This window comes from Triticum aestivum, chromosome 5A (assembly GCF_018294505.1).
Source record: "Triticum aestivum cultivar Chinese Spring chromosome 5A, IWGSC CS RefSeq v2.1, whole genome shotgun sequence".
Classification (NCBI taxonomy): Eukaryota; Viridiplantae; Streptophyta; class Magnoliopsida; order Poales; family Poaceae; genus Triticum; species Triticum aestivum.
Genome location: NC_057806.1, coordinates 208,036,152 through 208,108,240, shown reverse-complemented (window position 1 = coordinate 208,108,240; position 72,089 = coordinate 208,036,152). Strand labels below are relative to the sequence as shown.

At 45.9% G+C, this 72,089-nt stretch overlaps 3 protein-coding genes across 4 annotated transcripts in view; 1 reads left to right on the top strand and 2 right to left on the bottom strand.

The window, feature by feature from the left end:
- Nucleotides 1-440, bottom strand: part of LOC123101273 (uncharacterized) — a 10,923-nt gene extending 10,483 nt beyond the window's left edge. Inside the window, exon 1 of the mRNA XM_044522796.1 lies at nucleotides 326-440. Within this exon, the coding sequence (XP_044378731.1) occupies nucleotides 326-440 (115 nt within the window). The remainder of the gene's footprint in view (nucleotides 1-325) is intronic.
- An 11,882-nt stretch (nucleotides 441-12,322) lies between these two features.
- On the bottom strand, nucleotides 12,323-50,901 carry LOC123101271 (WAS/WASL-interacting protein family member 2-like). The gene is made up of 3 exons (XM_044522795.1): nucleotides 50,823-50,901; nucleotides 13,190-13,594; nucleotides 12,323-13,112 (listed from the first exon to the last, which is right to left on the bottom strand). Exons 1-3 carry the CDS (start codon nucleotides 50,899-50,901, stop codon nucleotides 12,931-12,933), a joined length of 666 nt encoding a protein of 221 aa, XP_044378730.1. The 3' UTR covers nucleotides 12,323-12,930.
- Nucleotides 50,902-56,020: 5,119 nt separating this feature from the next.
- On the top strand, nucleotides 56,021-69,157 carry LOC123102797 (DCN1-like protein 2). 2 transcript variants are annotated; one of them, XM_044524226.1, is made up of 12 exons: nucleotides 56,021-56,256; nucleotides 56,742-56,803; nucleotides 58,243-58,376; nucleotides 58,577-58,635; nucleotides 59,169-59,192; nucleotides 59,448-59,530; nucleotides 59,773-59,837; nucleotides 60,004-60,053; nucleotides 60,177-60,278; nucleotides 60,395-60,454; nucleotides 62,833-62,953; nucleotides 68,778-69,157. In XM_044524226.1, exons 1-11 carry the CDS (start codon nucleotides 56,254-56,256, stop codon nucleotides 62,941-62,943), a joined length of 753 nt encoding a protein of 250 aa, XP_044380161.1. In that variant the 5' UTR covers nucleotides 56,021-56,253; the 3' UTR covers nucleotides 62,944-62,953; nucleotides 68,778-69,157. The 2 variants fall into 2 exon arrangements, with proteins under 2 accessions (XP_044380161.1, XP_044380160.1); XM_044524225.1 differs by lacking the exon at nucleotides 68,778-69,157 and having other exon boundaries at nucleotides 62,833-63,333.
- The last annotated feature ends 2,932 nt before the right edge of the window (nucleotides 69,158-72,089 follow it).

Genomic DNA, 72,089 nt, shown 5'->3' with positions numbered 1-72,089 from the left:
AAAACGACAGGTTCAGGGGGCAAGCGGCGCAGCTGGTCTCCGGTGGCGCAGCGCGGAGCCCTGGAGGCGGGGACAAGGCCGGAGACACGAGCAGAGGACGGCGGGGACGGATGGTCCTGGCCGGAGACGAGACCGAGCGCGAGCAGGGGAACTTAGCGCGACTCCGGCGATACGAGGCAGAGCAGCGGCGCCCTGGAACTTGTGGGAGACGGCGAAGGCAAGGGGGGTCTTGCTGGATCCAAGGCGGAGCGAGGGATTGGCGCTCGAGACGGGCAGGAGGGCACCGTCCTCGTTAGGAACCATTGAAGACGACGGCGACAGGGACTATGGCAGGCGACGGTGCAGCTTGGGCGGCAGAGCATGCGCGGAGGGGCGGCGCGGCGGTGCTGGTACTGCTGGTCCGGCGAGAAGATCCTCGGGTGCGGCCGGGCAACGACCATGGCGGTCCCTATGAGAGAGAGAGAGACAGAGAGAGAGATGTGAGAGGAGGGATTAGAGGCAGGGAAGGAGAAGGAAAGGAGCAGGGGAGGAGCCGCGACGGGGTCGGCCTGCAGGTCATTGGTGGTGGTGCTCCGGTGGCCGGCTGGTCAAGTGAATTGCTCAGGGACGAGCGAGCAGAGGGATGCAGGAGGAGGCAGCGAGCGCCTACGGGATTGAGTGGAGGAGGAAAACGAGGAGAAGGGGATCAAGGAAGATCCCGAGATGTGATTTAAGTTGTGGCGGCGACAAGGGGAAGGATGGGACAAGATCCCTAGGAATTAGGGTTGCTGGTTTAAATAGTGAGTAGGTTAGCTTAGGGACTAAACGGACCCTCCGATTTAGATCGGATGCTCGAGATAAATAGCTTAGGGGAGCCCAACAAAGAATCGGAGATGTTTTGTAGATGTTTGGGGATGATCCGAATCCAACGGTGACGACTGCCCGGGTCAGGTCCGGGACAGCTTTCGGACGCGCGCGCGAGGAGGAACGCGGGCTGACAAGAGAGCTTAGGTTAGGCCTGGCGGTAGGTGGAGGACTGTTTAGATGGTCTAGGGAGGAAAGAGAGAGAAAGTCCGGTAACAGTTTTCAGAGACCGAAAACATCCGACGATTAGATCGATTATAATGCCGCTATAGTTAATCGTTGGGGCGTCAAGGGCTCTGAATACGATGAAATTTGGCAGGCGGCCTACTGACAACATAACAACACCGCATGCCAACTTTCAACCCAATCCGAGAACATTTTCTGGCCACTTATAAAATACTATTTCGGACGTGTCGTGGGCGCGTGCAAGTGTGGTTGGGCTCAGAACGGACAACGGACGGAACTGGGGGAACCCTAATGGATGCAAGTTTTGAAAACATGATGATGCAATGCACATGATGACATGAAAAGATGCAACACGCAAGCGAATGACAAGGCAACAATAACGAATAACTGGAAGACATCTGGCGCAACGGTCTCGGGGCGTCACAACACTCCACCACTACAAGAGGATCTCGTCCCGAGATCTAGGATGGCACCGGAGAGAAATAGAAGAGGGGGAGAAGAGGTAAAACTAAGTTGCTTCTATGACAAATAAGTGAAACCAACCAACCTTGAGAGGTTTAACAAATTGAATGAAAGAATACAACGATGATGAATAAAGTTGAAAACACTCCGTTGGAACGGAGGAACAAGGAACATTACTAGAACCTTGTAGGTTGGAAGACATAAGAAAAGGGTTACAATGGACAAGAACTACATGCAAGCACTCCGGTTGAGACGAGATGTACAAGGAACGATAAGAATCAATTACGACAACACTCCGGTTGGAAATGGAAGGCAAGGAATATAATCTTGGCAAAAATGAAAGCACTTGGATGAGACTCTAGTTAGAAGAGGAATGGTAGACACAACACTCCGGTTAAAATAAGATAAAGTCGGAATAAGAATGATATAATTTGGGCAGCACTCCGACTGAAAGGAGAAAGAAGACTTGATAAGATGGAAAGAACTTGCAGAGATGACACGACACTCTGGTTGAGAAGGGAGGTAAAACTTGACAAAATGGGAAGAACTTGAAAAGAGGGCACGACACTCCGATTAAAAGGATAAGCACAAGAAAAACACGATCCTCAATTCGAGATGATGAGTGAAGAGAGAAACATCACAATGCCTCCGGAAGAAAGAATAGAAAAAATAGATCATTGGAATGACAGAATGGAGAAGAAAAAGGCAACTTCTGCCACAATTGAGCTTGGGAAGCGCCCTTCCAAGAAGTTATAACGGAGTTGTTGGAAAATCAACAGCGAAATGAGTAAGCTTGTAGTGGGCTTATGGAAAACTTCTCAAAATTATGAGACGAAATTCTGCCACTAACGGAAACAAAAGATTGGATTGATATGAACAAGGAGACGAGAAACTTATTTCACCGGGAGGATAAATGAAGAACTTGGGTCATTTATAAGCACCATAAATAGAGACAATCCTTAGGGAAATCTTTAGGTGAAATATAACCCAATATACTCCAATGAAGAGATTGATGGATTGAAAAGATGTCCTGAATGAACTGAAAATGATGGATTTAAGATATGTCACTCTTGAAAACTTGTGAATCATGAAACACGAAGGGAAATTATCAACAATGACATAACACCATCTCAAAAGATGAGATATGAAAGAATTGCGCTTCGGAATGCAAGATGAAGAAAGCTTGAAGTATAGCTTGGCAGATCATAGCTTCGAGAGAAATCTTGTCGAACAATTGAAGAATGAAAGGAATCCTTGATGAACCACCATGTAGAGCCTCCATGAAGAACTCCGGTAACAAAATGATGATAAAAATTAAAGAGAGGTTGAAAACACAAGGTGAAGCCTTGTAATGATTTAGATGGATCTTCATGATGATACACTTGAGAGAGCTTGGAACTCCGGCAAAATAAAAGATGAAACAATTGAAACCGAGAATTTTTTATGAACCTCCGGAATAAGGAATTGATCACTTGGATGAAACAATAATAAGAATTATGTTATGCGTATCCTTCACCAATTTAAATTGATGGCAAGCAATGGATTTGGCATACTGCTTATTCTCATAGAAAGGATTAAAATAGATATGGCGCAAACTTAGGAAGGTCTTCAACGAACCACCAGTAGGACTTGAAAAGAACAAATGAATTGATATGATAACGAAGTAAGAGAACTCTTGAACAAACCACCATAAGAATTGAAAATGAAAGTAGGAAAGGCACAATTCACCGGGAAGAATTGGAAAATGAATGAATATACTTGAGAGAATTTAGATACATGAGAACGAGTAGATCACGAGCTGATTAGACAATACTTGAATGATGCACCGGTAAGATTTGGAGAACAAGAGCTGAAAGTTGGAATAAAATAATTCTGAGATGATGGGCTCTGAAGAATCAAACTAAAAAGACTCCTGAATTACTCCGGATGGGTAAGAAAAGAATTACTGACAAACGAAATAATTTGAGACGATAGCGTGAAGCTAGGCCTATGAATCTTCAATAGAACAGAAAAGATTTAGGAGAAACTCTTCTTCAGTCTTCAAAAGCAGAGAATGATGACGAGAAACCCCATCAAGAATTGTTGAGACACTCCGGAATAATGAAGAATATAAAGGTTGAGTCAACAATGAAAAGAATTTGAAAGATCTTGGATAAAGACATTTGACTGATGATAATTCATTCTTACATCAAACTTGGAGAAGAATTTGAGAGTAACTCCGGAAAAATTAGGAGAGTCGAGTAAGATCCTGGGAAAAGACCTGTGGGTTAGGGCCCACTCAAAAAAACACCGTTGAACTATTACTTGAAAGGGAGATTGCACCGGTTGAATTAAATGGCTTGACTGAGATAACAACCTCGAAATAGTTAGAAGGATTAAGAATAGAAACTTGAATCTTCTGAGATAATCTTAAGCACTCTGGAACAAATGAATAACAAGAAGTGAAAAATTATGAAGTGCACCAGTATGGAAAAATATTTGAAACGAGGAAAGAGGATATGATCAAAAAAGCTTGAAATGAATCTACCAGAGAAGAAAAGAGAAAGGAGAATGTTGAACTTGTAGCTTCCTTAGCATCTTCCTGAGAATCACCGGATAAGAACATTGAAGCAAAATAATGGAGAGACTTCATAGCAATAAAAATGGATGCTTGATTAAGATATATGAGTCCTTCAAGAAAAAGGGTGGGTGGGAGGGAAAACAAAGACAACTTGGGGGGGGATGAAACGAACACCGTCAAGAGAACTTAGAATTGAACTTGCGGGTGTTTAAAATGATCGGATCCACTTGAAGAGAAAGACGCCGGATGAAAAAGGATTGACATGACAATCTCGATTATCATGAAGGATTAGTATTCACATAGAAATATGAGAACACCGCTTAGAAAAGGTATGGAATCAACATTTGACTTCGAAGCAACTCGAATACCACAACCAAAACAAAACAAAGGATTGGCTTGCAAAATAAACCGGAACAAACATATGATAGATCCCATATCGTATCATGTGTCTGTTGGAAAGATTATTCTAGGAGCTACTTGAATTCCCACTTATAAACTCCCGAAACTTTCTGGTTATGCAATCAGGTGTTGGGGATACAGGGGAAACATAATATCTCACCCAAAACTAGCAAATCCTACATCCAATGTATCCATCCTTCAACACATAACCAAGAAACCTTCGGAAATCATGTACCTCAACCTTCGAAAGCATCCGTTATACGAGTTATGGCAATACTCCCGAACTCCCGCCCCAGTACTGGGTGGCGTCGAGATTATCTCACCAACAACTGCATAAAAGAGATTTTCGGAGTCGGCGAGCTCAGGTATTCCAGAACTGCAACGATAAAATTATGACGACAACACCTCGGAGCTCAACTCCCCGGGACACTGCCACAACCCCTAAATGTCAGGAGGCACCAAGAACAATGTTCTCGTCACAAAACCATCGGAACGATTCCAAGATACCCGCGTGATCCTAAAAAATCGTGAAATTTGAGGAGAGAAAAGTCAAAACTTCTACGTCAGGAGGCCTCACCAGAGCGACGAAGGGACTGAGGAGTAAAAAGAATCATACTCTCCGATATATATAATCCTAAGACTCAAAACATTTTGTTCTAGACTCAACAACGTCAGCGATTCGATCAAGCAGGGGGCTCCTAAGTCGGGGATGGCTCTGATACCAACTTGTAACACCCACGATGCGGCTACATCTCCCATGTATCGGGACACGACTTAGAGGCATAGCCGCATGGTAGGTTTGTCGCAAGAGGGGTAATCTTCACACAATCCCATGTACTGAATAAAAAGGGATAAAGAGCTGGCTTACAATCGCCACTTCACACAAATACAAGCTAAACATATATCATCAAGAATACAATCAAGGTCCGACTACGGAACCAAAATAAAAGAAGACAACCCCAATTGCTAGATCCCCGATCGTCCCAACTGGGCTCCACTACTGATCAAAAAGAAAAGAAAACAAAACAATGATCAAGATCTTCATCGAGCTCCCACTTGAGCTGGGTTGCGCCACCTGCACTGGCATCATCGGCACCTGCAACTGTTTGGAAGTATCTGTGAGCCACGAGAACTCAGCAATCTCACACCCGCGAGATCAAGACTATTTAAGCTTATGGGTAGGAAAGGGTAGTGAGGTGGAGCTGTAGCAAGCACTAAGCATATATGGTGGCTAACATACGCAAATAAAGCGAGAAGAGAAGCAACGCAGCGGTCGTGAACTAGAAGTGATCAAGAAGTGATCCTGAAACTACTTGCGTTCAACCATAACACAAGAACCGTGTTCACTTCCCGGACTCCGCCAAGAAGAGACCATCATGGCTACACACGCGGTTGATTCATTTTAATTAATTTAAGTGTCAAGTTCTCTACAACCGGATATTAACAAATTCCCATCTGCCACATAACCGCGGGCATGGCTTTCGGAAGTTCAAAACCCTGCAGGGGTGTCCCAACTTAGCCCATCACAAGCTCTCATGGTCAACGAAGGGTATTCCTTCTCCCAGGAAGACCCGATCAGACTCGGAATCCCAGTTACAAGACATTTCGACAATGGTAAAACAAGACCAGCAAAGCCGCCCGATGTGCCGACAATCCCCATAGGAGCTGCACATATCTCGTTCTCAGTGCAACACCGGATAGGTCAAGCTACGAGTAAAACCAGCCCTCGAGTTGCCCCGAGGTGGCCCCGCAGGCTGCCCGGTTCGGACCAACACTTAGAAAAGCACTGGCCCGGGGGGTTAAAATAAAGATGACCCTCGGGAGCGCGACTCCCAAGGGAAAAGTAGGTGGTGGTGAGGCAAATGGTAAAACCAAGGTTGGGCCTTGCTGGAGGAGTTTTATTCAAAGCGAACTGTCAAGGGGTTCCCATAACATCCAACCGCGTTAGGAACGCAAAATCAAGGAACATAACACCGGTATGACGGAAACTGAGGCGGTAATAGTGGAACAAAACACCAGGCATAAGGCCGAGCCTTCCACCCTTTACCAAGCATATAGGTGCATTAAAGTAAATAAGAGATAATAATGATTTCCCAACAATATCCATGTTCCAACATGGAACAAACTTCATCTTCACCTGCAACTAGCAACGCTATAAGAGGGGCTGAGCAAAGCGGTAACATAGCCAAACAATGGTTTGCTAGGAAAGGAGGGTTAGAGGCTTGATGTGGCAATATGGGAGGCATGATATAGCAAGTGGTAGGTAGCGCGGCATAGCAATAGAACGAACAACTAGCAAGCAAGCAAAGATAGAAGTGCGCCGCCCCGCCCGCCCCGAAAACACTCCCCACCGCCTGTCCGCCGCCGCCTTGGCCATCCCTCTAGCCCCTCCCCCCCCCCCCCCCGTGCCGAGCTTTTCTCCGGCAATCCCCACGCCACCGCCCCCATCATGAACCCTAAGAGAGATAGTGGGGTACCTCTCCGGCGAGCCCCCCTCCCCGCTGCGGCTGGTTCTTCCTTCACCCCGGCGAGCCCCCCCCCCCCTGAAAATTGACTGACCCAAAAGTCGATTTAGTCGACTGAAGTGTAGCTAAATCGGAGCAGCATCGCAAGCAAGAGCAAGAGCGAGAGCAGCAGCACGAGCAAGAGCAATAGCAAGAGCAGACCAGGTAGGGGACCGAGAGCAAGAGCAGAGCAGCAGCGCGAGCGAGAGCTAAAGCAGCAGCAGCTCCTACTAATGTGGACGTCGCCGCCGAGGGAGCGACGCCGTGGAGGAAGTGGCCGGCGACGCCGCCATGGATGGAGCCACACCGTGTCGGCTCGGGACCGAGCGCCGGCAGCACCTTGAGATCGAATCAAGAAGAAAATATGGCAATTAGTGTACAACCTCTTTGGTGGTGCCGATTAGGCTGCAGCTTCATCCGAGGAAACGGTGATGATGATGCTCTTCCGGTGGTGCAGGTGAAGACGGCGGTGTGGTAATGGAGGTGGCGCGAAAGATGGGGGGAACGTCGGGGCAGCTCCTTGGAGGTGGAGGACGGGGTGGCTGAACCGGCGGGACGATGAGATCGACGACGGATCCTCATCTGGTACGGTGGGTGAGGGACGTCGAGGTGTTGTTGTGGACGACGTCGTCGGGGAAGAGGCTCCGGCTGGGTGGCGGACGGAGCAGGGTGTGGGGTTTCGTCGCGGGTTTTCGCGGTCTCGGTGTACGGATGGGTGGGCGGATGGGATGGTAGTGGGGAACCATGGCTTAGAGACGTGCTTGTCCTAAATGTGGGGTAAGTTCCGAAAGTACCCCTACCGATTTGAGGCGGTTCTTTCGGTTCAGGGGTACCACTGGCATTTCACGTGTCGGGATTTCACAGGAGGTGGGAGTTTTCGCGCGTGTTGTAATTTCGGAATAGCAAGGCGCGGGTTGAGATGGAGGGAGTTGTCGAAGCACAACGAGACAAAGATATATCTTAAATATTTCGGGCTAACAAGGCGCGGGTTGAAATTTCTAGACAAGCCTAATGTGTACTATACCAAATTAATGCGCACTACAAATGTCATTCAAAACTTTGAATTCATATTATGTTCAATTAAAATATTTCGCTACGTGTATAATGCATGAAACCTACTACTCAAATGAACGTTTTAGTGCATTCCAAACATATATACTACCGCTTCAATATGAACTAAATTTGAATTCATTTCTCTATTTGAATAAGATCTACAGTAATGATTGTTGTGAAGTCAAAGCATTTGAATTCATTTCTCTGTTCTAATAAGATCTACAATCATCATTATTGTCAAGTTAAACCATTGTTTGTGTATTATCTTCACAGCACACCACATGATTAGTCTCGAGTTACATATGAACTATGTGTACTATATGAACTCGAACTAGATTTTTTGAATCCACTTTATTTTGATTTCAAATCACATTACATTTCTAGATCTAGCTAGATCTTCATAATCTAAACCATGTCTCATATGTATAATGTGTTTATCACATTATCTATGGTGCCCTGCCCCCTACGCCTACAAGTATTTAGATGTGAGTTGCAAACACCACACATTACCACAAATTCAAATAAAATGTGAGAATGTTCGATATATAGTATTGTTTAGATTGTTCGATGTTTAGTTGTAAGCTACAAACGCCACACATTATCACAAATTCAAATAAAATGTGAGATTGTTTGATGTATAGTATGGTTTAGATTGTTCGGCATTTAGCTGTGAGTTGCAAACGCCATGCATTATCACATTATGGTATAACATGTGCACAGCACGTGTATCACTGCTATATTCATGCATGCAATGTTTAAAACACTATGATCTCCTATTCAAATATATGAATCCGCTTTCATATCAAATTATGATCTTTGTTAGTCTCTTACACCCACACAATCCTCTAACCTTTGTAGCTACCACTAACTTTCTCTCGTGCATGCACACACCCTCCTCGCCCTCCCCCTCCCTCGGCATTCTATACACCGGGCAAATTCATTTTTTTAGGTCGTTCTCCCAGAGTATCCACAACTCCTTTCCGACACACACCGATCGATAAACCTCTCCAGCGATGCCTGCCTACAACATACATACACACCTTCAATCTCCTACTTTATGTGTCCTTGCCTCGTGTCTCTCATACGGTCATACACACGTGTAAACTCTCGCCCCTCTTTTCATCGATCTCACAACTGCACACTCCTCCCCGTATCTAGCTAGTAGTTGGGCCTCTCGCACCACCTCCTAGCTCAATTCTCTCTGTCTATCCGTCTCACCGGGCCTTATTTGCCTCTAACAAATGGACGTACAATGACCAATCTCTCGCTATACATATAGCTAGCTAGGTCCTTATAACTCGTTTTTACCCACACGTCAATCGATCTACCTCATTAGTTGTGTCTCTCTGTTCCTCCAACAAACAACAATTGATCTTCCGATCTAGTTAGGTTTGCTTGCCAAACACATGATTCCCCTTCATCATCCATGGATGCGTCCCGACAGATCTATTCCGCACAGGCACACACAGAAACACATCCCCACTCTTATTGATAACATTGCAGTTCCACCTTCATTTTGTCTAGTAGGCCTCTCCCACCATCTTCGAGAAGCAACTCCATCACCCATCCAGCACTCTACCCCTCTCCCTCCCTCTCCCTCCCTCTCTCTCTCCCTCCTCTCTCTCTCTATCCCATCATATTTCCCGTCCTTCAGTTATGTATGGATGTCGACCGATCTACCTCAAGACATAGTTGGGTCTCTCCTTCTCAACACATATACGAGTCGTTCTACCTCTATAGTTAGGCCTCTGCCTACCCCTCCCCCCACCCCCTCCCCCCCACACACACCGATACATCGAGCGCTCTAGTCATGTCTCCCTTTCACACACAAACTTGACATGTGCCCTCTAACGTTCCGGTAGGCCAGTCGCCCTATATCTTTGACTTGCACACACACACACAATTTCGATGGCTCTCTTCATCAATCTCGCACCCACCCACTTGATCCTCTCTTCGACTCTATCGATAGCTATGACCCCTCCCTCTCTTCTTGTGGATTGCACGACCTTCTATGTATGATATGGATAGGCCTCCATTTCTCACACATTGCATGCAAAATTTTGTTTGTGATGTCATCGACACATATTCCCACAAATAATTTATGAAATCAACCCCCCACCCCAAAACAAAAAACACTCACGAACGCGGTTTGTATCTCTCTCACACACCCACGTAGGTGGGGGACGTGCACGAAGAGAAGAGGTGCATGCACGGCGCACGTACTCCCGTCTCTTTCCCAACCACACCCGTGCGAGTACACTGTGGAGCTCATTTCTGTATGAAAAAGGCAGCCCACGTGGTAATTTGGCACATGTACTGGTTGTCCACTTGGTGGAGGGAGGATCGTCTACCACGGGTGAACAAACAAATTGCGACTTGACGTGTTATGTTAAAAAAAGAGGCAAACCATGTGGTGCCTACCTTAGAGGCAAGGCTCTATACACTGGAGTACTTTTGATGTGTCACGTCAACTCACAGAACGAGGAGAAGCTTGCTTAGTACGCCGTCTCCCCCATTCCTAAATATAAGTCTTTGTAGAGATTTCACCATGAACCACATGCGGATGTATATATATATGCATTTTAAGTGTAGATTCATTCATTTTGTTCCGTATGTAGTGGAATCTCTACAAAGACTTATCTACTAGTAATAGCTAGCCCCCACTACTAGGAATTCTCTATCCTCTCCTTGAGCCACATCATCAAAATTGATGTAGCCGTTAGATGAAGTAAATCGGTCCATAATAGTCATCTGATCTAGACGTTGAGAGGCTCCGCACTAAGCCACATGCAAGCATGCAGAAATACCGTGGCGCATGCATGTGAGTGGGTTTTAAATCACATCAACATGTCTGCATGCAAGCATGCACCGGTAGCATGCATGTAAGTGAGCTTTTAAGTCCCATTAACATGTCAAAAATAAAAATATAATCCCATTATGTAGTAGGAGTTGGCTGATCTTTTTTCCTTACGTGGGATGATCTAAATGATGATGGGAGTTTAGTTAGTTATTACGTGGGATGATCTAAATGAAAAAACCTCGGGTTCACGAAGCCCTATGCCAATTAATTATTAGGTTCAAGTATTATTATGGCAAATGTCAAAACCAATGTTGGGCCTTACTGGAAGAGTTTTATTCAAAGCAAGCTGTCAAGAGGGGCCCATAAACCCTCATCATGTTAGGGACGCAAAATCAAGGAACATAACATTGGTATGACGGAAAACTAGGGCGGCAAGAGTGGAAGAAAACACCAGGCATAAGGTCAAGCCTTCCACCCTTTACCAAGTATATAGATGCATTAATTAAATAAGATATATTGTGATATCCCATAATATCCATGTCCCAACATGGAACAAACTGCAACTGCACCTGCAACTAGCAACGCTATAAGAGGGGCTGAGCAAAGCGGTAACATAGCCAAACAACGGTTTGCTGGGATGGTGGAAAATGTTAGTGGCTATCATGGCAATTTGGGAGGATTGATAAACAAGTGGTAGGTAGCGTGACATAGTGATAGCATCGAGACAACTAGCATAGCAAAGATAGTAGTGAGATCCAAGGTGACGGTCATCTTGCCTAAAATCCCGCTAGGAAGAAGAACGAGTCCATGAAGAAGACAAGCCAACGTAGTCGAACGGATCCTCACAATCGCAACGTAACAGGAACTATCGATAAGAAGCACAACCGAAAAGAAGCAAACACACGGTAAACAACCATCACATAAACATGGCATGATGCACAATCAAGGATGATGCATGTCCATTTTAATGATTCATGGCATGGCAAAATGCACAACCAATACTACAAGTTAAGTGGAGCTCAATATGCAACGAGTTGCATATTGATGAAACACTACAACAATTATTTAGTTCTCTCCCGTTTATGTACACAACAATATTAAATGTTGTTAAACATGGCAAAAGGTGAAGCATATGAAAACTACCTATCTAGGCAAGTTTAAATGAGGCCGGAACAACAAACAACAATTTCAGTAAATCCCCACATGTGCATATAGCAATTTGATGCAAACAATAATTTTTAAGCATTTTAAATGTTGTTATCATGATGCGGATGACATATTCATGGTTGGATGCAATTTTTATGAAGATGTTGGCATGTTATAAGATATGGAGCATTTTGTCACCACGGCGGAAAGAAAGGGGTGCCACGGCAACATTCCGAAAATGATGCCATGGAAACATCTTGGTTCCGGTAGCTCATGGAGATACCGGTACAAAAGGGAGTATGGTGGGAGCGTGTCGTGCAAGGATGGTGGGGTGATCCCGGATACCGGGTTCACACGGGACGATGGCATGGCAAACAAGGAGGAACGACTAACTTTCACGGGCGGATACACAACATCTAAACATGCATCTCATACAACACACATGCATTCGTTCACGGGCGGTCGTCTCGGCGGTTATACCTTCGAAATGTGCGTTTACGAAGCGGTTCGAGTTCGTCGAGGGAGGTAGTGGAAGTAGTCGTTCCCGCGATGGTAGTAGTAGTGGTACTATCGGTTCTCGACGGTAGTGGTACATGTTTTTCTGTAGATGTCCGAGTCATCGTGGAGGTACTTGGCACAACATAGGTCCCCGAGGTCGTCATGTACATGTTTACATTGTAGTCGTACACGTCGACGGTAGTTGTTCTAGGCATCGGGCGTCGAGGTACTTGGCGGTCTTGGGATTCCAAAGATGGCGGTAGAGGAACTTAGCGCATCACCATGTAGTCATACTTGACAAATCCAAAATGCTCCTTCTCGGGATGGGTGCAACGGAGGCATCGTCTTGCGTTTTGAATCTGGGTCATGCTCGTGTAACCGTTCACATCAAAGGGAAAATGGGCTTAGTCTTGAGGTGCTCGGCCATGGGCGACGGAGCACAGAATGGACATGGAGGCAGGGCGCCTCTGGCCTTGCGGTCACGGTGGAGCTCGGTCAACGGCAACGAAGGCAGGGGCGCGCGGCTGGAGGCGCTGGGGACAACAGCACACGGCGGTAGCAGACAAGCGGGGCGAGGCGGAGGTCTGGCGGGGACGCGGCTGCAGGTGACGAAGCTCCAGGCGGAGAAGGTTCCATGGGGTGGCGGCGTCCTTGTTCGACCCTGAGAGAGAGAGAGCGCGTGATTGAGAGAGAGGAAAATAGAGGAGGACCGGAGGGCGGGAAGAAAGGGTCGGTGACCTGCGGGGTCCGGCGGCGCGGCCAGGCATGCGTGAGGAGGAGGCATCGGGCACGCTGGCGACCTGCTGGTCGGGTGCTGGTCGCGCCAGATGCTCGGGGCAGTGGAGAGGCGGCAGCGGAGCTGGCGATGGGGAGGTCCCGCGGCGCGGATGGGGCGCCATGGGAGGCGGCTTCCGGCGCGGGGGCGCTCGAGGCAGGGCAGGAACCTGCGGGGGCGACACAGATGGGCCTTGCTGCGGAGGTCCACGGGCGGAGGCGAGCGCTGGTGGTGGAAGCGGAGGAAGGGATCGAGGCCTCGGGCGAGAGGATCGTGAAGAGAAGTGTGGCGCTGAGGAACGAGGAGGAGGGGTGCGGGGGGTCGGGCTAGGTTAGCTAGGGTTCGGGAGGAGGCTGCCGGAGCTGGGCCTAGGTGGGGCCTTGGGAAAACAGGTCGAGCCTTCCTGATGGGCTTCCTTCTCCCTCTCTCTTCTCTTCTTTAAAACTCTTTCAAAAACATAAAAGCAAAGAAAGAGAAGAGAGAGAAGAAATAAGTGAACAAAAATTTGAGCATGGGGATTATTTCCCTAGACTCACAAAAATACGAGGAATTTGACAAAAATCGCCCGAGGATTTTTAGAGGAAGTAAAATCCACACGCGTTGGATTTAACTCGGCAAGTTTGAATTTCGAAACCCATTCAAATAATTTCCAAATGGGTTGAAACTGCAGGAGGTGACCCTACACACCAGATGTGATTTACGGGCAGATTTGGAACATTTATGGATAAAGTAAAATTGCAACTCAATTTTACTAAAAGGCCCCAAAGGAAGAATTGAAGTTGAGTTGGATAAAAGGAAATTCGAAGAACAGAGCAAAAGTGTTATGGGTGATTCCAAGCCAAAGGAATGGTTTAGTATAGCTCCCTAAGTATTGGGAGGATATGTTATAAAGAGAAATCACCATGTGAATTTCCTCGATTTAAATGGATCAAAGATCCATGCAATTTATTTAGTGAGTTTAAAAAAGGTTGCAAAGAAATTAATGGCATGATGACATGATGCAATGCAACAAATAAACAATTCACGCTGCAAAACGCAAATACATGGAAGGCATCTGGAGCGTCGGTCTTGGGGCGTCACACCTTCGCCCAGACATCTGGCCCCACCTATCCAGAGAGCACAGGAGCGGGCAAGTCTAGCCCGGACATCCGTCTCCTCACGAGCCGTCGGACATCCGGTCCCCAACCCGGACATCCGTCTCCCCTACGCAGCTACGGGCCAAGAGCCCATGTAAACTCTCTCCCACTTACCCCTTTGTGGCCCTAGACTATATATACTCCCCACCTCCTCTTAGTTAGGGTTAGCGTTCTGATAGCTCATTTGTGAGATAGAGCCTCGCTCATCCATCCGGATCTACTCCACCACGAGGGACCGACACCTCTTCGGAGAAGATCCACTTGGATTCAAGACCCCTAACGGGAAGACCTCAAGACCTCCTCACGGAGAAGAATCGGTTACCCTATGTATCGTCCCTTGTTGGATTTGGACTGTGTGATCTCTATGTGTACTCGGATCTAGCATATGTGTGACCATATCTTGTTGGTTTGAGTGTTTTCTCTTATATTTCCCTTCGTGTTTTCCCCTTGTGTTCTTCGTGTTCATCGTGGGACCCGCTCCTTTCGTGAAAGATCGGCCATCTAGGGTTCCACCCTACATCAATACAGCAGCTAGCGGTGGTGCAATATAAAGGGAGAGAGGTGTGAGCATACCTTTAGGTGAAGTGAACACGGGTTTGGTTACCGGACGGGTGGTCATCGGCACCGTGAGGAGTCGCGACCAGGAGGTCATGGCGGCGGCTGATACGTCTCCAACGTATCTATAATTTTTTTATTGCTCCATGCTATATTATCTACTGTTTTGGACTATATTGGGCTTTATTTTCCACTTTTATATTATTTTTGGGACTAACCTATTAACCGGAGGCCCAGCCCAGAATTGATGTTTTTTGCCTATTTCAGTGTCTCAGATAAACAGAATATCAAACGGAGTCCAAACAGAATAAAATCTTTGGAAACGTGATTTTCTCACCGAACATGATCCAGGAGACTTGGGCCCTACTGCAAGGGATCAAATAGGTGGTCACGAGGGTGGGGGGCGCCCCCCCCCCCTAGGGCGTGCCCCCTGCCTCGTGGGCCCCTCGGTGCTCCACCGACATACTCCTTCCTCCTATATATACACACGTACCCTCAAACGATCAGAACAGGAGCCAAAAACCTAATTCCACCGCCGCAACTTTTTGTATCCATGAGATCCCATTTTGGGGCCTGTTTCGGAGCTCCGCCGGAAGAGGGCCTTCATCACGGAGGGCTTCTACATCATCCTAGCCCCTCCGGTGAAGTGTGAGTAGTTTACCTCAGACCTTCGGGTCCATAGTTAGTAGCTAGATGGCTTCTTCTCTCTCTTTGAGTCTCAATACAAAGTTATCCCCCTCTCTTGTGGAGATCTATTCGATGTAATCTTCTTTTTGCGGTGTGTTTGTTGAGACCGATGAATTGTGGGTTTATGATCAAGTCTATCTATGAATAATATTTGAATCTTCTCTGAATTCTTTTATGCATGATTGGTTATCTTTGCAAGTCTCTTCGAATTATCCGTTTGGTTTGGCCGACTAGATTGGTAGTTCTTGCCATGGGAGAAGTGCTTAGCGTTGGGTTCGATCTTGTGGTGTCCTTACCTAGTGACAGAAGGGGCAGCAAGGCACGTATTGTATCGTTACCATCGAGGATAACAAGATGGGGTTTATTTCATATTGCATGAATTTATCTCTCTACATCATGTCATCTTGCTTAAAGCGTTACTCTGTTTTTAACTTAATACTCTAGATGCATGCTGGATAGCGGTCGATGAGTGGAGTAATAGTAGTAGATGCAGAATTGTTTCGATCTACTTGTCACAGACGTGATGCCTATATACATGATCAGGCCTAGATATTCTCATAATTATGCACAATTCTATCAATTGCTCAACAGTAATTTGTTCACCCACCGTAGAATACTTATGCTCCTGAGAGAAGCCACTAGTGAAACCTATGGCCCCCGGGTCTATTCTCATCATATCAATCTCCATCACTTTTATATTGTTTTGCTATTTACTTTGCTTTTACTTTTTACTTTGCATCTTTATATCAAAAATACCAAAAATATTATATCTATCAGATCTCACTCTCGTAAGTGACCGTGAAGGGCTTGACAACCCCTAATCGCGTTGGTTGCGAGTAGCTATCGCTTTGTGCAGGTACGAGGGACTTGACCGTGGGCTCCTACTGGATTGATACCTTGGTTCTCAAAAACTGAGGGAAATACTTACGCTACTCTGCTGCATCATCCCTTCTTCTTCAGGGAAAACCAACGCAAGCTCAAGACGTAGCAAGAAGGAGTTCTGGCGCCGTTGCTGGGGAGTCTACGCAAAAAGTCAATATACCAAGTACCCATCACAATCCCTATCTCTCACATTACATTATTTGCCATTTGCCTCTCATTTTCCTCTCCCCCCAATTCACCCTTGCCATTTTATTCGCCCTCTCTCTCTCTCTATCCTCCCTCTCTGTTTGCCTCTTTTGTCCGCTTGCTCTTTGTTTGCTCGTGTGCTAGTTTGCTCGCTTGTCGTTATGTCTGAAATTGGGGAAGTTATCGCCAATATGGGCGATGACAATATCATGGAAACTTCTGATGCTCCCACTAAAGAACCTACCATCTTTTATACAAAAAAATTCCGTGTTGGTAGTGGTAATATTATTGGAAGAGGAGTTATTCAAGATTTCTTTACTTGTGTCGGTGCTTTACCTTCTATGGGTAGTTCTATCCTTCACAGAACTAGTAGTCTTGCGGACGCTATTGCTATGCTTATAGTTGAACTGGAAAGACAATTCATGCACATGCATCCTTCCATACAAAGGATTTTTCTGGAATTTTCTAATATTGAGCATTCTTCTGTTAAGCGTGTCGCTACTATCTTTTTGGCTCATGAGTTTAGATTCATAATAAGAGAAGCCAAAGAAATCTTTGCGCATTATAGGGGTGGACGCTTTCCATCCTCCCATAGAGGCTATCCTCTTTGATCAAGAAGAAATCATGCATTTCCAATCTCTAGATTATGTTGCTTTTAATGAAAATCTTAGAAGAAGGGTTCCTACCAATGTATTAGTTGATAGAATTTCTGAACTTAATGATGATTTGGCTATTCGAAATAATGAACTAGGATATTCTCTTGAATATAGGCTCACAAAATTCTGTCAAAATAATTGAGGGAGTCCTGGATTAGGGGGTGTCCGGATGGCCGGACTATACCTTCAGCCGGACTCCAGGACTATGAAGATACAAGATTGAAGACTTTGTCCCGTGTCCGGAAGGGACTTTTCTTGGCGTGGAAGGCAAGCTTGGCGATACAGATATTCAGATCTCCTGCCGTTGTAACCGACTCTATGTAACCGTAACCCTATCCGGTGTCTATATAAACCGGAGGGTTTTAGTCCGTAGGACAACATACACATCAACAATCATACCATAGGCTAGCTTCTAGGGTTTAGCCTCTCTGATCTCGTGATAGATCTACTCTTGTACTACCCATATCATCAATATTAATCAAGCAGGACGTAGGGTTTTACCTCCATCGAGAGGGCCCGAACCTGGGTAAAACTTCGTGTCCCTTGCCTCCTGTAACCATCCGGCCTAGACGCACAGTTCGGGACCCCCTACCCGGGATCCGCCGGTTTTGACACCGACATTGGTGCTTTCAGTGAGAGTTCCTCTGTGTCGTCGCCATCAGGAAGGATGCCTCGCCCCGTCTTCAAAGACGGCACCGTTGCTAAGGGAGCTTTGGCTATCGGCCAAACCCTCCGGCTAGGTGGTTTTCTTATGACTGCCTGTTCGGCTTCTACGCCGACGATGACCTCTCGGGCCATCGAAAACAATCTTCATGTCAGTTCGGAACTCGTCGAGCAGTTAGATCCAATGGAGCTTTCCTCCATAAATGAGCTCTTGGATCGCTTCGCCGCCCTGGGAGTCGCTACGGATTACGACCAGATTGGGCCTAAAACCGATCTAAGAGAGATTAACTCTCCCCAAGTCACCCATCACGTTGTCGTGGTAGAAGGACAGTGCGGCGACCCTTCGTCTATCTTAAAGACTCGCTACGTCCGGATTCCCGATCCCTCCAAGCCGGATACCCGCAGAGGGGAGGATATCACTCAAAACCTAAACTTAGAGTCAGGCGATGGGCTGGATTCATTGGACAACACCCAGGGATCCAAATTTTCGAGTTCAGAAATTCCTCGGCCTCTGAGCCTCAGACTGGGTGAGGCTTCGGATTTAACTCCACCCACCCACCCCAACATAAGCGATCTATCCAAAATCAGGCAAGAGCCCGACGAAACAGTACATCATTACTGGGCTAGATTCCTCCTGGTTAAGAATAGGCTAAGGGACTGCCGCAAGGAAGACGCAATTTTAATCTTTTGCAATAATTGCACGGACAAGGGAATACTCAACGCCATAAGTCGCCGTGATATCACACGCTTCGCTGACTTGGCGTCCATTGTACGAAAGTATTGTGCGATGGAAAGCGCCTGGAAAACCAAAATAAAATTTTGGGACAATCCGGCCCTAAATACAAACCCAGTCCGAAATAAAAGGGTGCAGCATAACCAGACACCCAGGTCAAATACCAAAAAGCAAAAACCCTCTATAGGGCATGGAACCGTACTGGAAGGATGGCTTAATGGACCCTGTGAAATTCACAGTACAGAGGACGCCACACCAACTCACGGCCTTAGAGCATGTTGGATACTCCGGCAGGTGGCCAAAATTGGCGAAAACCACCTAAATCCGGAGCCACAGAAAGCCACCCCAGAGACACCCATACGGTATTAACAGTCTTCGAGACTTTCGCATCAAATAATATGCGAAAAAGGACACTCCACAGCCTTGCCGAAGTCTACCAAGTAGCAACAATAAACCCATGGAGTGACACGGCTATTACCTTTAACGCCAGTGATGAACCTAAATTCCGAACAGCCCGAGCACCAGCCGCATTGGTTCTCAGCCCAATACTGTACGGCTTTCGTATTACCAAGGTACTCATGGATGGCGGCAGCGGATTGAACCTCATTTACGAGGAAACCCTTCAAAAAATGGAAATGGACTGGAACCGCATTGAGCAAAGTAGCACAACCTTTAGAGGAATAATCCCCAGTCGGGAAGCGCGCTATACAGGAAAAATCACACTAGATGTGGTGTTCGGCACGCTGGATAATTACAGGTCCGAAGAGATCACGTTCCATGTGGCTCCGTTCAGCATCGGTTATCACGCTTTGCTAGGGCGGGAAGCATTTACAATCTTCCAAGCAATACCCCATTACGGGTACATGAAGCTCAAAATGCCCGAGCCTAACGAGATCATCACTCTCGCTAGTGATCCAGACATAGCACTCCGCGCCGAAAACAAGACAGCCGCACTAGCCCTCGAGGCACTATCCGAAGCCCTAGCGGCTGAGGAACTGACTGCGTTGCGCTCTATGGTGAATAGGGGCGATGTGGTACTCGACAAAAGATCCAAGTCCACCTCCTTTAAACCGGCGGGCGAAATAGTCAAATTCCAAGTCCATCCAACGGACCCAAATAAAACAGCTTCCATCAGGGCACAGTTAAAGCCTGATATAGACGCCGCACTGCGAGAGTTCCTACGAGAAATCTGGGACATTTTCGCCTGGCACCCTTCAGACATGCCAGGAATCCCACGCAGGCTGGCCGAGCACAGCTTAAATATCCAAACAGGATTCAAACCTGTCAAACAGGCTCTTCGGCGTTTTTCCGAACCTAAGAGATAGGCTATGGGAGAGGAGCTAGCAAAGCTATAGGAGGCCGGATTCATCAGAGATATAAAACATCCGGACTGGCTAGCAAACCTGGTGATGGTACCAAAGAAGGACAAATGCCGGAGCCTGTGCGTTGATTTTAAAGACCTTAACAAGGCTTGCCCAAAGGATCCCTTCCCCCTCCCCGCATCGATCAAATTATCGATGCTACCGCAGGACACGATTCGTTGTGTTTCCTCGACGCATATTCCGGCTACCATCAAATCAAGATGGCAGAATCTGACCAATCCGCAACGGCATTTATCACACCATACGGCCCATTCTGCTTCAACACAATGCCCTTCGGGCTCAAAAACGCCAGCGCAACATATCAGCGCATGATTCAGACATGTCTGGCAAGCCAGATCGGCAAAACAGTGGAGGCATATGTAGATGGTGTGGTCATCAAAACAAGACATGTCGAATCTCTAGTAGACGACTTGAGGCTCACATTTGATAACCTCCGAACATATGACATCAAGCTCAACCCGGAAAAATGTGTTTTCGATGTTCCAGCCGGAAAGCACTTGGGCTTCATTGTATCCGGTAGAGGAATCGAAGCAAATCCAGCCAAGATCCGAGCTCTGTCGCAACTGGATATCCCAAAGGACCTCAAACAAATACAAAAGTTAACCGGATGCGTGGAGGCTCTAAGCCGCTTTATCTCCCGCTTGGGAGAAAAGGCCCTACCCCTTTACCGCCTCCTTCGGCGCACCGAACACTTTGAATGGACGGATGCAGCCACGGCCGGACTCGAGGAGATAAAAGCCATACTTGCAACAAACCCAGTCCTGGCCGCGCCAAATATTGGCAAACCAATGCTATTATACATTGCAGCAACACATCAGGTTGTAAGCGCAGTGCTCGTCGTTGAACGAGAAGCGGATGGACACAGATTCCCCCTTCAAAAGCCGGTCTATTATGTGTCCACTGTCCTCACTGCTTACAAATCACGGTACCCGCATTATCAAAAGATCGCGTACGCGGTATTCATGGCATCCCGGAAGCTACGACACTACTTTCAAGAGTGTTCAATAATAGTAGCCTCGGAAGTACCACTTAACGATATTATAAACAACTGTGACGCAATTGGCTGGATTGCAAAATGGGCCATTGAGCTCCTCCCGTTCGACATAACTTATAAGCCTCGGCGAGCCATCAAGTCGCAAGTCTTGGCCGACTTCGTCGCAGAATGGACGGAGGCCGAACTCCCTAAAGAGTACGACACATATTCAAATTGGATCATGCATTTCGACGGCTCCAAGATGTTGGCCGGACTGGGGGCTGGCATCGTTTTGACGTCCCCCACAGGAGACACAGTTCAATACGTACTCTAGATTATGTACATGGACTCCAACAACGCAGCCGAATATGAGGCCCTTTTACATGGTCTCCAGATGGCAGTATCCATGGGCATTCAACGCCTAGAGGTGCGCGGGGACTCGAACCTTGCAATATCCCAAATAAATGGAGACTTTGATGCCAAGGATCCAAAAATGGCAGCTTACCACAACACCGTCCTAAAAATGTCAGCTCGGTTCGAGGGGCTTGAATTTCACCATATAGCCCGGGAAAATAATCAGGTGGCGGATGTCCTGGCACGCATCGGCGCAAAATGCGATGTAGTCCCCCCCAACATCTTTTTGGAAAGGCTGTTCAAGCCATCCGTAGTATGGGAAGGGGAGCCGAACAATAACACCCCGGACCCAACCGCACTGCCCGACACCGAACATTCTGACACAATCGGAGGCTCTGCCAATGAAATAACACCTTCAGCCCACGTAATAATAGCCGTCATCGCCCCGTGGACAGAACCATTCCTCGCCTACCTCACTAGGCAGGAACTCCCCGAGGACCAAAACGAGGCACGCTGCATAGTGCTGCATAGTGCGGACCACGCCGAATCGCACCACCGGATACACACCATTCTTTATGGTGTACGGTGCAGAGGCAATTTTGCCCTGCGACATAATTCATGACTCACCTCGAGTGCGCATGTACGAAGAAAGAGAAGCCGAGCTCGATCGGCATGATAGCTTAGACGCATTGGAGGAGGAGCGTGACGTGGCAAAAGCCCGTTCCGCATTCTATCAACAGCAGGCTCGAAGAAACCAAAGCAGAGAAGTACGGGCCAAAAATTACAACGTTGGCGAATTAGTTCTACGACTACCGGACAAGAAAAAGGACAAACTCAAGCCCAAGTGGGAAGGTCCCTTCATAATTGACCAAGTCCTGACTAGTGGAGCATACCGCCTGCGAGATGCATCGGATAACCGACTCGAGCCGAACCCATGGAACACAGCCCGTCTCCGAAGATTCTATGCCTAGCGCCGGACTCTATGTTCGTCTCCTTCCTCTGTCCATTTTTTATATATTTTCTTGCATTTCTCTTCTTCTCTCTCTCTCTCTTATAGCCCTTAAAGGCTCATAAAGTGATGCGCTATCCACGCTCATTAAACCTGGGGGCTTCTTTAAATAGAAGCTTACTTATACGGGCTTCATGCCTAGCACATGTGTCACACTTCCGCATGTACCTTTTCTTCACCATTATATGCATCGATATGACTTGAGTTTTGGCCAAGCTGGGTTGCCTGGCTCCTGTGCTTACCCCTATGTTCCCGATTGTTCGGCTAGGTGGTAAAGGGAGCACCTCTGCGATTGTTACTGCCGGGTCAGCCGGATGTGTACCTCAGACTGGGTGAAGCCGAAATCTAGCGTTCTTAAGGGAATATTCGGTCGGTGAACTAAAGATGATCTTTTTTATTTTTATCTATATGCCCCCAGATGTTTTTCCTGCGTTTCTTTTCGCAGCATGGACATGCACTTTAGGGCATGCCTCCCAGGGAAAGGAACCCCTAACGGAACTATTCTCCCTGGAAGATGTTTCTTACTAACCATGTAATATAACATAACTAGTCGGGCACTTGTCTGTTCACGCACTAATGACCCCTACGCCTAGTCTCCATGCATTCCCCGGTTCTTATATAACCGCATGGGAATTCGGACACACTCCGGACCGTCAGGTCCCGACGCTGAAGCGAAAAGGTCGGCCATGACAAACGATCTACAATCCGGCTAGAAGGCATCATAAATGTCAATTACATTACATAGTCATTTTGACTGATCGTATTCCTCTTCAATACCATCTAACAGGCTGTCTAATTTACAGTCCTGCTGGGAATACTTTGTGGCCAACTCTACTTGGCAGTATACTAAGCTTACAGGGATCTCCTTCCCATCGGGCCCTATGGGACCGACCTCGGCCATGTGGTTGGGGTCAGCCTTTGCGTACCGCGTCTTCACCATGGCCCAGGCCTCCCTAGTGCCTTGACGGCAGGCTGATATCTTCCACAATCGGAAGCGCCGCCGTGCTCCTTTTAGCTTCTCCGCAAGATCTCCAAGACCTTCGGGCATGGAGACGGATGGCCACAGGGCCTGGGCGACGCCTCGCATCGCCTGCCGAACTCGATCGAGCAGTTGCGAGAGATCGGGAAGAAGGTCACCCGTAGAACCGGGCATCTCCTCTGCAGGACGACCTGTCAGCACACCTACAGACATTGCTCTGTTAGTCGACTTCCCCGCCGAACTTTCTTTCAAAAGGTTCGTTCAAGCACTTACTAAATATGCCGCGCCAAAGCCGCTGATTCTCCTTCACGGAGTCTGACAGCTGGGCACGAACATCTTTCAGCTCGACGCCCAGCTTGGTATTGGCATCTCGGAGATTGTTCTTCTCCCCCGTCACCTTTAACAGCACCCTCTCACCAGCCTTTAGCTGGCATAGGAGGTGTTGCCTTTCCGGATCCAATCCGGCGCCATTTGCAATTTCATTTGTCAGATTCGCACCAAAGCCGTGCTTCGCAAAATACTTATCTTTCTAAGTGTATATTACCAGAGGGGGCCTCCTTAGGCTCCCCTGCCGCGGCTAGTGCGGCCTCAAGTCGGGCTTTACACTCTTCCAGCTCCTTGGACAGTAGGGAATTCTTTTCTGTAAGAATCTGCATAACAAATGATCCTTAAATCAGTTATTTTAACTGTTTCAAGTCTCGGGGGCTACTGGTATATATATAATTACCAAAATTTTCTTACCCGTATGTCTTTTACATATTGCTCTGTGGCTCTGGTTAGACCATTTTGAGCGGCACGGAGGTACGCATCTCCCGACTTAAAGGCATCTAACGCCTCTTGGGAAAAACAAGCATCGCGAAGAATTGTCCGGCGACGCCTGTGCTTCATGGCACTCTCCACCTCAGAGTTGGTGGCAGACAACCTGTCCACATCCTCCGTCGGAGGAGCGTCCGGTGCGCGCCTTGTCTTCGGCCCCGCTTCTGGGCCAGGCTTTGGAGCCTGGCTGGTGGAGGCGCGATTGGCGGTCTCTCCGAATATAGTTCGGCGGGGTCTCTTTGTCCTGAAGAGAGCACAAGTGTTAATATGCCCTGAAGGTACGACACCTGGGATAAGGGGATGCGCCATACCTTTGCACTGACGCCCCGGTCCGGACTGCACCTCTTTTCTGCCCACGGGGCCCTGCGGCCCCTCGTTGGCTTGTCGCCGTAGGTTCAGCCTCCCGTTTCTGGGAGGCCGAGATTAGCCCTGGATAATCAGCCATAATGGCCACCAGGGCGTTGTCCTTGCTCAATTGATGGAACACTCCATCAATCAGATCCACCGAAAGCTCCGGATCCTCTTGCGAGTCTGGGTCGAGGGACCGTCCTGGGTCCTCGGGTTGTGGAGGAGGGCTATTCATTTCTTTAACAGCTTGGCGCAGTTCCTGCATCGAAATCACTAAGATTAAATATTTAACAATGGGGATATAAAACGGATGGGCAAAATGTGACCACTCGCCCAGCTTGGAGGATTGTACATGGAAAATCCACCCTTTGGGTCAACGCGGAGAAAATCCTTCTCTTCTCCCTTGTACAAAGCGGACAAGGTCTTTATTAGAGCCGCAGCCGAATCTGGCCCCTTACGGCCGTAGTGGGTGGTGTCGTCCTCCCCGTTGAAATCCCACATGGGGTGGCCTCTATACTGTAGCGGCTGCACCCCTCGCATGATGCATGCAGCCATGACCCCGATCATGGTTAGTCCGGAATGAGCTAACAATCTTATCCGGCCCATCAGGTAAACAACGTCCCTGTCACTTTCCCTCTGAGGGCTTCGTGGGCGCCAGCTTAGGCGCTTCTTTAAGGGAGCATTGTTGAATTCAGGGAGGCCGATCCGGACAGGATCCGGCAGCGGTACGTCTTCTATGTAAAACCATTTCGAGGGCCAGTCTTCGGATGCCTTCTTTGGGGTTCCGGACAGATAGCCGGTCCCGGCGATGCGCCATACTTCGGCTCCGCCCACTTGATACATAGACCCTTCTTGGAACAGCGCACGAGGCAAAATAGCTCCCTCCACAGTCCGAAATGAGATTCAACACCCAAGAACAGCTCGCAGAGGGCTACAAAGCCCGCGATATGCAATACTGAGGCAGGCGTGAGATGATGTAGCTGGAGGCTGTAGAACTCCAGCAGCCCCCGGAGAAATGGATGGATTGGAAATCTGAGCCCCCTTATTAAATAAGGGACGAGGCACACCCGCTCTCCTTTGGAGGGATTAGGGGCGCTCTCCGCTTGCTCTCCGCCGTTATAGATGGCAAGACCGGCTGGAACCGGGATCATATAGGCCGGGGGAGAAATCCCTTGGTCTGGAGTGTCACCAACTCGCTATGCGGGATGGAGCATTTTCCCAATATCCAGGCTTAGGGCTGGAAGGGCGGGAGGAGGAGTCGCGACGGCTGGCCATGGTGGAATGGATCTTTGTCGAATGCGCTCTGATGAACAATCGCGAAGGGGGAAGGTGTGGTTTGGATCTAAATCCTCGTCTCCTTAAATAGGTCAGCTTGTTTACGCGGTTAGGGGTGTGAATGTAAAAACACTCAGACCTTTCATATTCGTTTGACACGTGGGGAGCGGCCATTATTGGGCGCAGAAGCCAAGGAGCACAACATCTACAAGAAACCGGACTTTATTCGACAGGCACATGGAATTGGGAGGAGAACCCGCCTTGCAATGCTGAAGACAATCTGCGCGCCGGACTCATCGTCATTGAAGCCTGGTTCGGGGGCTACTGAGAGAGTCCTGGATTAGGGGGTGTCCGGATGGCCGGACTATACCTTCAGCCGGACTCCAGGACTATGAAGATACAAGATTGAAGACTTCGTCCCGTGTCCGGAAGGGACTTTCCTTGGCGTGGAAGGCAAGCTTGGCGATACAGATATTCAGATCTCCTGCCGTTGTAACCGACTCTATGTAACCCTAACCCTATCCGGTGTCTATATAAACCGGAGGGTTTTAGTCCGTAGGACAACATACACATCAACAATCATACCATAGGCTAGCTTCTAGGGTTTAGCCTCTCTGATCTCGTGGTAGATCTACTCTTGTACTACCCATATCATCAATATTAATCAAGCAGGACGTAGGTTTTACCTCCATCGAGAGGGCCCGAACCTGGGTAAAACTTCGTGTCCCTTGCCTCCTGTAACCATCTGGCCTAGACGCACAGTTCGGGACCCCCTACCCGAGATCCGCCGGTTTTGACACCAACAAGAATGCTTATAATGATGAATTGGTTGTGCATTATGAAGGACCAAAGGAGGAACCTATACCTCCCAAGGTTGATCTTGGGGACTTTTGTCCCGTTAAATTTAGTCCTTTTGATTACTTTTGCTCGCCTCAAAGAAAACTTGCTGCCGAACGTAGAGAATATGTAAGGAGTTTCACCAATCTATCTTATTACTATGGCAATACCTAGATCTATCCTTGCTTGTTATGCCTAGCTAGGGGCGTTAAACAATAGCGCTTGTTGGGAGGCAACCCAATTTTATTTTTATTCCTTGCTATTTGCTCCTGTTTAGTAATAAATAAATTATTTAGCCTGTGTTTAGGTTGTGTTTTTTTGTGTTTAATTAGTGTTTGTGTCAAGTAGAACCGTTGGGAAGACTTGGGGAAAGTCTTGTTGAACTTGCTGTAAAAAAACAGAAACTTTAGCACTCACGAGAACTGCTGCCATTTTTATTTCAAGCGTGCTATTTAGTTAATTATTTTTGCAGATTATTAATAGATAAATTACTCACGTCCAGAAATTTATTTTAGAATTTTTGGGGTTCCAGATCTTGCGCTAGCTACATATTACTACAGACTGTTCTGTTTTTGACAGATTCTGTTTTTCGTGTGTTGTTTGCTTATTTTGATGAATCTATGGCTAGTAAAATAGTTTATAATCCATAGAGAAGTTGGAATACAGTAGGTTTAACACCAATATAAATAAAGAATGATTTCATTACAGTACCTTGAAGTGGTCTTTTGTTTTCTTTTGCTAACAGAGCTCACGAGTTATCTATTTTGAGTTTTGTGTTGTGAAGTTTTCAAGTTTTGGGTGAATTCATTTGATGGATCATGGAACAAGGAGTGGCAAGAGCCTAAGCTTGGGGATTCCCATGGCACCCCCAAGATAATCCAAGGACACCAAAAATTTAAAGCTTGGGGATGCCCCGGAAGGCATCCCCTCTTTTCGTCCACTTCCATCGGTAATTTACTTGGAGCTATATTTTTATTCACCAACATGATATATGTTTTGCTTGGAGCGTCTTGTATTATTTGTGTCTTTGTTTGCTAGTATACCACAATCATCCTTGCTGTACACACCTTTTTAGAGAGCCATACATGAATTAAAATTTGATAGAATACTCTATGTGCTTCACTTATATCTTTTGAGCTAGATAATTTTGCTGTATGTGCTTCACTTATATCTTTTGAGCTAGATAATTTTGCTCTATGTGCTTCACTTATATCCTTTGAGCTAGATAATTTTGCTCTATGTGCTTCACTTAGATCTTTTAGAGCACGATGGTGGATTTGTTTTAAAGAAACTATTAATTTCTCATGCTTCACTTAAATTATTTTGAGAGTCTCTTAATAGCATGGTAATTTGCCTAATAATAATATGCTTGGTATTCTAGATTTATGAAACTTTCTTTTGAGTGTGTTGAATACTAAGAAAAGATTGAAGCATGATAATTGTTTTGAATATGGAGGTGATAATATTAAAGTCATGCTAGTTGAGTAGTTGTGAATTAAAAGAATACTTGTGTTGAAGTTTGTGATTCCCGTAGCATGCACGTGGTGAACCGTTATGTGATGAAGTCAGAGCATGATTTATTTATTAATTGTCTTCCTTATGAGTGGCGGGACGAGCGATGGTCTTTTCCTACCAATCTATCCCCCTAGGAGCATGCGCGTAATACTTTGCTTTGATAACTTCTAAATTTTTGCAATAAGTATATGAGTTCTTTATGACTAATGTTGAGTCCATGGATTATACGCGCTCCCACCCTTGCTAGCCTCTCTAATACCGTGCAACTTTCGCCGGTATCATACACCTACCATATACCTTCCTCAAAACAGCCACCATACCTACCTATTATGGCATTTCCATAGCCATTCCGAGATATATTGCCATGCAACTTTCCACCATCTAGTTCATCATGACACATCCATCATTGTCATATTTCTTAGCATGATCATGTAGTTGACATAGTATTTGTGGCAAAGCCACCGTTCATAATTCTTTCATACTTGTCACTCGTGATTCATTGCATATCCCGGTACACCGCCGGGGGCATTCATATAGAGTCATACTTTGTTTTAGTATCGAGTTGTAATCATTGAGTTGTAAATAAATAGAAGTGTGATGATCATCATTCAATAGAGCATTGTCCCAAAAAAAGGGGAGAAAGGCCAAAGAAAAAAAAAGGGGCAATGCTACTATCCTTTTTTCCACACTTGTGCTTCAAAGTAGCACCATGTTCTTCATATAGCAAGTCTCATATATTGTGCTTCAAAGTAGCACCATGTTCTTCATATAGAGAGTCTCATATGTTGTCACTTTCATATACTGGTGGGAATTTTACGTTATAGAACTTGGCTTGTATATTCCAATGATGGGCTTCCTCAAATTGCCCTAGGTCTTCGTGAGCAAGCAAGTTGGATGCACACCCACTAGTTTCTTTTGTTGAGCTTTCATACATTTATAGCTCTAGTGCATCCGTTGCATGGCAATCCCTACTCACTCACATTGATATCTATTGATGGGCATCTCCATAGCCCATTGATACGCCTAGTTGATGTGAGACTATCTTCTCCTTTTTTGTCTTCTCCACAACCACCATTCTATTCCACCTATAGTGCTATATCCATGGCTCACGCTCATGTATTGCGTGAAGATTGAAAAAGTTTTGAAAAAGTTAGAGTATGAAACAATTGCTTGGCTTGTCATCGGGGTTGTGCATGATTTAAATACTTTGTGTGGGGAAGATGGAGCATAGCCAGACTATATGATTTTGTAGGGATAACTTTCTTTGGCCATGTTATTTTGAGAATACATAATTACTTTGTTAGTATGCTTGAAGTATTATTATTTTCTATGTCAATATAAACTTTTGTCTTGAATCTTTCTAATCTGAATATTCATACCACAATTAAGAAGATTTGCATTAAAATTATGCCAAGTAGCACTCCGCATCAAAAATTCTCTTTTTATCATTTACCTACTCGAGGACGAGTAGGAATTAAGCTTGGGGATGACTGATACGTCTCCAACGTATCTATAATTTTTGATTGCTCCATGCTATATTATCTACTGTTTTGGACTATATTGGGCTTTATTTTCCACTTTTATACTCCCTCCATTTTTGTATACAAGGCCACTATCTCAGATTACAGGTACCAAGGCAAAAGTAAATGTGTGCTTAAGTTAATATTGCAAGCTAGCTTGTCTTCTTGTTTGTCGTGTTAATTGATGCATATTTTTCTGTTCCACCCATAACCAACCAATACTCTCACTCCTTTTGGTTGATTAATAAGGCACACCCAAGTCAAACTTCTCACACCCATATGCATGCAAGGGATAATTAATGCTCTCATTTACTAATACGAGGCAAATACCATCAATTTTGTCTTGATTAGTGTTAGTGGCCTTATATAGCTGCAAATTATGATTTTGATAGTGGCCTTGTATATAAAAATGGAGGGAGTATTATTTTTGGGACTAAGCTATTAACCGGAGGCCCAACCTAGAATTGTTGTTTTTTGCCTATTTCAGTGTTTCGGATAAACAGAATATCAAACGGAGTCCAAACGGAATAAAATCTTCGGAAACGTGATTTTCTCACCGAACGTGATCCAGGAGACTTGGACCCTACTGCAAGGGATCAAAGAGGTGGTCACGAGGGTGGGGACGCCCCTCCTAGGGCGCGCCCCTACCTCGTGGGCCTCTCGGTGCTCCACCGACGTACTCCTTCCTCCTATATATACACACGTACCCCCAAACGATCAGAACAGGAGTCAAAAACCTAATTCCACTGCCGCAACTTTCTGTATCCACGAGATCCCATCTTGGGGCCTGTTCCGGAGCTCCGCCGGAAGAGGGCCGTCATCACAAAGGGCTTCTACATCATCCTAGCCCCTCCGATGAAGTGTGAGTAGTTTACCTTAGACCTTCGGGTCCATAGTTAGTAGCTAGATGACTTCTTCTCTCTCTTTGAATCTCAATACAAAGTTCTCCCCCTCTCTTGTGGAGATCTATTCGATGTAATCTTGTTTTTGCGGTGTGTTTGTTGAGACCGATGAATTGTGGGTTTATGATCAAGTCTATCTATGAATAATATTTGAATCTTCTCTGAATTCTTTTATGCATGATTGGTTATATTTGCAAGTCTCTTCGAATTATCTGTTTGGTTTGGCCAACTAGATTGGTAGTTCTTGCCATGGGAGAAGTGCTTAGCTTTGGGTTCGATCTTGCGGTGTCCTTACCCAGTGACAGAAGGGGCAGCAAGGCACGTATTGTATCGTTGCCATCAAGGATAACAAGATGGGGTTTATTTCATATTGCATGAATTTATCTCTCTACATCATGTCATCTTGCTTAAAGCGTTACTCTATTTTTAACTTAATACTCTAGATTCATGCTGGATAGCGGTCGATGAGTGGAGTAATAGTAGTAGATGCAGAATCATTTCGATCTACTTGTCACAGACGTGATGCCTATATACATGATCATGCCTAGATATTCTCATAATTATGCACAATTCTATCAATTGCTCAATAGTAATTTGTTCACCCACCATAGAATACTTATGCTCTTGAGACAAGCCACTAGTGAAACCTATGGCCCTCGGGTCTATTCTCGTCATATCAATCTCCATCACTTTTATATTGTTTTGATATTTACTTTGCTTTTACTTTTTACTTTGCATCTTTATATAAAAAATACCAAAAATATTATATCTATCAGATCTCACTCTCGTAAGTGATCGTGAAGGGCTTGACAACCCCTAATCGCGTTGGTTGCGAGTAGCTATCGCTTTGTGCAGGTACGAGGGACTTGAGCGTGGGCTCCTACTGGATTGATACCTTGGTTCTCAAAAACTGAGGGAAATACTTACGCTACTCTGCTGCATCATCCCTTCCTCTTCGGGGAAAACTAATGCAAGCTCAAGACGTAGCAGTGGCACCTAGGGTTCACCCTATGACCGCGAGATAGGCCGGCAGGGTCGAGGAACTACGTCGACCCTACCCATGGCAGGAGCCGTCTGCGAACGCCGGTTCCAGTGGTGCCGCCTTCGGTAAACTCAGGCGTCGTGGTGGACACCGCCGGGGTCAATGCCTGGGTGGGATGCGACAGCAGTAGGAGAGGTCGGGATTCCAGTGGTGCCGCCTTCGCTGCTTGGGCCCAGCGGGGGAAACTGGTCCAATTAACCACATGGGTCCAAAATAGCTACGGGAGTAGCTTCCCCCGCGTGAGATCCAACATGAAGGTCACATGAAGAAACCATGGAGATGGAGCTCAAGATAAACCGAAGGGAATAGGGGATCTCTAGGATCTAGGAAAGGGTTGGAGGAAAAGGAAACACACACCTCCATTTAATTGCAGCCGGTGAGCGGCGCACATCAATCATCATGAATTCTTCGTGAAGCTGAAGATTGATTGCCGGATTTATCATCCAGCCAATAGTCCACCGCCACTTCACCTGTAGATGCATCAACTTCGCCTCCCCATGGACCGGTCTGGTCCCGAGCAGAGAGCAGACTGCTCATCGAGCCACGCATGCGCCTCCTAGGGACCACATCGACCCAGGCAGTGATCAACTCGTATGTAGTGGCACCTAGCCCATTTGGCCCAAATTCATAGTATACGATCTGAAATAGTTCCCGAAGCAGCGGGCCACTCCAGTTGATCGCATGTGGTCAGCATACAGAGGTCATAGGGTCCAGAGAGACATCCCATGGACAACAAAGACCGAAACAGCAGGTCTAATGGTTAAGACCCCTAATGGTCTGAGAGGATAATAATCAGTGAATGATTTTACTTGTGGACGATAGAAATATGTGACTTCTATGCATTGTAAATGGGAGAATGAGAAAAATAATTAAAACGTACATCTAAAAAACATTGGTGGTAGCCATGATAAAAAGAACTGCAGTTTATGGAAGTGCCGGCAACATCATAAGTATTCCTTCTACTCGATTATTGCAAGCATATTCCAGAGTTTAGACCACAAAGAGATGCTATGCAACAAGAAATAAATCACATTGTTCACAATGGATGAAGAAATGTTTTTAATAGTATTCATCGATATAACCTACCCTGCTTGATTTTATATGGCCGGGGCAATGGATATGTAATACCGAGAGATTGGATCCTTGCAGATGTGTTAGCCGGTTTAGAAAAGGTTCTTGCAGCATTCTAGTCCCCTCAATTCTATTTGTCAGGTGCAATATCATGCACTGAAAAATAGTGGACAACAGAGAGAAACCATGCTTAGTCATCTCCATGGTGAAAATTTACCCTGTTGTGATATCTAAAATATAGAAATTGAAGTCAATACTTGCACAACGACCGTCGTGAGATGGCACAGGAGGAGATCCGTTGGGGAGAAGGAAGATCATGTAGCATAGCAGTACCTCAGTTTTCTGCGTTTCTCTCCAGGAGATCATGGGGTGGAGTTTGATTCATTATTCATCAAGAAATTATGCCACATCAAGCCAGCAGGATAGAAGGAGGAGAGAAGAGGATGGACGAAAACAGCTAGGCGGGTAGGAGGCGACGCCGACGTGTTGGACAGGGACCATGGAGGGAAAGGACGAGGCAGCATCTCTACCCATAAGAACGTGGGTGAGGGCAGGAGGAGCAGATTCATCTCCCAGGCCAAGAGGGTACTGCAGGGTCTGGCGACGATCCGATGCGGTGGAGAAGTGGTGGTGAATCTGGAGGTCGTGGGCATGGAGGTAGAAGGGGTGAATGAGGAGGTTGTCATGCCTGAACCATCGCCTCGCCTTCCATGCTATATTTTCCCTTAGTTGGACTAAAGACTGTTAGGCCCAATTTCATGTCAGACTTCTGAAATTGTTACCGGAGCAGTGGCCCAATAGGTTAGTGCTTGATGGTGGCGATTAGAAGCGATTAGGCGCGGGATTCCGAGCTAATCGGATGACCGAAAACGAATGAAACTGACGGTCGAACGGTCAGAAATGCTAATGGCCTGAGAGGGCAGGAAAAGCGCTCAGTTATAATATATCTAAATACGATCCGAAATAGTTCCCGGAGCAGCGGCCCACTCTAGTTGATCGCATGTGGTCAGCATACACATGTCATGTGGTCCGGAGAGACATCCAATGGATAGCAAAGACCGAAACAACAGATCTAACAGTTAAGACCCCTAATGGCCTGAGAGGGATGGATTAGTTATTTAGATAACTAGATCATTGATGGCGCGCGTTGCTGCGCCCGTCCATTTTGAAAGTAGAATGATAGGAATTCTTGTAAATATATGAAGACAAAAGCTGCGTGCACCGGGCTGCCCTTTTTGTTTTATATGAAGGCAAAAGCTAAACAAAACCGAAATGTGAACTACGGGAAACTAAAATATGGTGAAATAAGTTGTTCCAAGCATGTTTCCCTTTTGTTTTGATATGAGAGATACTCCAATCAGTAGTAAGTAGAAATTGAAAAGGAGAAAATATGTTTTGTTCACAATAACAAGGATTGAAATTGCCTCAGCCTATTTTGTGTCAGCTTACATACATGATAATATACTTATTAAATATCTCCACGGCCTACCTCTAGAGCATCGGTTTAAAGCACGAGCAACTTCTCCGTCGAATAACACAACACTTGTAGTTGATATTATAATTGATAGATCACTTTGAAGTTACAATGCAAAGAAGAGGATCCTCCATAGTTGGTAGTATTTAGCAGTGATCATCAAATGAAGACATTCTAAAGCTGCATAAAAAGTGCACATGAATCTACACCGTGTTGTGATTTGGAGAGGGGCATGTGCTCCATAACCTGAATATTAGGATATACTCATGTGAAAAGATCCTAGATTTTTGTCCTCAAGGCTATTGATTCCAAAATCCTTTTTATAATTCTTCAGCCCCTGTTAATAAGAACAGTATTATTTTCACGTCAGATTGATAAACGAAATATAAATAGTATCAAAAGATAATGGATATCAATTATTTGTTATCATTCTACCTTTTAAGAGTTTGAGTGCCGGTTGCGGATCAGCCTTCTCGTCTTGTTAGTCACAATGTCAAGAACATGATAAACACATAATATTACAATTAAGCGAGATGTTAGTAGGTTGCTGTTCAGGCATATCTCTCTCGAGGTAGTTTTGGTGATTGATTACAACATGTTTGCGGACTAATCATGTGCTTTGAGTAGTTCACAAATTTATCCTTGGCACGAGACGTTTTCTTCCCTTAGGAGTGTCATTCAAGACGGTGTAGCTCTTTCGTTTCTCTTTTGGTGGACTAGTTGCATAGAGGGCACCATACTATCAAGAGGGGGTCCACTGGGGTATTGCATGGGTGGAATCAACACGTACACGTCAGCTTCTCACCCTCTGAGCTCTTCCACTTCTTTGGAGAGATCTCTTCTCTTTTCTGTGTCCTGTCTGGGATCCAGCGGTAGTACCGCGCAACCCAGCGGGAGTACCGTTGAGGAGCCACAAGTGGTAGTACCGCTCCGCAGCGGTAGTACCGCCCGTGACTCCACAGCAGTACTACCGCTGGCCTGCCTGGCACCACCGCCTCGTCCTCAGCCTCGATGGAGAGATCTTCTCTCTCTCTTCTGTGTCCCAGCGGTAGTACCGCCGAAGGGTCACAAGCGGCAGTACCGCTCCGTAGCGGTAGTACCGCCCGTGACCCCGCAGCTGTACTACCGCTGGGCTGTCTGGCTTCTACCGCCTCGACTCGAGGGCTCTTTTTCTCGTGTCGGGTTTTGCGGCACTAGTTGCGGTAGTAGAGGCAGTAGTACCATTTCGGAGCGGTAGTACCGCCCTTACCACTGCGGTAGTACCGCGCTGGGTCCAGATCCCTGCTGCTCTTCTCAGCGTGGCAGTACCGCTCGCTGGAGCGGCAGTACCGCTGGCTTAGCGGTAGTACCGCCCCCTTTAGCGGTACTACCGCCCTGTGCGGGGCTGGTTGGTGGGGCAACGGTTGGATTGTTGCCCCCACTATAAAAGGGGGTCCCCTTCTTCTCCTTTGACTTACCTCTTCCCCCTCAAGCTCCATTAATGCTCAAGCTCCATTAAATGCTCCAAGCTCCATTTTCGCTCGATCTATCTCTCTAGCCAATCAAACTTGTTGATTTGCTCGGGAGTGGTTGAGAAGACCCCGATCTACACTTCCACCAAGGGATTTTCGTTTCCCCCACTCATCTCTAGCGGATCTTGTTACTCTTGGGTGTTTGAGCACCCTAGACGGTTGAGGTCACCACGGAGCCATAGTCCATTGTGGTGAAGCTTCGTGGTTTTGTTGGGAGCCTCTGATTAAGTTGTGAAGAGTGCCCCAACCTTGTTTGTAAAGGTTCGGTTGCCGCCTTCAAGGGCACCAATAGTGGAATCATGGCATCTCGCATTGTGTGAGGGCGTGAGGAGAATACGGTGGCCCTAGTGGCTTCTTGGGGAGCATTGTGCCTCCACACCGCTCTAACGGAGACGTACTTCCCCTCAAAAGGAAGGAACTTCGGTAACACATCCTCGTCTTCACCGGATCCACTCTTGGTTATCTCTTACCTTTACTTGTGCAAGCTCTTTAGTGTTACTTCTCTTGCTTGCTTGTATGCTTGTTGTTATTGCATCATATAGGTTGCTCACCTAGTTGCACATCTAGACAACCTACTTTGATGCAAAGTTTAATTTGGTAAAGAAAAGTTAAAAATTGGTAGTTGCCTATTCACCCCCCCTCTAGTCAACCATATCGATCCTTTCAATTGGTATCAGAGCCTCGTCTCTTTATTAAGGACTTTACCGTCCAAAGAGTATGGTTGATACCGTAGACGGTGTGGAGGAACACTCCGGTGTGAATCCGACCTCGTCTACGGGCGATGGGGGAACCTCGGTCTCTCGTGAGGAGTTCAATGTGGCCTTGGAGACATTGAAAACCTCCATGACGACCGAGGTTGAAAGCATGTTTACTAAATTTCTTGAGGGGCTTAAACTATCCACCGCACCGTTGAAAGTGGGTGACCCCACCGACAAGGTGACGGATGCTATCCCCGACAAGGGGGAAGCTAGTAGTGAAAAGGCTCCTTCTTCTAGTGGTAAAAATGGCACCGGCATCTTTGCTCATGTGGAACCACCACTTGTTTATGGTGGACCGGTTCCTTCTACTCATTTGAATCATGCCGGTCCTCCCCCTAAGATTGTGAAAAATGAGGACTTTGATTCTTGGGTTTACCGCTTTAAACGTCATTTAAATCATGTGAACACTAACCTTTGGAGAATCATTGAAGAAGGTTTCTATCCGCATGATCCAAGCAACTTCACTCCTCGAGAAGCCGCGGATAATCAATTCAATGAGAATGCTCTCTTCATCATTCAAGATGCAATCCCACCCGAAGACCTACCTCATCTTCGGCCCTTCGCCTTGGCCAAAGACGCATGGATTTGTGTTGTCTCCCTCTACCGGGGAAGCGCAAGCATTCAACGCTCCAATTATGAAGTGGTGCAAGATGAGGCCGATGAGTTTGCAATGAAAGAAGATGAAGAACCTCGTGAGCTTTATCGGAGGGTAACCAAACTCGCGTCTCACTCCGAGATCACGGGAGCAAGGACACGGATGACAATTGGATCAAGCGCAAATTCCTCAAGGCAATGATGCCCTACCACAAGGCCATGTCCTCCGTCATTCGTCAAAGACCGGACTTCCACACTTTGACCTCAAGCGAAGTGTTGGATGAGTTTGTGGCCATGAACATTTTGGACAAGACCGCCGACAATGCGGTGCTTCGTTCTCAAAGGGCAAAGAAGCCCAACCTTGCATTGAAGGCCAAGCTCTCCGTTGAAGAAGAAGAAGAGGAAGAAGAGGAGAGCAACCCCGAGGATACGAAGTATGCTTATCATGAACACATGGCACTCGCTTCAAGGCAATTTTGGAGCAAGAAAAACTCGAGGCCAAACTTTAACAAGAACAACTCAAGTGGCACGAAGAGCAAGCAATGTGTAAGGACTTGCTACAATTGTGGCAACGTGAGTCATTTTGTTGCGGAGTGCCCGTATGAGAAGAGGGAAGACAATGGTGGCAAGCTCATCCGAAAGGACAAGGCCAAGTCGTTCCCCAACAAGAGCAACTTCACCAAGAAGACTCCTCCCAAGGCATTGGTGGTACAAGAAGAGTACAATGAGGATGACGACGATGATGAAGGTGATGAGTCGGTTGCCATGGCCTCCATTGCCATTGCGACGACTCCACGGGTGTCCCTCTTCGACTCACCCAATGAGAGCATCACCGCCAAATGCCTCATGGCTAAAGCCACCAACAAGGTAACCCCCAACATCAAAACTACCAGCATTAATCATCCTTCTTCGACGGATAGCATTAATGAACTTGAGGGAGCGAATGTGGAGACTGATGAGTTTGAGGCCTTTATGGGCAAACTTAAGGGAAAATCCAAGAAGCACTTTGTTGCTCTCTTGGAACAACTTGGTGAAGCCAATGACATGATCGAGGCTCACGAAGACACCATCACTAAGATGGAAGAGCATAGTCGTGACTATGCCGATGAGATTTCGGATCTTTCCAATGCTCTTGAGGAAGAGCGTGGTCTTCATTTGGCTCTTGAGGAGTCACACAACGTTGATCATGCTAAGTTAAAAAAGATTATGATCATGTCCTCATTGTTTCTCATGTGCTAAACTCTGAGAAGGCCGAACTTGAGGTTGATCTTGCTAGACTCAAAGAGGAGTTTGATCTACTTGACAAGGCTCACAAGGTCTTGAAGGGTGCTCATGCTAGCCTCAAAGAGTCTCATGATCAACTTCAAGTAAAGCTAACCAAGGAAAAAGCCACTTTTCCTCGTATGATGTTAATTGATAATGCAAATGCTACTAACCCGTGTTGTGAGCATGTGCATCTCGTTGAGGAGAACGCTAAGCTAAAGGGGCAACTTGAGAGAGGTCTTGCGACTTGCATACAAGGCAAGAAGAACCTCAACGACCTCTTGATCAACCAAAAGGGAGTTGTGGCCAAGGAAGGGGTTGGGTACGTGCCCGACTCCAAGAACAAGAAGAAGAATGACAAGACCAAACGACCTCCTCCTCTCATGCAAACCTTTGTGAAGGAGGGAGAGAGTGCCTCCGAGGAGAAGAAGAAGAACAATGAGAAGGGTGCGTTGTCAAAAAGGGCAATGCCACTCCTCGCATCAAAGCCGGCGACTTTAATCCTTCATATGTGTTATGCCGTGCTAGTGATGGGCATGTCTATGCCAAATTCGTTGGTTCTCCTCATGAATACATTGAATGGTCTATTTGGGTTCCAAAGACCCTTGTTACTAACATCAAAGGACCCATTACAAAATGGGTACCTAAAACCAAGCATTAATCTCTTGTAGGTGTTTGCTTCCGGTGGGGGATCATGGTTGCTCGATAGCGGAGCTACAAATCATATGACCGGAAGCAAGGACTTGGTGGTGGATGTGCACAAGATTCCATCTATGCCCACCAATGTCGAGTGGGGTGACGCCTCATCCTCTAAGGTATTGGGACTTGGCAAGGTGGTCATCTCTCATGATCTCACGATCGAGAAGGTCATGCTTGTTGAGTCCCTTGCATACAATTTACTTTCCGTTCGTCAACTTGCAATCATGGGCTTTGCCACTTTCTTTGATATCGATACCGTGGCCCTCTTGTGGAGCAAGACTCTTAAAGTAGCCTTTGTTGGGCATGTCGAGAACGGTCTATATGTGATTAACTTTTCGGAGCGACCCACTAAGACCGCGACATGCCTAATGGCTAAAGTTGATGTGGGATGGCTTTGGCATCGCCGTCTAGCCCATGTCAATATGAGATCTTTGCAAAGTCTTCTCAAGGGGGACCATGTCCGTGGACTAACGAATGTTAGTTTTGCTAAAGATCGTGCTTGCAGTGCTTGTATCGAAGGAAAGCTACATGAGAAGGCTCACCCTCCCACGACTATCATTTACTCAAAGAGGCCTTTGGAGCTCCTTCACATGGATCTCTTTGGGCCTCCATCCTTCGATAGTCTTGGAGGTAGGAAGTATTGCTTGGTGATTGTGGATGACTACTCAAGATACACGTGGGTGTATTTCTTCAAGAGGAAGAGCGAGACCCAACAAACCGTCATTGACTTTGCAAATGAAGCACAACGTCAACACAATGCAAAGATCTTGACAATAAGAAGTGACAATGGCACCGAGTTCAAGAACTACACCTTGGATGAGTTTCTTAGTGATGAGGGGATCAAGCATCAATATTCCGCACCTTACACCCCTCAACAAAACGGTGTTGCGGAGAGGAAGAACCGGACGTTGATGGATGCGGCAAGGACCATGATGGCGGAGTTCAAGTCTCCGTACAACTTTTGGGCCGAAGCCATCAACACCGCGTGTCATGCATCCAATCGGCTCTACCTCCGCAAGGGCTTGAACAAGACTCCATATGAGATACTCACCGATAACAAGCCCAACCTCAAGTACTTCCGGGTATTCGGGTGTAAGTGTTTCATTCTCAAGAAAGGTGTTCGGTTGTCTAAATTTGAGGCTATAGCTTATGAGGGCATATTTGTTGGTTATGCTACAAACTCTCATGCTTACCGTGTCCTCAATAAATCCACGGGACTTATTGAGGAGACGTGTAACGTGGAGTTTGATGAGAATAACGGCTCCCAAGTGGAGCAAAGTGGCACTTGTGATGTAGGTGATGAAATTCCTCCCCAAGCCATAAGAAGAATGGGTGTTGGCTTTATCCTACCCATTGAGGAACCCCTTGTGGCCGAAGGAGAAGGACAAAGCTCCACTCAAGTGGAGCCATCACCAACCCAAGGCCCACACGCTTCCGAAGAACAACATGAAGGTCCTCATCCTCAAGAACATGACCAAGGGCAAGATCACGCTCAAGACGGTGTTGACACATCAAGTGATGCCCAAGGTCAAGTTCTCTCCTTCGAGCAAGTTCAAGACCAAGAACAAGCTCAAGACGACGCTCAAGATGATCAAGTGACCACTCCTCGTCTCACCCCCGAGGAGGAATTGGAGCGTCGTGCCGCCAAGGTTGCTTCCAAGCTCTCCACCAAGGATCATCTCATGACGAATGTGCTTGGAAGCTTAAGAAAGGGGGTAAGCACTCGTAGACAATTAGCAAACTATTGTGAGCATCACGCGTTTGTCTCTTGTGTGGAACCCCACAAGGTCTATGAGGCGCTAGAAGATCCGGATTGGCTCAATGCCATGCATGAAGAACTCAACAACTTCGAGCGCAACAAAGTGTGGAGATTGGTGCCAAGACCGACGGGGAATCACAATGTCATTGGAACCAAGTGGATATTTAAGAACAAGCAAGATGCCCATGGGATTATCATTCGCAACAAGGCTCGTTTGGTAGCACAAGGCTACTCCCAAGTCGAGGGTATCGACTACGGTGAAACCTTTGCTCCCGTTGCTCGTCTTGAATCTATTCGCATGTTGATTGCTTATGCTTCTCATCATAACTTTAAGTTACAACAAATGGATGTGAAGAGTGCTTTTCTTAATGGTCCTATTAATGAATTGGTTTATGTCAAGCAACCCCCCGGGTTCGAGGATCCCTACTTTCCCGATCATGTGTATCAACTCGATAAGGCACTCTATGGCCTTAAACAAGCCCCACGTGCGTGGTATGACCACCTTACCGAGTTGTTACAAGACCGTGGTTTTGAAGTTGGGCTAATAGACCCCACTCTTTTTACTAAGAAGGTCAAAGGGGAGTTGTTTGTGTGCCAATTATATGTTGATGATATCATCTTTGGTTCCCCTAACAAAGCTTTCAATGAGGAATTTGCCGCTCTCATGACCTCAAAGTTCGAGATGTCTTCCATGGGAGAGTTGAAGTTCTTTCTAGGGTTCGAAGTGAAGCAAAGAAGAGAAGGAACCTTCATCAACCAATCCAAATACACTCAAGACATGCTCAAGAGATTCAAGCTAAGTGACGTCAAGCCGGCTTCCACTCCAATGCCCACCAAGTGCCAACTTGACATAGATCCCAATGGTAAAGTGGTGGATCAAAAGGTATATCGCTCCATGATTGGATCCTTGCTTTACCTTTGTGCATCTAGACCGGATATCATGTTGAGTGTGGGAATTTGTGCACGGTTTCAAGCCGCACCTAAGGAAAGTCACTATGTGGCGGTCAAACGAATCTTTCGATATTTGGCTCATACCCCAAACTTTGGCTTATGGTACCCAAGAGGATCAAACTTCAAGCTTGTAGGGTACTCGGATTCCGATTGGGCGGGAGACAAAGTGGATAGGAAGTCCACTTCCGGAGGGTGCCAATTCCTTGGTTGCTCTTTGGTAAGTTGGTCTTCCAAAAAGCAAAGTTGTGTGTCTCTCTCGTCCACCGAAGGCGGAGTATGTAGCAGCCGGTAGTTGTTGTGCACAACTCCTATGGATGAGGCAAACTTTAAAGGATTACGGTGTCACTTGTGACAAAGTGCCTCTTTGGTGTGACAATGAAAGTGCCATCAAGATCTCTCTCAACCCGGTGCAACACTTCAAGACGAAGCATATTGAGATTCGGTATCACTTCATCCGGGATCACATTAGGCGAGGAGAGATCGAGCTCAACTATGTCAACACTCATGACAACCTTGCAGATATTTTCACGAAGCCCTTGGATGAAGCAAGATTTCGCGAGTTAAGGCATGAGCTAAATATCATTGATTCGAGCAATGTGGCTTGAACCCTTGCACACCCCACCACGCTCAATTTGTTGTCTAGTTTAGGTGTAGGCATGGACATAGGGGGAGTGTTGTTCTCTAAATGAACTCTTCCTCCCCCCATTATGCATAAATTGATCAAGTCTTTCACTTTAGCCATTGTTGATGGTACTTGTGTTTCAAAGACGAGTTTTGGTCATGGGCCCAAGGTTAAAATCTTCGCGACGCTATACCTCTTGACTCAAACATAGGTGGCATCGGCCACCGCCCTCGCTTGAAGAGGTGTGTCTTGGCTGTTTGCTGGTGTGCTCTCTCTTCTTGCCTTTTTCTTTTCCTTTTTTTGAGCTAGGCCTTGTTGTTTGGTTGCCGTGGCATGCTGGGCGGTACTACCGCTGTGGTGCGCGGTACTACCGCTTATAAGCGGTACTACCGCCCCCCAGCGCGGTACTACCGCTGAGGGACGGGACCAGGGGGTTATATCGGGGCAGGGGGAGGTTTCTTCTCCCCCATACCCATTCACTTTGCCCCCTCGTTCCTCTTCCTCTCTCTCCAGCCTCGCCACGCCGCGGGAGGGCTCCGGCGGGTCTTCGTCTCCGGGGCATCCCTCTTCGTTTCCTTCGGTGGAGTCGATCCCCACCTCGTTTTCTTGCCATGGATGCCGATATTGCCCCCGTTCCTTCTCTCCCTTTGTCTTGTTTTCAGATTTTGCTTCTTAGGGGGAATGGTGGTTGCATCTCTAGATTTTTGGCTAAATCTAGGCTTGAGTAGGTTGGAGAAGGCAACTAGACTATCTGGATTAGAGTTTGGTAGGAATATTTTTGAATTTGGCAGGCCGGTAGTGCCGGATCTGACCACGGTAGTAGGAAACCGCTGTTTCTCCGCCTCGAGCAGTACTACCACTCTCGTTGGCGCGGTACTACCGCTTGACCTCGAGCGGTACTACCGCTCTCTTTGGAGCGGTACTACTGCTTGGGCGGTACTACCGCGGGCATGTCAGGTACTACCGCTGCTTGCCAAATTCCATCATATTCCTGCCTTACCTTGATCCTTTTTGTTGTGTTTGTTGGCTTATGCTCGTTCTTTCTGGTTGTTTTGCGTTTTCTTGTGTTTGGCTCCAGGTGATGAACATCCTAAGCATCAAGCTCGCCATATCAACCCCGGGCGTGCAAGATTAAAACGCTACCGCACCTCTGAGCAAGCAGGTGGTTCCTCTAGCACCCAACCGCCACCAGCAGGTGCATCCGCAAGTGTTCCTCCACCTCCTCAGCAGTCGAAGAGATCCGCCACCAAGCCAAAAGGGAAGACTGTGACTGAGATGACTGCCAAGGAGTTTTGGGAAAGGCGTCGCCGCAATCCCTATGAGGTGGACCAAGAACCCACTTTGGTCAACCGCCCGTTCTGGAACCGATTTCAGTTTGCCATCTATTTTGATGTGATCAAGGCCAAGAAGAATCTCTTTGTTGATGTTCGCTCCATTGACACTGATGCTATGGAGAAGGACCCTGAGTACTTTGGTGAAGCCCTTCAGATGTGCACTCAGCTGAACATTCTCAGGATCATGCAGTTCAACAAGGATTTCGATGCAGATTTGGTGGCTCAATTCTTTGCTACCGTTCATCTTGGAACGGATGCCGACAGGACTCTGACTTGGATGACCAATGGCAAGTTGCTTTCCGTCAAGTGGAAGGCCTTCATGGAGTTACTTGATGTGGAGGATCGTGGGCTTGAGACTTCAGTCGGTTTCCGCCCTCACCGCAATGCTACGTCCACTCACAAGCAAGCCCTTTGGCCCTACTGCATTGTGAAAGTTCACCCAGCGACTAAGAAGAAAACCTATGAGCTGTCTCCGTATCTGGACATTCTTCATCGTATCTTCCGTGAGACTCTCTTCCCTCACATCGGGAATCTGGATATGGTCCACTCTTATCTCGTGGACATGCTTCTTTTCTGTCAGCATGAGAAGGAAGCAAACACTGGAGAGAGCCTGGATATTTCTCATGTCATGTGGTCTGAACTTCTCTCTGTCGTGTCTGAGCGCAAGTGCCCGATATATGGTCCATTCATCATGAGGCTCATTGCGAGGGCCTGGGCACAGATCTATCCCAGAGTGTTGTTGGAAACTGGAGACTTGGTTTCCCATAAGATCAAGCGTCTGAGGAAGAAGGACAATTGGGTCACCCCAGCGCCTCAAACCAGGGGTCCGTCTGCTACTGCCATGGAGACCGAGGGTGGGGCTGCCACTGATGATCACGAGGAGGACTTTGGGCCCTCTAGTGCAGAACCTTCGTAGGCGCAGAAGCTTAAACGCAAGATGAAGAAGATTTTCTGCATGGAGTCTCATGGTCAGTACATGACTCATGTGGCGGAGAAGCATGCCAGGGTGTGCCACAAGGAGCTCATGTGTCAGATGGGAGCGACAGTTGCCAGTGGTTCTGAGGGTCAGATCACTGAAGAGGAGGAATGGATTCATCAGCATTGCCCTTGGACCGACTCCGACGCTGAGCAGTTTTCGATCAACGACGAAGATGCAGACGATCACGCTGAGATGTGATGTTCGAGATCCTCAGCTTGCCATCATCTGGAGTCGTAGCGTCACTCTTTGGCCTTTTTGGTGTATCGCTGCCAAAGGGGGAGAGAGTGTAGGGATTTGTGTTGTTGTCGTGCTTTGTGTGTGTTGTCTTGTGGTTTCTTGTGTGTTCTCTCGGTGTCTTTGTTTGGTTTGGTTTGGTGCCTGCGAGACCTAAGTTCTAGACATATGGTGTGAGACATATGCTCCCTATCGCTACACTATTACTTATGTCTATTCAGTACTGTAGTATATTATGAGTTGCATGCTTGTCCTGTTTTATACTCTTCTCTCATATATCTTGTGCTCAGAATTGTTGGACTATAAAATATAGGGGGAGTGTTGATCCGGATGTGTGTGTCTTGCTTTCCTAATGCTCCTCTAACTAGGTGCACACATTCAGGGGGGAGCCCGTCTATATTTTCTAGTTCTTAGTTTTCCTACTATTATATCTTTTCCTTGTGCAAATCCCTAGTTGTCATCAATCCACCAAAAAGGGGGAGATTGTTGAGGCATATCTCTCTCGAGGTAGCAAATCCCTAGTTGTCATCAATCCACCAAAAAGGGGGAGATTGTTGAGGCATATCTCTCTCGAGGTAGTTTTGGTGATTGATGACAACATGTTTGCGGACTAATCATGTGCTTTGAGTAGTTCACAGATTCATCCTTGGCACGAGACGTTTTCTTTCCTTCGGAGTGTCATTCAAGATGGTGTAGCTCTTTCGTTTCTCTTTTGGTGGACTAGTTGCGTAGAGGGCACCGTACTATCAAGAGGGGGTCCGTTGGGGTATTGCATGGGTGGAATCAACACGTACACGTCAGCTTCTCACCCTCTAAGCTCTTCCACTTCTTTGGAGAGATCTCTTCTCTTTTCTGTGTCCTGTCTGGGTTCCAGCGGTAGTACCGCGCAACCCAGCGGTAGTACCGTTGAGGAGTCACAAGCGGTAGTACCGCTCCACAGCGGTAGTACCGCCCGTGACTCCACAGCAGTACTACCATTGGCCTGCCTGGCACCACCGCCTCGTCCTCAGCCTCGATGGAGAGATCTTCTCTCTCTCTTCTGTGTCCCAGCGGTAGTACCGCACAACCAGCGGTAGTACCGCCGAAGGGTCACAAGCGGCAGTACCGCTCCACAGCGGTAGTACCGCCTGTGACCCCGTAGCTGTACTACCGCTGGGCTGTCTGGCTTCTACCGCTTCGACTCGAGGGCTCTTTTTCTTGTGTCGGATTTTGCGGCACTAGTTGTGGTAGTAGAGGTGGTAGTACCGTTTCGGAGCAGTAGTACCGCCCTTACCACCACGGTAGTACCACGCTGGGTCCAGATCCCTGTTGCTCTTCTCTGTGCGGCAGTACCGCTCGCTGGAGCGGCAGTACCGCTGGCTCAGCGGTAGTACTGCCCCCTTTAGCGGTACTACCGCCCTGTGCGGGGCTGGTTGGTGGGGCAACGGTTGGATTGTTGCCCCCACTATAAAAGGGGTCCCCTTCTTCTCCTTTAACTTACCTATTCCCCCTCAAGCTCCATTAATGCTCAAGCTCCATTAAATGCTCCAAGCTCCATTTTTGCCCGATCTATCTCTCTAGCCAATCAACCTTGTTGATTTGCTCGAGAGTGGTTGAGAAGGCCCCGATCTACACTTCCACCAAGGAATTTTCGTTTCCCCCACTCATCCCTAGCGGATCTTGTTACTCTTGGGTGTTTGAGCACCCTAGACGGTTGAGGTCACCACGGAGCCATAGTCCATTGTGGTGAAGCTTCGTGGTTTTGTTGGGAGCCTCTGATTAAGTTGTGGAGAGTGCCCCAACCTTGTTTGTAAAGGTTTGGTTGCCGCCTTCAAGGGCACCAATAGTGGAATCACGGCATCTCGCATTGTGTGAGGGCGTGAGGAGAATACGGTGGCCCTAGTGGCTTCTTGGGGAGCATTGTGCCTCCACACCGCTCTAACGGAGACGTACTTCCCCTCAAAAGGAAGGAACTTCGGTAACACATCCTCGTCTTCACCGGATCCACTCTTGGTTATCTCTTACCTTTACTTGTGCAAGCTCTTTAGTGTTACTTATCTTGCTTGCTTGTATGCTTGTTGTTATTGCATCATATAGGTTGCTCACCTAGTTGCACATCTAGACAACCTACTTTGATGCAAAGTTTAATTTGGTAAAGAAAAGTTAAAAATTGGTAGTTGCCTATTCACCCCCCTCTAGTCAACCATATCGATCCTTTCAGTTGCACAATTATAAAGTTAAGAAATCTAGAAATTATCAATGCTTGAATGTGAGAAATCTTCTCTTTGGTACTCTTATGTGAAATTGGATCGCATGCTTTAGAGAGAGATAATTAATCTATCAGATGATGGTGTCATGGTGATATATACAGTAACATGGATTTAAGATGTTGATAAGAATCTTGTATATTGTGCAATATAATTGACCAATTCCAACATATATAGTCATTGTTTGCATTTTACTGCCAGGAAAAAATCCATTGGTTTGCTTTTAGTTGCTTAATCTGAAGAGAAGAGGGGAAGAAAAAGGTAGGACAAATGCAAATGGAAATACAAAAGGTACATGAAAAACATTGCCTAGAGGTCAAATGAAATAAATTTTGTATTGCAAAGTAAGGAATCCAACATCACGTACTTGCACTGGAATTAAGTTGCTGCATACGCTGCTGGAATCAAGTCATTGTTCTGTTGGTACCTTATCACCCCATTGAAACTGAAGATATGGTATAGAAGGATGTTATTTGACTTAAGAATGTTGAATGAATTTGGGATTATATAATATACATGATTGGCTTCAGATTTATAACATCAATATATTGCATCTATAACAGATTTGCTACCTGTCAAGTAGATGGTTAAAAAACTTTCTCCTTGGTCACTCAGGATTTCCTTCTCGGAAAGCATATATGTAACACCCTCGATGCGGCTATATCTCCCACGTGTCGAAGCACGACTTAGAGGCATAACCGCATTGAAAGCAATGTCACAAGTGAGGTAATCTTCACACAACCCATGTAATACATAAGGGAAAGAGATACATAGTTGGCTTACAATCGCCACTTCACACAATACATGAATAAAGCATTACATCATCCAGATACACACAAGGTCCGACTACGGAACCCAAAATAAAAGAAGACTACCCCAAATGCTACACAGATCCCCGATCGTCCCAACTGGGCTCCACTACTGATCAACTGAATAACGGAACAACATAATGAACACGATCTTCATCGAGCTCCTCCTTGAGCTCTGTTGCGTCACCTGCACGGTATCATCGGCACCTGCAAACTGGTTTTGGAAGTATCTATGAGTCACGGGGACTCAGCAATCTCACACCCTCGCGATCAAGACTATTTAAGCTTATAGGAAGGGTAAAAGGTATGAGGTGGAGCTGCAGCAAGCGACTAGCATATTTGGTGGCTAACATATGCAAATGAGAGCGAGAAGAGAAGGCAAAAGCACGGTCGAGAATGTATGATCAAGAAGTGATCCTAGAACACCCTATGTCAAGCATAACTCCAACACCGTGTTCACTTCCCGGACACCGCCGGAAAGAGACCATCACGGTAACACATGCGGTTGATGCATTTTAATTAAGATAAGTTTCAGGTTTTCTACAACTGGACATTAACAAATTCCCATCTGCCCATAACCGCGGGCACGGCTTTCGAAAGATCAAATCCCTGCAGGGGTGTCCCAACTTAGCCCATCACAAGCTCTCATGGTCAACGAAGGATATTCCTTCTCCCAGGAAGACCCGATCAGACTCGGAATCCCGGTTACAAGACATTTCGACAATGGTAAAACAAGACCAGCAAAGCCACCCGAATGTGCCGACAAATCCCGATAGGAGCTGCACATATCTCGTTCTCAGGGCACACAGGATTGTCCAAGGTTCCGGTAGGCCAGCCCAGAGTTGCTCCTGGTGGCCACCGACAGCTGACAGGTTGGACCAACACTCAGAGGAGCACTGGCCCGGGGGTTTAAATAAAGATGATCCTTGAGCCGGCCGACCCAAGGGAAAGAAAAGGCTAGGTGGCGAATGGTAAAACCAATGTTGGGCCTTGCTGGAGGAGTTTTATTCAAGGCGAACTGTCAAGGGGTTCCCATTATAACCCAACCGTGTAAGGAACGCAAAATCAAGGAACATAACACCGGTATGATGGAAACTAGGGCGGCAAGAGTGGAACAAAACACCAGGCATAAGGCCGAGCCTTCCACCCTTTACCAAGTATATAGATGCATTAGTATAATAAGAGATATTGTGATATCCCAACAAAAATCCATGTTCCAACATGGAACCAACTCCAATCTTCACCTGCAACTAGCAACGCTATAAGAGGGTCTGAGCAAAGCGGTAACATAGCCAGACAATGGTTTGCTAGGACAAGGTGGGTTAGAGGTTTGGCTTAACAATATGGTAGGCATGATATAGCAAGTGGTTGGTATCGCAGCATAGGCAAAGCAAAAGAGCGAGCAACTAGCAAGCAAGGATAGAAGTGATTTCGAGGGTATGGTCATCTTGCCTGAGATCCCGCAAGGAAGAAGAACGAGTCCATGAAGAAGACAAATGGATGTAGATGAACGGATCCTCACAACTCCGGAATGAAACCGAAGCTAACGCGAGAAGTAACCCGGAAAGCAGCAAACAACATAGTAAACAACCATCACATAAGCATGGCAAGATGCACAACCAAGTATGATGCATGTCCGGTTTAAATAGGCATGGCATGGTAAAGGGCACAAACAAAACTACAAGTTAAGTGGAGCTCAATATGCAACGAGTTGCATATTGACGGAACACCACATGACTTATTTAGATATCTCTCGGTTATGTACCCAACAATATTAAATGTTGTTAAACATGGCAAGAGGTGAAACATGAGTAGAAAGCAAAACTATACTATCTAAACAATTTAAATGGGGTCGGATATAACAAACAACAAATCCGGTAAATCCCCATATGCAATTATCAATTTGGTGCAACAACAATTTTAAACATTTAAATGTTATTATCATGATGCGAATGACATGTGCAAGAATTATGCAAGTTTTAAAGAAAATGTTGATAAGAGCATTATATGGAGCATTTGTCATCGTGGCGGAAAGAAAGGGTGCCACGGCAACGTTCCAGTTCCGGAAACTCGATTGAGATGCCGGTGGAAAAGAACAAGTGTGACGGGAGCGTGTCATGCGAAGAACGGTGGGGTGCTCCCGGTTACCGGGTTCCCACGTGTCGACGGCATGGCAACGAGGAGGAACAACTAAGGTTCACGGGCGAATACAACAACCAACCATGCATCTCATACAACACATGCATTCGGTCCACGGGCGTCGTCTCGGGGTTATACCTTTGGAGCATGCAAAGGGGACGGTTCTCGTTCGTAAAGGGAAGTAGGTGTTCTCGCGACGGCGATAGTGGAAGTAGTCGTTCTCGCATGCTCTAGGGTCGACGGTAGAGGTTCTCGCGATCTCGGCGATGGTAGTGGGACATGTTTTGGAGCGGAAGTAGAGGTTCACGTTTCGTAGTCGTTCGGGGTCGCCGATAGTTGTACACATTCGTTGTTGGACTTGACGGATCCGATGCATCCGGGCGTAGTGGTACATGTTCGTTTTTCGGAGAGGTACTTGGCGTTCTTCGGTCATAGGTACTTGACGTTTTTGCTACCCGGGTCTTCGGCGACGGTCGTTGTACACATGACGTTGGGGTACTTGTCGGATCCAAGAGGTACTTGGCGAAATGCACGTCGACGGTAGTTTACTCGTCGGTGATAGTGGAACTTGGTGCATCCAAGGTACATGTCTTTGGTGAAGGTAGCCGTACATGCCCGTAGATGAACTTGTCGGGTCTGCGACGTCTTGGTACCTGGCGTCCTTCGACCTTGAGAGAGAAGAAACCGAACCGCTACGGTGCACGATGAGGAGGGTCCTGCAGCAACAAGAGGTCGACGGAGGTGGATGCGCTACTGGTGTGCGACGAAGGCAGCGAGGCCATGGAGGCGCAACAGCGAAGCAGGGCTCGCGAGCAGAGGAGGAAGACACGACGCTGGTGCAAGGGACATGGCGAGCTGGTCAACGCGGAGCGGCGAGGAGACAGGGGCTCACGACTCGCGCGATGCAGGGGAGCTTGGCGCGACTCTGACGAGGGGGCCGAACGGGGTAGGTGGCGCTCGGCGTACTCCGGCGAAGCGGCGATCTCCTGGCGAGGCGGCGACGCACCTGCTGGCTCCTGGAGTGGCGAAGCGACAGGGACCGGCGAAGTGGCGCCCCGGCGGCCGTGCTTGTGAGGCAGAGGTCGGAGGAGGGTCGGCAGGGGCGCGGGCAGGTCATCTACATAGGTGGCCGGCAGGAAGAAGGGCAACGGGCGTGCGCCTCCAGGCGGAGCTCGAGCTCCCGGCAAGAAAGACGAACGGGGAGGAGATCCGGGCGCGGTTCTAGCGGGGCCGCACGAGGAGGAGTGGACGAGGGAGATCGGGCTCGAGGGAATCGGGCGTGGGCGATGGGGATCGCTAGGAGGCGGCGGCAGAGGAAAGGGTCGAGGGAGAGAGTGGGCATCAAGGGAACGTCTCCCTGAGCTGACGTTGCGAGGAGGAAACGAAGGGGATGAGGGGATCGATCGGGATGGGGTTTCACTCGGGCCTAGGGTTAGGTTAGGTGGGCTGGGGAATGGATGGGCCTAGATGCGGGCTAGGGTTAGTAGGCGCCGGCTGAGCTAATGGGCCGGCCGGGTGGCCGAAGCCCAGGTAGCTGCTGCTGCTGTTACTTTTCTATTTCTTCAGACAGAAATACAAAAAGGAAAGAGCAGGAAAAAAAGGAGAGGAGCTAGAGAAATATAAAAATATACTCGTGATCCTGAAAATGTGCTTCATTTAACAAAATTGGTTTGGAGATTTTTAAAGGAAGTAAAAATAATTCAAGTTTGAATTCAATTCAAACTCGAACCATTTTAAACCCTAACCAAAACAATTCCAAAAGAGATGAAATTAGACAGGGAGGCTAGGTACACTGCGTTATAATATTGAGGCAAAGATGAACATTAAAAGAAAAGGGAATGTGACACTTGTCAAAAGAAAGAAGTAGGGGGAAGGAGAAGGTGATGAAGCAAGATTCATGCATGGAACATGCAACAACTTAATATGTATGAAAAAAACACAATGCACATGATGACATGATGAAATGCAACATAAAATAAAAGGGCAGGCACAAATGAAACACACGGCGAAACTGGGAACATATGGAAGTCTTCTCGAGTATCGGTCTCGGGGCGTCACAATATAAGCATGAAATACAAAGTCAGTCGCCACATATTAGTTCATACAAATGCAAGCCAAGAGAAGTCAACCCACATGGACAGTGTCCGTTTGTAGGAGTTTGCAGGAGATCTAGCCCAGCGACACCATGGCATGCCAGCTCTGAAGTGAACAACAATTTAATCCCCGCCTGATCAGCAAAATAGAAAATAAACAAACATATAAGAAGATGACAATTTACAGAAATTTGTGATAAATATTTTCTGTTGAGATTTAATTATGAGAAAAGGTGCTAATGGCCCGCCTTGAAAAGAATTGAAAGGGATCACAAAATATAAAAATGGAATCAAGAAAGTAATGAGTATACATGGGAATTTAATTTGGATTGAAGGGAATTCAAATAGCAATACTAGAGAAGAAAATGGTCTGATGGATACAATTCCTAACCAAAAGCAGATTGTTGAAATCCCGCGGAAGCAAATCGGAAATAAATTTTGAAGGCACCAAACATATCTTATAGGAGGTGACCGAGCGAATGATAAGGATACACTTTAAACTGGACATGTTCGTACGAATGTGAAATGTGGTTTCTAGTCACCAACGACAAGCTAGCAACATGAAGAAAATAATGAAATAGATTAAGGCAAGTAAAATACTTTGGAGTCATCATCTTAGTTTCATAGAAGTACGTATGGAAGCAGGGATTTGAATTAAACATCAGTACAAATGGGGAGTTAGGACGGAAAAATATTAGGTTTAAAGGGCAGAGTTGGATCAATAGATCTAATATATTTAGTACTACTAACAAGTGTAGAAACTGAAGATTTTGGCTCGGCACATAGAATAACAATTTTGGTTCCATAATATCTGGATAAAGTAAAAGGAAAGGCAAAGGGAAAGAAATCACCGCAATGCAAGAACAATAGACCAAAATCAGATGCGAATTAGGAATTTAGGCATTGATCGATGTGCAAATTAAAGGAATAGCACGAGGGCAAAGGAGGGGGTCAGGATATGCTGATCTGTAGCAAGTGATACGGTAAAAGAAGAGTGCCAAGGATGGAAAAAGCGGTAGGCGTAAGCGAGGCGGGTGGCCTTCTCCTAGTGCTTAGGCAGTGCCTAAGCGCCCTAGGCGCGGCCTAGGCGGTAATATAGTTTTTACTCGTAGTGTATTTGTGATTATTATATGGGTGTTGATATTAGTTTAAGGCATATAAATAAGTTAATTACCATTTACTGCCATTGAAATATAACCCGTTTGGCATATCAGTGCAGTATGTGGCATGATATCTTACTTGGGTAGGCAATTCCTTGCTTGCCCTGCCTAGACCTCCATTTATGCCCTAGGCGAGGCGTTTGGCCATTGCCTAGCGCCTAGGCGTGCCTAAGCGCCTCCTAGGCACTGCCTTTTCCAACAGAGGCAGTAGTACATAATGAAAAACAAACATACTGTTTCTAAGGAGAACTTACTGATTGATCTAAGAAGAAGTGTCACCAGATGTAAGCACACTATCAACATCAACCGGCATGACTGATCGCCGCGCATCCCCAACAAACAACAACACCCACCTGCATTACAGGAAGGGAGAGGAGAAGTGATCGATTAAGACCAATGGATCAGGACGCGAGACCTCGCATAAGACAAAGGGACGAACTGTAGGAAAGGAAACATCTCAAGGGAAGGTGAAAGGTTGAAGGAGCGGCGCCCTCTGATGGCAGCTCGCCTAGGGACGCCGGTTCTAGAGGCGCCACCGCAAAGGCCAACTAGCAGATCACGGTTGGCTTCGCTGCCTGAGGTCAAGGATGCGGGATGGGCGCCGTCACACGAGGGTTTGCTCACGAAAGGACGGAGGAGCGACGGATCGGTTTTTAAGGGTTGCGACGCAGCGGTTTAACACCAGACAGGGAGTGGTACAACCGAAAGCCCATTGGGCCCAATTTAACACCAGACGCTCAAAATTGTCATGAGAGTAGCGGCCAGACATGGGATTAAGGGCTAATCTGTGGCCAGAAACGACTGAAAGTGAAGATAGGACGGCTACAAATGTTAATACCCTGAGAGGGCAGGAAAGATGCTTAGTTATAATGTATCTAAATATATATCTAAAGGACTATGATATTTGGCACACGTGTGCCATATAAGCAAAACTGCCACACCTTTACTTTTTTCATTTTAAAGTACCACACGATCCCTCGTTTTTGATCTCGCCTCCTCCCAAATGACCCCGGAGGCTCGCCCGAAAAACATGTTTCTCGCGCGTCCACCCCCGAGAAAACGGCCACTTCTTCACGTCTACCACATGATTTCTTCTTAGGACAAAGTTACCATGATACTCGTATGCAAGTTATCAGGCCTGTGTTGTGTAACTTACCATACTATTTACATAGAACGTACCAGATACTATGCTTCAACAACTACACCCCTTCAAAGTCACCAATGTATTTTATACACAAGTTAGAAGGTTTTCGATGTGTAAAATACCGTGGTACTTACACATAAGTTATCAGGGTATATGTACATCAACCTCCCCCTGGTCAAAGTTACCATGGGGGATTGTACATGAGTTACCGGGTCTACAGTTCGTATATTATCATGATACTTGCACCTAAAAACCTGAGTGTGTTTCGGTAGCATTTTCCATCGGTTAAAAATTACCACGATGTTTTTGCGTAACTTATCACGCCTATAGCATGTGTGCCCCTCATGACACTAAACATTATGTCACTTTCTCGTGGCACGCCATGTGTTGTGTTCATCCAAGAGGCCCACGCGCGAGGCGAGTGTATGTCTTTAACAACTTATTTTCCTTTGGTAAAAAAAGTTACCATCATGTTTATATTGCAAGTTATCGGTTATGCGGTGCTTATATTATCATGTTATTTACATGAAAATTATTGGGGATGTTTTGAACAACTTTTTCCTGGGAGAAAAAGTTATCATGGTGATTCTAGGTAACTTATCAAGCCCGTAGTGCTTAAAATATCATATTATTTACATAAAATTTATCAGGGGTATGTTTCAGCAAATTCTCCCCCACGGGTCAGAAACTTATCATGGTGTTTAGTTATCGCAGTGCATATATTTTCATGTTATTTACACATAAAAATGCCAGGGGAGGGAGGTATACTACCGTGCTATTTACACAGAAGATATCGGAGTATCTTTTCAAAAAAAAAAAAATCCCTACGGTCAAAGTTACCATGGTGTTTCTACCTCAGTTATCAGATGTGCGCTGTGTATATTACCATCTATTTACACATAAATTATCGGGTATCTTTTCACATTTATCTTCCCCAATGGTTAAAGTTACCACGATGTTTGTATCTAAATTATCAGGTCTATAGCGTGAATGTTATCGTGCCATTTACAGAAATTACCGGGGGGCGGGTTCAACAAATTTATTCCCAATGATCAAAGTTACCACGATGCTTGAAACAAAAAAAATTCAGTGCTAACATATTAAAGGCAAAAACATGTCAAAAACAGTATTCCCCTTAGCTTGTTCAACAATCAGTGTCATAGGTGAGGTGGTTAGTTCCCTTTGTTGATTACCTGCAGACCAGAGATCAAATCCTAATTCAAGCATTATTTTTGCCCGAAAATTAGGAAGTCGTTTGAGGCCATAATTGATGATTACGAAAATTAGGAAGTCACGAGCGGGTGTGCCCGCGGGAAAGGAAGGAGATCAGGAGGCGTGCAGGAAAGGAAAGAAATCGAGAGGAAGGTCGGGGAGGACGTGCGGAGGAAGGAGATCGAGAAACGTGTGGCAGTTTTGCAATCTGGCATACGGTTGCCATATACATATTTCGATATCTAAATGACTCAGTTATAATATATCTAAATATCTAAATCTAAATTTTACTAATTATAATTCGGCGAGCAGATGACACCCACCCACCCCCTCCCCCTTACTTGACCTAGAACCTGGCCTCGGGCCGACGCCTCCTGCTCCCTCTCGCTGTCGCGTCTCCCGGCGACCCTCTCCGTCGACGCCCCGGCTATCGGCTGCCGCCCATCATTTCCCGGCGACCAGATCGACGGCAATCCCATCCTCCTTGATCTCCCTCTCGGGCGTCGGGAGATCTACGCGGGGACCATGGTAAGCTCCTTTGCCTCCCCTTTACATACATATTTTCCTGCCGTGTAAACCGTGGCCGCCTGATTTGGGCAGCAAAGGAATCTATATCTAGGCCAAACTTGGAGTAAGATCCTCTTTTGAATTCTAGGTTTTTCATGTATGGTTTGGATAAAGTTGGTGGATTATATAGATTGAGACCGTGAGCATGTTTTTGAACTCTAGGTTTTCCATTTATTAGTGCCGAGGATCATATTTGAGGTGCCATTTTCATGTTTCAAGCTTATGCCGTACCAGTGTAGCATAAACATTTTAAAACAGATATTACATCACATATATTTGATATAGCATTTCCGCTGTTAAAAACTGCTGAATCCCTAATCCCTATGGCACTAAGCTTTCCTTTCCTCAAGCTCATGGGATTACAGTATACCATCCAATAAAAGGCTATCTGTGCAATCTAGGCTGTGGGATTTTGTTTGACTCATTTATTTTTCTATCTGTTGCAGCATAAGCTGGGGAGAGGAAGCCGCGACAAGGTGCAACAGTTCATGGCCATAACTGGTGCAAGGTGAGATTCGAGTATAGTTATCTCTATTACGTAGACTCTCGGGACTGTAATTTGGTGGTGATTTGTTAGTTTAGCTATTATAAGTCCTTTTTCCATATTATTTATACTACTTTGTTAAGCAATAATGTTGATGTGTTACTTAGTTGCTTCCCTCCGTTTCAAATTACTCGTCGCACAAATGGATGTATCTAGAACTAAAATACATCTAGATACATCCATATCTGCGACAAGTAATTCGGAACGGAGGGAGTAGTAACTTTCTAAGAACTACTCCCTCCGTTCCTAAATATTTGTCTTTCTAGAGATTTCAACAAGTGACTACATACGGAGCAAAATGAGTGAATCTACACTCTAAAATATGTCTATATACATCCGTATTTGATAGTCCATTTGAAATCTCTAAAAAGACAAATATTTAGGAACGGAGGGAGTATGTGGTATGATACATTAATTTCAATATTTGTACTGCGAAGCAAATTTATGATGTACTCCTTCCGTTTCTAAATAGAAGCCTTTTTAGAGATTTCAATACGGACTACGTACAGATGTATATAGACATATTTTAGAGTGTAGATTCACTCATTTTGCTCCATATGTAGTCCATATTAAAATCTCTAAAAAGTCTTATATTTAGGAACGGAGCGAGTAATTGCTGCTCTTGGTCTAAGGTTGAATTTAGTGACTGTGTCTTAATCTGATGCTCTATTTTGTGCTCCCAGCAAATTGTGATGTTGTGTGATGCCTTACCATATATTCCCCCCGTTTCTAAATATGAGTCTTTCTAGAGATTCCAATATGGACTACATACGGAGCAAAATGAGTGAATCTACACTCTAAAATATGTCTATATACATCCATATGTAGTCCGTATTGAAATCTCTAAAAAGACTTATATTTAGAAAAGGAGGGAGTAAATCTTATTATCAGTGGAGTTTAACTTCTGAAAAAAAGTTTGTCATCTTGTTGTTGCAGATGATCATGATGAGAACATCAATCCATTACAGTTATGCTGTTAAGTTGTTATTTTTGTAATAGGCAAACCCCGTTTTTACATTGTAGAAATAAGAAATGAGATGGACTGAATCCTGAAGAAGTAAAACTTGTCAGTCTTGGATCTGCTTGGAGCTAGGGCCTAGATGAATCCAATCATTGTTTAGACTTTAGACTCCGATTCAAAGAATTCAGCACTGTGATTCTTCAAGTGCATAGTTCACACCAAGTTACTGCCCAGGAATATGAAACTAAATGGTTCCTCTAAATGCTTAAAACAGCATCTATTAATTTATATTTGGATGCTTACATAAAATAAATACTTATGAGCTTACCAAACTCTTCTACTCACTTGTTTTTATTAAGGACCAAGGAGTTCAGTTGTCGCAGTTTTATTTGGCGTTTCTTGTCCTTAGAATAGCAATTGATTCTGTTATCTGATGATGCAGCGAGAAGGTCGCCCTTCAGGCACTGAAAGCTAGTGATTGGCACTTAGAAGGGTCTTTTGATTATTTCTACAGCCAGCCACAGATTTCTGTGACCAATTCTCGACATCTTGAAGATCTTTACAGCAGATACAAAGGTATAATTTTCATGTCATTTACCAACCTTTTAAGTTTTGAGAATGAGTTTTGACTTCTGACTCTAGCTTTTGTTCATATGGTTTTGATTTATCCCATCCCCCTTTCTTTTTGCTTCTCTACTCAATGGAAGCATGTTCTCTCTTGTCCTGCTGTAAGTTGTTTACTTCTTAATTGGTGTTGTATCTTGTTTTCTTTCCAGAACGTGACGCTGATATGATCATGGTGGAAGGCACATCTCAACTGTGCAACGACCTGTTGGTAAGGACTAGCTTTTTATCTTTCAGTTTGCACCTACATCTGGGCATATCTAGTCCACACTTAGTAGCAATCAACCATATAATTCTTATATGACATTAGCTGCAGCTATTATATTCTGTTCCAAGTATTGTAATTTGTCTGACTGGTTAGGAAACTTTGAATATTATTGGTTAGCAGGATGCTGTTTACTTGTGATATTGGAATGGTTTCTAGATCAGATATTAGCAAATTTAGCTTCCCTCTTTATGTGTTTGTCTGTTGGATTACATATTGTGGTTGTCTGTGCAAGTGACCAGACTCAGAACTAAGAGGTGCTGTTATTTTTCTACTGTCCATTTCCATGGTGTGTAGGGGAATCTTCACTCTGTGGGGATCAAAACTAAATATTGCTGTTATTTTTCTGCTTCATTGTATATTTTGTGTTGTCTTAGGATAGATGGTCCTAGTGGTGTATACCTTTTGCTCTGTATGTTAGCAACATCATATTGGCCCTACAAATCTCTAACCGCAGTTGCTATTTGTTTGTTTTCCAGGTGGATCCTCAGGATGTTGTCATGGTATGTGTTTCAGTTCTTCTGTACTAACCAGCTGTGTTCACTTACTGTTTGAGTGGAAACTAGTTCACTGTTTTTTGCGGCACGTGCTCCTGCAGCTGCCATCCTCTGAAGTTAATTCATTATCTATTTGATATTTGAAATACACACATGTTCTTTTCTCTAATTTGCAGCGACCTGCCTTTTCATTGTATTTAAGTGAATACTGCGATCTGTAGATCATCATTGTTATTAACCATCTATTTATGCTGTTAACAGCTTGTCATATCATGGCACATGAAAGCTGCCACAATGTGTGAATTTACTCGCCAGGAATTCATTGATGGTCTGCAGTCAATTGGGTGAGTGCTATTTGTAGTCATGGTAGTTCAGTATGCAACTAATCAAGGCCCTTGCCAATTACACATGTAATTTTTAGGGTAATATTTCTTGGTGCCATACTACCATTGCAAAATCACCAAACTTGAAAATATTATTCGAATACAATGCATCACAACATGTCATTGTCTCAATGGATAGTATTTCCCAGTACATATTTTTGCGACACTTCTCTGTTCTAATTATACCATTTCATTATTTTTAGGGTAGATTCAATTGAGAAGCTCCGTGAGAAACTTCCATCACTGCGAGCTGAGATAAAGGACGATAGTAAGTTTCCTTTTTTGTGTGAAACTGGATATTTGTACATGACTACCTAGTTTAGCCACTACCCAATTCCAGTTTGCACGTAAATTGGACTGCCTATCAAAAAATATATTGAAAATTGCTTTTATCTTCTAAGTTTTAACCTATCTGTTATTCTTTCGTTTTCCAGATAAGTTCCGTGAGATATACAACTTTGCGTTTGCTTGGGCTAGGGAAAAGGTTATCCTTGAGAGCAAACTATTTGTTCCAATATTTTCAATTGTCATTGTCTTTATTGGCACATCTGCTTTTCAACCGGTGTTATCTATGAAACTTACCTACAACATTCCCTTGATTTTACAGGGTCAGAAATCCCTTCCACTGGAGACAGCTATTGGAATGTGGAGGTTGCTGTTTGCTGAAAGGCATTGGCCCTTAATTGATCACTGGTGTCAGTTTCTACAGGTGTGCCTTAAATGGCATTTCTATCTAATCCCGTTTTCTGATCATCGAGCTGTTCCATTATGTTATTGTTGTAAGATGGTACTATTTTGCTGCAACTTTTATTCTTAAAATTTCAGGTCAGGCATAACAAAGCCATCTCTAGGGACACATGGTCTCAGCTGTTGGAATTTGTCAAGGTAAATCTTTCATCCTCGCTTTTGTCATTACACTCGTACATATGCCCGTGCTTTGCAATGGGATATACATATTCCAGTGGTCCAACACCAGTGCCCTCATACACATCAGCATTATCGACTTTTTCATATACTTGGCAGGAAATGGGTTGCAGGCAGGTTTCTAGGAGCAACCAAGAATGTCTTGATAGAATACACCTTACGCTCTTCAAGAAACTCTTTAAATTTCTTTCCCCCATTTTCCTGGGATCTCCATGTTTGTAGTTACCCTGCAAATCACCTGCTTAGTTAAGCTTCTTCTACCATTTCATCTAGCCCCAACCTATGTAGCAAAACAGTATACAGGCAGGACTGATATATAGCATGCCTTTCAGTTCATAAGACAGGAAAAAAAAAGGTACGCCAGAGCCCAACGCAATGTCAGTCTTCATCCAAATGCGTACTACACTCTCCGCTCACATGAAAATAATAAACTTAAATACATCTACTTCTGCATGCCAAGTAACCTTGTGAACTAACAGTAAGTTCACATTACTTTTTGGCATTCATCTCTTCTAAGCAGCACAATGAACAAGGAATACGTTTGGCAATAAAAACTTTGCGTAAGATTCTACTGTTATTGATGATTATCTAGGGTGGCAGTTCAGGTAGAGCAGGTACATTTTGATGCTTGTTTGAGGAATCCTAGTAGCATGCTAAATGCCATCTGAAGCTATCAATACACTACATATTTATGGCTATGCAGATCAAAATTGTAAGCACCACACACCCACTCCAGAACAGAACAAATATGGAATATCAAGTACTCAACCACGATGCATGTGCGAACAGTTCGGTAGCAGTTTCAAGCAAAAGCAAGTACTCTTTGAACTTTGAACTATCACACTGAATTTCTATCTGGTTCTGTAATCTCAGTAGGCACTCTTACTCTAGGTAAAGGCAAAAAGGGAGAACTTCAATATCCTGTGGTAAACGCAAGAAACCCACATAACGAGGAAAACTGCATAAAGCCAATTAGTTGGACTGGATGTGGGTCAGCAATAAACAAAAAGTTTCAAAGCTCGTGATCATCCTCCAAATTCTAGAACAACATTAACCTCACAGAAGTAAACCTGGGGATCAAATGAATAAACATAAAGATATATTTACCTGAACATGCGTAAAATCGAAAGAAAGGCAGGCATTGTTGTCCCTACTCTGCACATAGACGCAGGAGAGCCCCTCCTGATCCACACCGCCGACCTGGTCACAACCTCCATTGCATGAGCGCACACTAACACATGAAGCGTAAGCATCCGTTACAAAGAACAAGAATTGGCAAGAGACAGCTGGATCAGAAATCAGCTAACCTCAGGACGAGTGATGCAAGCTGGCCACGCAGTCGGAGCAAGCCGTTGGACGGCGACGAAGGAGCCGGCGTTCGTGTCCATATCTAGCTTGCCCACGGCAACATTTCTCCTACCTATCGGCTTCCTCTACCTACGCTATCGGCGCGCCAATGCAGATCCATATGTCGACCGAAGCTCCAATTTCAGCGACGGGATTGTGTTGGCGGATCCCAAGGAGTGTTCCTATGGAAGGAATTGATTGAAGATGCAGTAAATTGCGGCCGCCCTGTTCTTCCTCGCCTCAAGCAGAACTTTGCCGTGGTAGATTCGCCGCACAACTATTGACAACGAAGACCTCGCTACCCTGCTCGTCCCTGTTCTGTCCAACTGGGCGCATTTGTGGTGAGATGTCGCTGCTCATGCGCCTCTTCCCGAGCTCCCTTTCTTACCGGCGTAGTGTGGAGCCAGGGGTGACGACAGGGTTAGGACCACACCGCTCATGTGGTCCATGGGGGGAGAGAGAGGGGAGTTGGGATCAAGGTGTGAAGCAATAAGTGCGTGCCCTTTTGTCGGGCCTTGTTGCCGTTGGGCCTGCAAGCTGCTGACAAAACGTAGGAATGTTGCTCTGAACCGCTTTTTCCCGCTTACGGGTGACATTGAGAGGTAATTTTTAAAAAGTTCAGAGCAATTCTGATGATGGATGGGTAGAAACATTCCTCCCTTTAATGTTAGGTATATAGATATGAATGCCCAGATTTTGCGGGACTTGTATGCCCACTTAATCAGCATGACAAATAAACTTTGCTTGGGCAAATGAGACAGGTTAACTGGTGTGCCTAGGTTGTAGTCTCTAGGTAGTTTGTGATCTGTCGCCTTCAGTGATTCGTCAATAATCTGTTATCTTTTCAGTTCTTCACTAATCGTGTATCTTGTTAAACGTGTCAATTTTTTGTTGGATGTCCGGAAGGGACTAAGATGGCTCTTACTATGACTTGCATGTAGAAAGAGCTCATAATTGTGAACTTAACCAATTTCACTGTTGTGTTATTGCAGACAATTGATCCACAGTTATCCAACTATGACGAAGAAGGTGCTTGGCCCTACCTAATTGATGAATTTGTGGAGTACCTAACCGAGAATGGATGCGTTCAGCGTAACAAGTGAACCGTTTGAGGCTGCATTCTGACTTGGATATCATGATTTGGTGGTACAAACATGATTCATGTCGATCAATAGAGTATTTATCTTTGGATGTCGGCATTGTTCCCGCTACCCTTCACAAAGCAGATGATGTCGTTTGGTGGAATCTACTTGCGCAGGGGTTGTTTCACTGGCTAGGATTGCAAACTATCAATCTAGTTTGTATTTTGTGCTGCCCCTATCTGCTACAGCATACCCAAAACAGTTATTGGTTTACTGCTGAATGGGCGATGGGTCTATAGTTCATGTAGGTCCAGGTATGAGGTAATGCGAACTTGTGCTATCGGTATTGATTGATTGTTGCCAGATGGGGCACCTTGCTATGAGGTAATGCAAACTTGTGATATCTTTCTAGGGACCGTTGGTTTGAACTTTGAATCATCCCTGCTTTTTTATGATGATTGCTGCTTAGTTGGCTGCAGTTAACTTGATGAGCCGATTACTCTAGGTGATGCTCACTCCGTAAAGAAATATAAGAGTGTTTAGATCACTACTTAGTAATCTAAACACTCTTATATTTCTTTATGGAGGTAGTACTTGTCATCTTTTACTTCACCAGAGATGTGATTGCTTGCCCAAAGAAAATAATTGTCAGCATTTCTTTTTGTTGTTGCAACGAATTTGATTTCTTATGTCACAAGATGCTTATTTGTTGGACCATGATAAGTGCCACATGTGTTGCACGAACACATGGCAATTTCGAACGTTTTTTATGGCGAGTTTAGTGATGCTAGGATGGCAACTTTAGTTGTCAAGCATGTCAGCATCCTTTTCGAATGGCAAGTTTCAGTTTTTTCTGGTTTGTAACATGTAAAAATATTATTTGCAACATCAGCGTTTTGGATTATGCAGTCTTTCTTTTGGCTACACAGATCTTTTTCTCATCTCTTGGTGCTTTGGTGAATTCGTTTAAGCATAGTGGTATTGTGAATTGGTTACAACATATACCGAGAGTAGTGTCTGTACTAACCCTGTCACTGCTACATATACCGAGGGCTGTGGCTTGCCTGAAAAAATAATGCATGGCTGGCCACGTCATTCATGTTGCATTGGCTATTGGTCAGAAACTATATATGGGAACCTCTAGGCATCAGACTGACGTTTTCTTCCTGTCACATTAGTCCGTGGCCATCCGATTAAAGTACGCACGTCGTTCGATTTGCTAGCAAACTCCCCCACGTCAGTCAGCTTGCATGCAGGATTCCACATTAATTGCGTTTAATTTGTTTCCTAACAGCTTCCTCCTGAAATCAAGACGTACTCCCTCCTGTCCTTTTTACCATGCATATTAGAATTCTTTAAAGTCAAACTTCACAAAGTTTGACTATATTTATATGAAAAAAAATTAACATCTGCCATGCTAAAGTTATATAATATGAAACTTTAAGTCATGACACATCTAGTGGTATTGATTTCAGATTGTAAATGTTGACATTTTTTTCTATAAAGCTGGTCAAACTTTACGAGGCTTGACTTCAGTCAAATCTTATATGGAAACTAAAAAGGGAAATGTTTGTGGCTGGGGCACCGACCGAAACGTTCCGCCGGCCGCACGCGAGCCTTGTGATCGATATCGATAGTGCGTTGCCCAGGGCCACGAGCTCTTCCGACTCAAACCTTATCTGCACCTCATGCGAACCGTTTTTTCCCATCTGTCGCTTTCTTCTCCCTCACGACCGCTCCCTTTCTCCATCTCTGCCTCATGCGCATCACACTGTCATGACGAGGCTTGCAGCTAGGGCGAGCCACGGCGGGGCGGAGAAGACGGCGACGACCAACGCCTCCTCCCTCCCCCTTTCCCCTTGTAGTCCCCCTGCGCACCCTCACCTCACCTTCCCCAGACAAGAACTGCGACCGGTAGTCGTCAGAGCTGCAACCAGGAGTTTACAGATGCTACGACCGCCTTCTTATTCTTTGCTGGAACCAATGAGCTGCGACGGGCAATCGATAGAACTGCATCCGGTGATACAAAATGCTACGACCAAGGCTATTTTTTTGCTGGAACCAGAAAGAGAGCTGAGGCTGCAAATGGTGTGGAGAAGCTGCAAACAATACCTAAAAATGCTACAACCAGTGTCCAGGGAAGCTACCACCGGCTTCTTCAAAAGTTTCAAACAAAGACAGGGAAGCTGGGAAGATGTTACTGTGCAAACCAAAAAAGTTGCAACCGGCTACGAGATAGCTGCAATGGTGTTTTTGAAAAGCTTCAACCGGGGGAGAAACAACATGCACGGCAAGCTACAACCGAAGGCGACAGACATTTTTTTTGTTGCAACCGTGTTGACGTTTTGCTACCATGGTGACGGCAATTTGCTACGTCCATCGCAGCCCATGACGTTGGAGATGACATTTTTGCTGCAATCGTCGTCAATTTTTGCTACCACGGCGACGACAATTTGCTACATCCATCGCAACCCATGACGTCGGAGATGACATTTTTGCTGTAATCGTCGTCAATATTTGCTACCACAGCGACGTCAATTTGCTACATCCATCACAACCCATGATGTCGGAGATGACATTTTTGCTGCAATCGTCGTCAATTTTTGCTACGACCAGCGAGGCATTTTGCTACATCCATTCATGACACATATGTGACCGGGCCAGGACAGCGATGGCGCCTCGTTTAGCTACAAGCCATCACCGGCGTAGCCCCGGTGCTACAAGCGCGTTGCATTTTTGCTTCAACTAGCAACCGCAAAAGCTACTAACTAGTGTTTTCTGCTACGATATGCGATGGGTGATGGCGAGCTATGTCGGGGGAGGGTATCGGCCATGAGTGGCGGCGAGCATGCCAGCGAGCCGCGGCCGTCGCTGCAACCCGTCGCCACAGGAGCCAACCCCGCAGGATGCATCTGTTGCATGGGTGACGCCGGCGACGAGGACGCCCGGCAAGGGCTGCGACCGGCGACTAGGACGACCGGCGAGGATGGCGACCAGCGGCGAGGACGGCCGGCGACAGCAGCGATGGGAGAACATGCGCGGCCGATGGCGGTGAGATGGAAGGGAGCGAGGAGATGCAAAAAGATCCTTCGTACCAGTGCTTTGACAAAGACAACGATCGAACGGTTTCTATCCATCTAATCGAGTGGCTGCGGGCCGACCGACCCAAAGTTGGGCCGGTGCGCCGGCGCAGATCATTGCCGGACCAGAGGGAGTAACTAACTAAAGATATTTTGTTTCCAATCGTGAGGATCCTTGCTTCCTAAACTTTAGTTTGCTGCCCATGCAATTTCAAATCAAGGCATGTATAATTAAAGATTGTTTTGTTGCTTCCAACATTTTTATTTGCTTCCTTACGTACTTTCCATTCGTGATGAGAATTCTTTTTGTTTGCTTCCTACGTAGTTTTCAATAGTGAGGATCCTTGCTTCCGAAACTTTAGTTTGGTTTGCTTCCTAGGCTTAATCATTTTTTTGTCTTATTTTTTAATTTGTTTCGGTCAAATTGCTTCCATATGATTAGAAGTTTGTTTGGATCGGCCGTGCGCAAGTTTTCATGGAAACTGGAGATTGCTTCGGTTTGGTTAGTATTGTTAGTCTTGCACTAGAAGTTATGTCCAGTGTATTTTGTTTGCGCAGACAAGCTATGTTTCATGTGACCATAGAATTGTTTCGAGTGTATCGATGAAGTGCTTCCAAGACAACAAATGTATTTCCATCGAACATTTGTAAGAACTTGCTTCTGAAGAAAATACAATTTGCTTCCAAAGAAGTTACATCAAACAACAAAGATAGATCATAGGTTTGATTTTTGCCGTTTCAATACAATACAAACCCCACCAACGATGGCCGCACATCCTTCCATGTCTTGATGTTCCATGGTCTTTCACGCTTTCTTACCATTGGTACACCTTGACAACGATGATACATGGAAGAGTAGGACCATCGAAGCACACATCGATGATGATGGCAAGGACGTAAAGGGCAAGCTAGCAAGACCATGGAAGCACACGCGTCCAAACGACATCAAACGAAAACATGGGTGCAGCATAGAGATGAATTGCTTTCGTCATCACTAGTGCACTGAAAAAAATATAAACCGTACTGCGTTAGCAAATATATAATAATATGTGAATTGTTAAGCACACAATGACAATGACGAAATGTGGTAACCAAGAAAAGAACGAAGCAAATCCTGCGCAACAAATATGTGATGAAACTAGGATGCATGGGGTCAGTGTTCACGAAGGAAGATGCATGCTTGTACTTATGCAACTTATCTAGACTAACCATGAAACAGAAGGCCAATGTTTAGGTTACAATAGTGCTGACTAATGCAAATGATAGAAATATAACAGAGCATGTAGACCAAAAGAACATATTTAGCAACATATGGAAGCATGACATATTGCAATGGTGATAACAATGACAAGATCATTTTTTAAGAAGGTAGAAGGGGAAACAATCTATTTGAACAGAGGAAGCATATGAAGTAGAATTTTGAAGCCTAGTAGGTAGGAAGCATGAAAATATGCCATCTTGATATGGCTCATCTAAATTGGGAGTATAAAATACTGAAAATGAAAAAAAAACAAAGATTCGTCTGGAAGATGCATGTTTATGTCACCTACATTATAAATTCATAGAATCTGGTTGAAGTATGGAAGCAAATCATCTAGACTGAAGAACTATATGCAGTATAATTTGGAAGCATCAAAAGTAAGAAGCATGAAAAGAATGAGATGTGAACATAACTCATCTTATTTGGAAGCATAGAAGATTAATGATGGAAGCATGGAAATTGATATTGTAATGAAAACTAGTATTACTGCTAGGATTGGATGCATACTATTCTCATGTGCACATTTAACAAAAAAAATCAGTGACAAATTACACGTGAAATAGAACCATGATATGAACAGAAGAATCAAGATTACAGGACTAGATACCTAGGTCTAGGTCTGGTGAGTGCATGATGCATGCGAAGGAAGCGGGCGAATCCTGCAATGTTCCTCGCTTGCTGTCTTCTTTCCTCAACTGAGACAACGCTCTGTCGCGGAAGCCTAAACCTAGTGATGATGCCATGGACGGCGAGGGGGTCGGGTGCTCGCTCATGCCTGTCATAATGCCAGACGAAGCCAACGGATGGGACGGTGTACTGGTGCAGTGAATCTCACGACCACTATTGGGATGGCTGGTTCATGGCCAGAGATCCGGGCGACGAGGGGAGTGCCCAGCTCGGGGATGCAGATGGATCGCGGGAGCAACTATGATGGGGACGAGGGATGTCGGTTTGGGGCAGGTGAGATTAATGCGGGAGGGATTATAGGAGGGACGTGGGAAGAAAATCAGTCAACTTTGGAAACACATGAACTAATATTTGGAAACAATCTCAGCCATGAGATGAGAAACACATCGATGTTTCTCAGCCGGTCTGATGAGTGCCTTCTATCAGACTTCTGTTAGGAAGTGTTTCCCTTCATTACTTGTCTTTGCTGTTGTTTCTCATTTCCGCTCTAATATGTTAGCAGCACCCTCTCCAGTGGAGCGATTTCACAACCGGTGGCAGTCCATGCCCTCCTGCGCATGGTGCGAGCATGCCTCACCCAGGGGAGCGGCACGGCGATGCAGGTCTACGGCAGGACGAAAACGACGACGAACTGTCCTCGGCGGCTTCCCACGATCTGATCCGGCATCGCTTGCACGGTAAGTCAAAGCCATGGATGGATTCATCCTCAATAGGCAATCTTCAATTCCATCTTCCACACAAATCTATGTGATCCTCCCCTGGAGCGTCTAGCCTTCATAATACAAGAATGAGGAAAGGAATTGGAACAAAATAGGAGATCGTTTGAGGCTGCATTCTGACTTGGATATCATGATTTGGTGGTACAAACATGATTCATGTCGATCAATAGAGTATTTATCTTTGGATGTCGGCATTGTTCCCGCTACCCTTCACAAAGCAGATGATGTTGTTTGGTGGAATCTACTTACGCAGGGGTTGTTTCACTGGCTAGGATTGCAAACTATCAATCTAGTTTGTATTTTGTGCTGCCCCTATCTGCTACAGCATACCCAAAACAGTTATTGGTTTACTGCTGAATGGGCGATGGGTCTATAGTTCATGTAGGTCCAGGTATGAGGTAATGCGAACTTGTGCTATCGGTATTGATTGATTGTTGCCAGATGGGGCACCTTGCTATGAGGTAATGCAAACTTGTGATATCTTTCTAGGGACCGTTGGTTTGAACTTTTAATCATCCCTGCTTTTTTATGATGATTGCTGCTTAGTTGGCTGCAGTTAACTTGATGAGCCGATTACTCTAGGTGATGCTCACTCCGTAAAGAAATATAAGAGTGTTTAGATCACTACTTAGTAATCTAAACACTCTTATATTTCTTTATGGAGGTAGTACTTGTCATCTTTTACTTCACCAGAGATGTGATTGCTTGCCCAAAGAAAATAATTGTCAGCATTTCTTTTTGTTGTTGCAACGAATTTGATTTCTTATGTCACAAGATGCTTATTTGTTGGACCATGATAAGTGCCACATGTGTTGCACGAACACATGGCAATTTCGAACGTTTTTTATGGCGAGTTTAGTGATGCTAGGATGGCAACTTTAGTTGTCAAGCATGTCAGCATCCTTTTCGAATGGCAAGTTTCAGTTTTTTCTGGTTTGTAACATGTAAAAATATTATTTGCAACATCAGCGTTTTGGATTATGCAGTCTTTCTTTTGGCTACACAGATCTTTTTCTCATCTCTTGGTGCTTTGGTGAATTCGTTTAAGCATAGTGGTATTGTGAATTGGTTACAACATATACCGAGAGTAGTGTCTGTACTAACCCTGTCACTGCTACATATACCGAGGGCTGTGGCTTGCCTGAAAAAATAATGCATGGCTGGCCACGTCATTCATGTTGCATTGGCTATTGGTCAGAAACTATATATGGGAACCTCTAGGCATCAGACTGACGTTTTCTTCCTGTCACATTAGTCCGTGGCCATCCGATTAAAGTACGCACGTCGTTCGATTTGCTAGCAAACTCCCCCACGTCAGTCAGCTTGCATGCAGGATTCCACATTAATTGCGTTTAATTTGTTTCCTAACAGCTTCCTCCTGAAATCAAGACGTACTCCCTCCTGTCCTTTTTACCATGCATATTAGAATTCTTTAAAGTCAAACTTCACAAAGTTTGACTATATTTATATGAAAAAAATTAACATCTGTCATGCTAAAGTTATATAATATGAAACTTTAAGTCATGACACATCTAGTGGTATTGATTTCAGATTGTAAATGTTGACATTTTTTTCTATAAAGCTGGTCAAACTTTACGAGGCTTGACTTCAGTCAAATCTTATATGGAAACTAAAAAGGGAAATGTTTGTGGCTGGGGCACCGACCGAAACGTTCCGCCGGCCGCACGCGAGCCTTGTGATCGATATCGATAGTGCGTTGCCCAGGGCCACGAGCTCTTCCGACTCAAACCTTATCTGCACCTCATGCGAACCGTTTTTTCCCATCTGTCGCTTTCTTCTCCCTCACGATCGCTCCCTTTCTCCATCTCTGCCTCATGCGCATCACACTGTCATGACGAGGCTTGCAGCTAGGGCGAGCCACGGCGGGGCGGAGAAGACGGCGACGACCAACGCCTCCTCCCTCCCCCTTTCCCCTTGTAGTCCCCCTGCGCACCCTCACCTCACCTTCCCCAGACAAGAACTGCGACCGGTAGTCGTCAGAGCTGCAACCAGGAGTTTACAGATGCTACGACCGCCTTCTTATTCTTTGCTGGAACCAATGAGCTGCGACGGGCAATCGATAGAACTGCATCTGGTGATACAAAATGCTACGACCAAGGCTATTTTTTTGCTGGAACCAGAAAGAGAGCTGAGGCTGCAAATGGTGTGGAGAAGCTGCAAACAATACCTAAAAATGCTACAACCAGTGTCCAGGGAAGCTACCACCGGCTTCTTCAAAAGTTTCAAACAGAGACAGGGAAGCTGGGAAGATGTTACTGTGCAAACCAAAAAAGTTGCAACCGGCTACGAGATAGCTGCAATGGTGTTTTTGAAAAGCTTCAACCGGGGGAGAAACAACATGCACGGCAAGCTACAACCGAAGGCGACAGACATTTTTTTGTTGCAACCGTGTTGACGTTTTGCTACCATGGTGACGGCAATTTGCTACATCCATCGCAGCCCATGACGTTGGAGATGACATTTTTGCTGCAATCGTCGTCAATTTTTGCTACCACGGCGACGACAATTTGCTACATCCATCGCAACCCATGACGTCGGAGATGACATTTTTGCTGTAATCGTCGTCAATATTTGCTACCACGGCGACGTCAATTTGCTACATCCATCACAACCCATGATGTCGGAGATGACATTTTTGCTGCAATCGTCGTCAATTTTTGCTACGACCAGCGAGGCATTTTGCTACATCCATTCATGACACATATGTGACCGGGCCAGGACAGCGATGGCGCCTCGTTTAGCTACAAGCCATCACCGGCGTAGCCCCGGTGCTACAAGCGCGTTGCATTTTTGCTTCAACTAGCAACCGCAAAAGCTACTAACTAGTGTTTTCTGCTACGATGTGCGATGGGTGATGGCGAGCTATGTCGGAGGAGGGTATCGGCCATGAGTGGCGGCGAGCATGCCAGCGAGCCGCGGCCGTCGCTGCAACCCGTCGCCACAGGAGCCAACCCCGCAGGATGCATCTGTTGCATGGGTGACGCCGGCGACGAGGACGCCCGGCAAGGGCTGCGACCGGCGACTAGGACGACCGGCGAGGATGGCGACCAACGGCGAGGACGGCCGGCGACAGCAGCGATGGGAGAACATGCGCGGCCGATGGCGGTGAGATGGAAGGGAGCGAGGAGATGCAAAAAGATCCTTCGTACCAGTGCTTTGACAAAGACAACGATCGAACGGTTTCTATCCATCTAATCGAGTGGCTGCGGGCCGACCGACCCAAAGTTGGGCCGGTGCGCCGGCGCAGATCATTGCCGGACCAGAGGGAGTAACTAACTAAAGATATTTTGTTTCCAATCGTGAGGATCCTTGCTTCCTAAACTTTAGTTTGCTGCCCATGCAATTTCAAATCAAGGCATGTATAATTAAAGATTGTTTTGTTGCTTCCAACATTTTTAT

What these genes read in the sequence shown, in the direction of transcription:
- LOC123102797 (XM_044524226.1), top strand. An exon ending in ATCCTCAGGATGTTGTCATG is followed by an intron (nt 59,193 to 59,447) that starts GTATGTGTTTCA and finishes TGCTGTTAACAG; the next exon opens with CTTGTCATATCATGGCACAT. An exon ending in AGCTGTTGGAATTTGTCAAG is followed by an intron (nt 60,455 to 62,832) that starts GTAAATCTTTCA and finishes GTGTTATTGCAG; the next exon opens with ACAATTGATCCACAGTTATC.
- LOC123101271 (XM_044522795.1), bottom strand. Translation starts at nt 50,901, where the DNA reads ATGGCCTCGCTGCCTTCGTCGCACACCAGTAGCGCATCCACCTCCGTC. An exon ending in GCTGCAGGACCCTCCTCATC is followed by an intron (nt 13,595 to 50,822) that starts GTGCACCGTAGC and finishes GGCCCCACCTAG; the next exon opens with GCCCAGCTCCGGCAGCCTCC. An exon ending in CGCGCCGCCGGACCCCGCAG is followed by an intron (nt 13,113 to 13,189) that starts GTCACCGACCCT and finishes TCTCTCTCTCAG; the next exon opens with GGTCGAACAAGGACGCCGCC.